At 37.7% G+C, this 72,089-nt stretch overlaps 3 protein-coding genes, 2 long non-coding RNA genes and 3 pseudogenes across 8 annotated transcripts; 1 reads left to right on the top strand and 7 right to left on the bottom strand.

The window, feature by feature from the left end:
* Positions 1 to 14,007: 14,007 nt before the first annotated feature.
* LOC149043590 (G protein-coupled receptor 83-like) lies at positions 14,008 to 16,968 on the bottom strand (annotated as a pseudogene).
* Positions 16,969 to 34,846: 17,878 nt separating this feature from the next.
* Positions 34,847 to 36,360, bottom strand: LOC113676354 (maternal protein exuperantia-like). The gene is made up of 2 exons (XM_089210365.1): positions 36,189 to 36,360; positions 34,847 to 35,797 (listed from the first exon to the last, which is right to left on the bottom strand). The coding sequence occupies exons 1-2, from the start codon at positions 36,358 to 36,360 to the stop codon at positions 35,001 to 35,003; spliced, it is 969 nt and encodes a 322-aa protein (XP_089066491.1). The 3' UTR covers positions 34,847 to 35,000.
* On the top strand, positions 35,542 to 38,186 carry LOC113676355 (uncharacterized). The gene is made up of 2 exons (XR_016187916.1): positions 35,542 to 35,682; positions 37,158 to 38,186. It is a non-coding gene; the product is annotated as an uncharacterized LOC113676355 (long non-coding RNA).
* Positions 36,373 to 37,700, bottom strand: LOC113666917 (uncharacterized). Its single transcript, XM_089210366.1, has 3 exons — positions 37,140 to 37,700; positions 36,709 to 36,891; positions 36,373 to 36,511 (listed from the first exon to the last, which is right to left on the bottom strand). The coding sequence occupies exons 1-3, from the start codon at positions 37,698 to 37,700 to the stop codon at positions 36,386 to 36,388; spliced, it is 870 nt and encodes a 289-aa protein (XP_089066492.1). The 3' UTR covers positions 36,373 to 36,385.
* LOC149043589 (uncharacterized) lies at positions 37,927 to 38,726 on the bottom strand (annotated as a pseudogene). The gene is made up of 3 exons (XR_016187915.1): positions 38,462 to 38,726; positions 38,226 to 38,289; positions 37,927 to 38,048 (listed from the first exon to the last, which is right to left on the bottom strand). The product of XR_016187915.1 is annotated as an uncharacterized LOC149043589 (transcript).
* Positions 38,727 to 40,526: 1,800 nt separating this feature from the next.
* LOC149043588 (uncharacterized) lies at positions 40,527 to 42,401 on the bottom strand. Of its 2 annotated transcripts, XR_016187914.1 has the most exons (3): positions 42,360 to 42,401; positions 41,654 to 41,765; positions 40,527 to 41,272 (listed from the first exon to the last, which is right to left on the bottom strand). It is a non-coding gene; the product is annotated as an uncharacterized LOC149043588 (long non-coding RNA). The 2 variants fall into 2 exon arrangements; XR_016187913.1 differs by lacking the exon at positions 42,360 to 42,401 and having other exon boundaries at positions 41,654 to 41,908.
* Positions 42,402 to 47,244: 4,843 nt separating this feature from the next.
* LOC149043587 (G protein-coupled receptor 83-like) lies at positions 47,245 to 48,264 on the bottom strand. Its single transcript, XM_089210364.1, has one exon. The coding sequence runs from the start codon at positions 48,250 to 48,252 to the stop codon at positions 47,245 to 47,247; it is 1,008 nt and encodes a 335-aa protein (XP_089066490.1). The 5' UTR covers positions 48,253 to 48,264.
* A 12,600-nt stretch (positions 48,265 to 60,864) lies between these two features.
* Positions 60,865 to 63,519, bottom strand: LOC149043586 (G protein-coupled receptor 54-like; annotated as a pseudogene). Its single transcript, XR_016187912.1, has one exon. The product of XR_016187912.1 is annotated as a G protein-coupled receptor 54-like (transcript).
* Positions 63,520 to 72,089: the final 8,570 nt, after the last annotated feature.

Below are 72,089 nucleotides of genomic sequence, written 5' to 3'. Positions count from 1 at the left end.
CTCATTCGTATATAACATTTACAGTCCTGGATCTTAAATCCCCAATTTCTTGCCAAATAAACCCCAAATGCAGAGAGCCATTTTTCGAAAATTTCGTTATTTTCACTGACCCGAAGACGTATTTCAAATTTTCAATCTAAGATAGTTCCAAGTTCCATTAAGGAAGACATCCCAATTTAGATTCAAACGTGATTCTGGAGACTACACCTGATTCAGGGTAATAATTAAGTGGAAGCAGAACATGACAAGTGTCGATCACGGTAAAGAATAATAAAAGTCTCTTCCTCATAAAAAATTAAAGTAAAACATTCCCCGAAAATTTACATTTTAGATGGATACCGCTTTCCTGGTGTAAACGAGAAATTAGAAAACCCAAACTAAATAAATATTTGTGAAGTCGAACGCCAAAACAAATATTGACAATGATTGTTGAACATTGGATAATATCTTCTGCATACAGTCTGGATGAACGTGTCTGACATATGGAAACCTCTGCTGCCCTAAATGGAGACCATGACAGTTCTAGTTGATGAAGACCAAATTGTTATTTTTAGGTAATGGTGCAGTACATTATGGCGTATCAAATCTAGGTCAAAAAATAACAGTAAACTAGAAGAACGCGGGTCTTCTGACGTTACGTTATTATCTCAAGTGCAGCCATAACTCGATATACGCACAGCTAAAAGCAGGAGCAAATTCTTTTATAACAAACAGAGCGACAACAAGGATCTGCGCGAAGAAGCCTTTTTGCAATTGTGATTGTTTTCTTTTTAGTAAATTGCCAATTGACAACCTTATTCTTTAGGTTGAACAAATTTAAAAACAACAATGACCAATTGGTGACTTCTTTTGTACCCAGTGAATGTCTTTCGGCCAAAATTTGCTGCAGCTCGTCTTCCGACAAATTTGCGAAACATGCAACTTGCGAGTTTTTTTCGGCTTTACTTTTGTTGCTTGTTGGATAAGGACCTAAACGATCGATGCCGATAAAAAAATTGGGCAGTTCTTCGCTGGTTTCTTCCATATTTCAAAGAGAAGGAAAATTGCACTGCAGCTTAACAGGATGGAAACTCTGAAGCCAGGTATAAAAATGCTCACGTCATCTTATTTACACACGAGCGTACGTAAATAAAGATTTTGTTCATAGCAGGTCAATAGGACTTACATAGGGCAAGCACGCGCGCTATGTTATAATAAAGAACTGGTCCATGCTTAGCGTGCGTAAATCGAGGTATGGATGTACGTGGGAAGTTTGGAGAGCACGAGATACCTCTTACTTACCGAGTTCGAGGGCCGCACTGCATGTAACAGAACGAGTTTTTTTCGCTCGGATTCATGGCCCAAGCACAAAGTGCGCAGGAGCCATAAATTGAGCAGAAAAAAACAGGTTAGTACTTAAAGTTAGTACTTGTGTTATAAAGCAACAAAATTTTCTAAGGTATCTGCATCTTGCATTGAAAGGAGGCGTGAGATGGTTAATGACTCTGCCACGTATTCCACCAATTTTTGGCGGCCTTGGAAATAAATTTACCAAATGGTTCTTTCCTAAAGAACTTCTCATGTACTAAAAATCATCTGGTTTTTGCTGGTGTTTACTGCAACGAAAAACGGTTTATTTCGAGAACAGTGACAACACTCTAACTCAGTTTGTGCGGTTTATGTTACTGATAAGCCACCAAAATGTATGCAAAACACGTGTATTTCACGCCACTCAACCAAACTTTACTAAAGGGAGAAATTGATTCATCGAGACGTGCCGTATCTATATAGGATAAATATAACTACGTAAATTATGTATTGCAGATGATCCGGCATCAGTGCGATATGACCCACTTTTCGCTTTAAACCTTCATCATGAAGGATCATGCAGCGGGATGCTGAATTGAATGACCTAATAATTGTGTTATTTACTTTATCATTAGGGTACAATATAGACAATATATTCCCCTTTGAATAGGCCATTTTACAGTTGTGTACTTAGTTACCAAGCCTTTGATTTGAAGTGAGGCTGAAGGTGACCTTGGAAACACTCCACCATCGTTTTATTAGTATGTGCACGCTTTTTTTTAAAGCTGAATCTCTATCACAGTAACTTTGCGTTTCCTGTTATACCAAAAATCAAATCAAAAACACAAAGTCAAAAGAACAGAATAGGTAACAAAGGCTAGAAAATCAACTGAAACAAATTTTTGTTTGGGATTCCTCGGTACTTCAGTGTGTCCCTTAGCCCTTTCTCATTCAAGATCTCATTAGTAATTTCTCTTTACCGTTTGCGATACAACCTTTATGATGTTAGCTCTGAGAATTTGGCATTGGATCAACTAATAATCCACTAGTGTCTCATCACTTGCCTGTTTGATATTGTATTGATTTGGTCAGGAGAAATTCGGTCTTGGTCACTCATGGGAGTTAAAGAGTTAAGTAAGAAAAATATTAGAACCATGCATTATTGCATGCAGGGATTTTCTACACATTTCTCGCGATGAATAATAAAATGTAGTATCGTAAACAATGTAAAAATATGTTTACGTCTCTCCTTTTTGCTTCAAAACTTTCCTCATTTTTATTTCGACTTTGGCAACAGTCTCGTAGTTTGGTGTCTGAGTAACTTCGTTAGCTGTCCGTTGTATAACGTTCTATAAGGTTCAATGACAGGGATAACTAGCTTCTGAGGAGACTCACACTAACAGGAGACACCAAGACTCTTAGTTCTCTTCTTCTTTATTACATTTTCTATTTCTAACCAAACTGTCTCTTTCTCTTTTATTCACTGTAGTGCACGCTCTAAAGTACCTTATTAGTGAACATGTGGGTAATGCGCTGACTGTCTTAGCAGAGTTTAACCCCTTGTTCAAAATTCTGACCCGGTCAAATGTATTTTTTATAGAAGTTCACTAATCACATCCAAACATGACCACCGATGAACGTCTTTGTTCGAGAAATGGGTCTCAAAAATAGAGTCAGCACAAACTATTATTAATGTTAAAATTAGAAAAAGACCTTGCGGGCTTCTGAACTTGATAAGACTCGTACAACGACTATACAATAATCAGCTAAAACTTTTACGAGTGGCATTTAGGAAACTAAAAATAAAGTACTCAACACGACCAGTTTAGAGACAAAATTTCAAGTAATTGCACGACCAGAGGAGAAAGACAAAAATGGAACCTATCGTAAGGGGGTAGGAGTGGCACAATCTTTGAATGCTAACCTTAAAAAACCTTGCATCGTAAGAACACTTCACAACACTCTCTTTTTCCGTAGAGGCCTTTTCAAAGGGAGGTCGCATCCAAAATCTCCCTGTATTTACTTATTACTATTCAACAATTTAGTCTACAAGAGCGGCTTTCAGAACATAGCGATCGGGAACTACGAAGGCAATGACGTTCTGTGTATCGCAAAGAAATTAACTAAACCGGTACCTTTGGCTAGAGTGTTTGAGGCTTTCAAATGCACAACTAAATGAGAAATAAAACCTACATTTAGCCATTCAAGATTACACTTAATTAGACCTTAAAGCCTTGATGACTACTTCAGCAAGAAACAATAACAAGGTGATACTAGAAAAACCAAATGTGCCTTTGTTCCAGAGGTACATCAACCAGGGTTTGCGGACACATTTACAGGTTATATTGTTGCTGCCATCCTCGGAAAATTAATATTGCCAATCACCCTTTCCTGCTGTAACAATAAACTGCCCGGCTGGAGGTTAAAAATGAAAGCGGCATTTTCAAAATCAGCTCCATCCTCAAATGCGAGAGGTATGCAATTGACGGCCTCTTCTAGGAATTTGATACTTGTTTCGTCGTGTTCACTGAGACGTTCCTTGTTTTGTTTTTTTTTCCACCTCTTCTCCAAGAGCAATCGCGGTTATTTTCTTCACGGGAATTCCTATTTTTTCTGGATAATCCTAAAATGATATAGATGTTATCGATATTGGGAGAAAAATTAGGATAACTGAAGAAAAAAGACAGTCACCAAGTCAACCCACAAGTATCGCCAAAATCGCTGACTCGAACTCAAGCCACAACTACATATGAGGAGACGAGTTCTCCCACTCCACCTACTAAGGGTCACAGAGTCTCCCCCATCTCTTCGAAAGTTTCTGATGAATATTCAAGCAAATACTGATTTCCGATCTTATCAGTATGCTGCACTGCCTTGTAACGCAGCTCCGTAGTTTTAGGCACCATGAGAAGGTCTGATGTTCAAATTCTTAACGAGGCCTCAAATTATTTTTTCAGGTTCTCAGCTGCTTGCTCGTTTTAAAATAAAGTGCATATTTCTTATAGTGCTCTGTCGAGGGATTGCCGAGTTCCCCTTGAAAATCTCATTTTTTCTTATTGTCCCCATTTTCTGCCTATGACAATTGAAACCTAAAAAACAAAATTAACGCCCCATTACACAGAGCTCTCACTTGGATTTCAGCTGAAACTATCATCGTGTGCTACAGAATTAAAGAAAACTGTGAGGAACGATTGGCTAGTATCAATAAGAAAATTATAAATAAACAAACAAAATTAGTAGATAGCGGACACGTGAATTGCGCTTTTCGCGCGCGCTAATTAGCTGGTTCGCTTATTACCTAGATCGCCTGTAATGACGGTGAAATACCTCGTTTGACAACGACAACAACAACAAAATTTGCTGGATAGTTCTGAAAATTGAACTCTATTTCTCTATACTCTTCTGAAATGTCTAAGGCCCTGAATATTAGGTTCATTTTCTCTTTTCCTTTTCAGTTATTTTTTTGTTTGTTTGTTTGTTTGTTTTTTTGTGTTCAAGATTGTATTATTTCAGAACAAATTCAGAGAAAAAAGAAAGAACAAATATTACAACCTTGAGGGAGATTGGGTGGCCAAGTGGTTGGCACGCTCCATTCTAAACGGAATGAGACGATTCTTGGTCCATAAGCATTTCTTTTGCTTTAATTGTGTATGTCATAACCGAAGGCTTTTACAAATCTCCTTTCAAAACAGGTAATTTTAACCTGAAATAGTTAAAATTAAATTATTATCGCGAAAACGGTATGCATATACACGGAACGGTTCTTGTCGAAATTTAGTTGCAATTGTCAATTTCTCGTGAAATTACTCGGATTACTACAATAGCTTTTATGAAACCGTATATAGGTGTTTGTATTATATTATATAATTAGAAATACGCAAATCCGTTTTAAGCGACTTTTAATCTTACAGATACCAAATTAGTAATAAAAGTTTCATGTTATGAGACACGTTATATTCTTGATTCTTTCTGGATTGCTTCATCTTCAGGTGGTAAGACGGCATCTGATGTTTTGATGGTGAGACTTGAAGGCAACCGGCTGCTTTTTCTACTGACGATCCTTGTAAATGCCGTATTTATCTTGGTACTCAGAAAAATGTACAGCCATGGGTTAACGGCACTGTTAGCGTGTCCAAACCAAAAACTTACAAAGCTGACAATCGGCTGTATATCTAGGTAAGCCTAAGATGCGTGAATGACGTAGATGATGTGGATCACTTGTGGTGGAAGCCAACAAAGGGCAAAGGCACAGGTAACAATAATGAGCATCCGAACCACTCTTCTTTCAGAGCTTTCTAGTTGCGCTCGATCTCCTCTCAAAGTATTCACTCCAGGTGTAACATGGAACCATAAATTCCATGCCGTGATAGTATACAGGAAAGAAATAACGACCAAGGGGATGAGATAGTTGACGACGAAAAGGAAGAGGTATATTCCTCGAAGAGCCCTATCTGGATCACCCAAGATGTAAACAGATAGCATGCAAGAATTATTGTACTCCTCCACGGTTTGAATAACAAGGAAAACGGACATGGAGACCAGTGACCCGATCCAAATAAATGGAACGGTTAGTTTAGGCTTTCGAAACCAAAGATGGCAGCGGAGGGGATGAACGATGGCATAGTACCTGTCGATCGCCATGAACGTCAAACAGAGGATGGATGCTGTTAAAGTGATATAGGCAATGTATACAACACCTTTGCACATGACTTTTCCAATTACTCCCGGGATCATCCAAACACCGTCTGTATATATAAAGGAAATCGACCAGGGCATCACTACCAAGGTTACAAGCAAATCAGCGACGGCCATGTTGACGAACATAAAGCTTGTCAGTGATCTGACTTCAGGCTTCTTCCACACGATGTAGATGAGGAAACTATTCCCTGCAAACGCTACGAGCATCGTGATGGCGTAGAGGACTGTCCTAACAATCCACTCGGTATCTGGTTTCATCTTAAGTTTCTGTTTTTTCAGTTGCTAAAGTTGAATAAGATAAAACTGTTATTACTGAATAAACAATCAGTGAATGGAACACCCATGAACACCCTAAAATCTTATTCGATACCAACCTGGGGTGTGGTGAGAGGAATCGATTGTGAATTCAAAGGAAAAAAAAAATTTTTTTTAAATTTCTTTTTTATTTTAAACTAAGTTCACTTTGGTTGAGTCGATGATATTTCAGGGCGTCACTGAAGCTGTGAACAGGAACGGAAATACTGTAAACAGGAAAAGGAATGCAGCAGGGCATTTTGATTTTCTCCTTAAATAACCCTGGTGAAAAAATGTTAGTATTGAAGTGATGGTTAAGCATTTCTGCATAGAAGTATTAAGTATTCCCATCCTTAAAATCTAAAATGCCTCATATTAATTTCCAAAGCACATAAACACGGGCTTACGTCGTCCGCCTTAAAGAGCAAAAAAAAAACCACTTAGAGCTCAGTCAAGATGTCAAACTTATGAACACCATTTATCCCATTTTGTGTTAGATCTCCTCGTTGATTTGAATTCATAAACTTGAGTATAAAAAAAAACTAACAAACAAGAAGGAAACTCTCTTTACGTGCCGAAATTCAAGATTTACTCCAAAAAAGAGATTTTGTACTTTCTCGCGAGTCTTAAGGTAGGTGCTCCATATTTTAAAACTCATTTTAGTGAGTAATTAGCCACGTGGTCTCACGAACAGCGTGACGAACAAAAGACAAAGTTGCGCTAGATAGAATGAACAATTTTAATGTAGGAAAATGTATGAAAGTGAAGGAAGTCTGGGGAAATTGCGAAATTATGTTCTACGTATGATTTTAGTAGGTGCCATAGAAAAGGTAACTACAGAAAAAAACTTTGCGGCCCGACCATTACGAGAACTTTATAACTACGTGAACTTACCTAGGCATGCTTTGTGGTACAGACAACTTTTATTTTATTTTCATAACTTTCTCCTTTAAATTAGAACTGGTATTAATTAGAACTATTAAATAGAGTTATCAATGTATTTTTAACCGGGTACCTATATAACCTTTTTGCTTGTCATCAGTGGTATAAAATAAGGTGTATTTTCCACCAGAACTTTTATTTATGCCTCATTGCACGGAATGAACACTATACTTAGAATGTTTGCTCTAAGTAATTTTTTCTGTTCCCAAGAATGTATGCAAAGTGATAGAGATTTGATTCATTCCGCTGACACGTTCTTTTAAGTTATGACGCGTGCAGGTTTTTTCTATCAAAAGTCGCACGTGCAACACACCGGAATTGAAAATTCGTCGTAAAATCGCACGAAGCTTAGAATGAGTGTAGGCAACTTTGACTTCTGGCGAGATTAATTGGATGGTTCAAAGGACCCCCTAAGAATTTTTCAGGACTATAACTGAGATTTGTTAATAACTATGATAATCGTCATCATTAGCGGACGGTGCTTTTTGCCCATTGTTGTCATCATTATCGTTATCACGCCGGAAGAAGTATAAAGCCGGCATGTCGCCATACCTAGCTACACAGAAAATTGTTGACTCTTTTGCTCCCCTTGGATCCTGGAAACTGTTACTATTAAGACGATCAACAAGAAAGCCTTTATAATTATTGAAACTTTTGATTAACAGAATGTAAGAAAAAAATCGGTGGGGAGAGTTTTTCACGTATCTTATAATCTTAACGATAGTTTTAAATAAAACAAATAACAATTAATTCAATTTACCTTAGTTGTCTCGTGTTTAAAAGTGGCGTTTCTGGGGACCGTAGATTCTTCTCTGATTCTTCTTGTCTCAGCCAAGACTCACTATCATCAACTTTTTTCTTGTGCTTCTTACGGCATGGGACAGAGAGCTGAGGTAAGCGATTGCAAATTTCTCAGTTAAAGTAAAGCCCAGTAGCATCCATCAGGAATTAAAAACCGACATGCACTGTTTACTTTTATTATTCTTAATCAAATAAGGGGTGTTTTAGTCTGCAAATTTAATCATATTGGTTATGAGAATCATACAAACTGTGGCGATGCCTATAGCAAATCCATATTTTTTATTTATCCTCCTGAGCGAGGTGAAATGCACCAATCCTTGCCAAGATTAGCTCATTTTCACCTAAAAACCTCTTTAGACAGGTGGTAGCTTATCAAATGATGTTTTACTTCGTCATTGCATTCAGACAGTCGTACCAAACCACTTAAGCCACACGATGAACCAAAGTTTTTCCATCTTTGCTATTCAAAAAGCAGTCCTGAGACATAATGAACGTCTCGCTATCGAACGACTTCTTCCTGTACTTGTAATTGTTTCCAACGCGATACAAGTTCGGGAGATCTAAAGGAACTCACTATAACTTTGTACATTCGATACGATTTCAATTTCCGCTTCAAAAGAGAAGCCTACTGTAATTCGTGAGTGGTCAGTGGTTACGCTCGTGAGGTAAAGAAGGGGTTTGTGACTTTCTCGCTCAATTGAAAGACTCGCGACGCTCTTATGAAATGGTTGAACGGAATACAGACTTCGAGCGGTCTCTTATTTTTCTTAAAGATAGTGAGGTCACGCGTATCCTGTGAGCATGGTGAAGCCGCGAGACGCGAGACTCGTATCTCGCGTCTTCGCCGCTCCACGCTCTCAGAGTTGGGCACAGACAAGACACGTTATTTCCGGTGCGATAAAAGAGGTTCAATGGTTATTTTGATTATCTAAACACATTTATTTAGGTGGTAAAGATTTGTTTTTAAATCTATGAACTGATGCTAATCCTATTTGGAACGAAATGTATTTGAAATAAAAAAGAATACTAAGTAAAACAAAAGTTGTCTGCAACACGAAGCATGCCTTCGCGTTAAGACTGAGAATCCTAATGTTTATCATGATACTTTAATGCATATGTTCGAATGTTCCCGAAAATCTTCTGATAATCTGCCCGCACCCACCCCTCACCCCGCCCCTCGCCACTGAACCGTACTGTTTTCACTCAGCAGCTGGTCAGCGGTCACGTGGCTGAGCAAACCAGAAATGAAAAAGACGCATGTACAGGTACGGTTGAACCGTGCGACGAAAAGCGTCAAGCGACGATGCCCACGTAGATGATAATAAATCTGACCTAGACACCTCTTCGCGATCTGTGTACTTGTTAGGTTGGAGATTCGAGCAGAATACCCCTATCATTGTATAGTTAGTTCATTGGCTAGCGGAAGTTGTTGCAGAGGGGCTGCTCTGAGTCGCGGATTGTGGTCTTACTGTGCTATAGGAAACGAAACTGGAGGAGCTTCTAGTCATGGTAGAGACACAAGAAATAGGTTTTAGCAGCATAAAATTGTGGCTGTGCAGTGTTGAAATGACACAGGTTTATCAACACAGGTAACAAAACGACTCTCACGGAAACAAACAAAACCGTGCAAACCATGCACAGGGCTGCGATCTCTAGCCGTTTGGTCGTTAGCCGAGACGACAGACATTTTGCTTTAAGAGACTTAAAAAATAACAGATGGTGACTTACCCGCAGACTCTCTTGACAATAGACAACCAGCAACAGTCCACCGTCGATCGTAGCAAAGATCATTCGTAATTTAGTCCCGACTTATAACTCATCCGGGATAGCATTTTGATTTTATGATTAATTAAATCTCAGACTCTTCACGGGCATGTGTTATTTATATGTGATGGATCTGATAGGAAACAAGACAATGCGTGTGTTTTTTATATGTGATGGATCGGTGGGAAACAAGACAACGCGTGAGAAGACATTTTAAGCTCAGGTGAAATTGACAACTGTACAAAGTCCGCCTCTTTGCGCTAGCGAGATGACAATAATTGGTAAAAGAGACGGGTCCTAGTGAATTGAACTCCAGACAATCACGTCCACTCTGGCTCAATTTGTTATTACACTCGACAATAAATTTCGTTTGTAAGCAAAATTTTAATTTTTTTGACAACAGCAAGTTAGCTGAGTGAAGTCTTCCTTCTGTCAGTTGACAAAACGAACTGGTTTGACTGGTGTACTCGTTGGTTTGAGAAGTAGAACGTTTAGTTCGATGACGAACATACTGGTTCAAAGCTGTCACTCTACACTATCATCAAACCAAATCATTTACCATTTATTTATTGTACACAGCACAGGGCCAATCTTGATGGAAAATTTGCACTCCACTCTCTCCCTGCGGACACCTCACCATTGTCATTTTATGTGCAGTCTAAGGTCTATATAGCAACTTATAGCAACGAATTTATGTCTGGAAATTGCAGGTACGGTTGAATCGTGCAAAGGAAAAGCGCTTGTATTATCTAGCGCCAATCAAAGTGCTTGTATTATCAAGCGACGATCAAAGTGCTTGTATTATCAAGCGACGATCAAAGTGCTTGTGTCAAACGACGATGATCAATTTTTAACTGCGCTACATGAGGAGGGTTAAAAGACCTTAAAAGAATTAAAAAACAAACATTGCATTTATGTCCATAAAGACGACTCTTCTGGTTTTTCAGAACAAAGGAAAAGCATAGAGACAGAATTTATTCAGAGATGTCATCCCACTTTTTTAATACTTTACATCTCCATGTTATTCACCTTTTTGTGTCATGCATCATTAATATATGCATTTGATTCAAATTCCCAATATTTAACGTTCATCTGTAGATTAAGAAATTTGAAATTTCCAAGAAGTCTCGCAAATGCTTGAATTTGTCAGAGGCCAAATCACTTCTCAACTGGCTCCGAACAAAAAACGAACACACAGCTAGTTGCCTATTGAAAAAATGACATTTTATGTTTTGGAGGTCATGGGGGCTTGGTGAGTAGAGATACTGTGATCACACACAGTGCACGTGTCTTACTTTCATGCTAAAAAAAATAAAAACAGATAAAAGATAATTTTATTATCACGACTTTCAGAAGCGTTAAGCCGATAATAATTAATAAAACCATCAAAATTGAAATTTGAAACTTTTTGCTAAAACATTTACCTCCTTTTCTTTAATAAATTCGAGCAGTTTCGTAAAGCCAGCGTGGCGATCTTTTCCTAGAGGGCATAGGTACAAAAGAAAACAAAAATACTAGGAAAACTTCTATGTCTGACTGCTTTTTCTGTTAAGTTATACACCTGATAAACACTCGCTATACTCCGCCATAGCTTTGTATAACAAGATAAATCACACTCATTTGGATTAGCTTTTACTAATGTTCAATTGGAGGACAGACTCCTCGTTGGCATCCCGATGATCAATATTTAAGCAAATAAATATTGCCGTGGGTCTCTCCAGTAGTAACTCACAGTGTCACACTAGGCTGTTTTTTGTGTGGCACGTTGTTGTTCTTACAACGTTTCTCTCATCCACGAAGATGTGGAATTGCTGTTGTTGGTACCGACCATCTACAAATTTATTTCCTCTCTTCCCAAGATATGCAAATTATAACGTCTGATAACATCTGCATCGGACGCATAGATCAGTCAAAAACGTTTCTGGTAAAAGATTGAAGCCATTTTTCACGAAGGCGGGACCAAGGAAGTAATCATCTTAAATCCCCAATTTTCTTGCCAAATAAATCCCAAATAGAAAGATTTCGTTATTTTCACTGACCCGATGATGTATTTCAAATTTTTAATCTAAGATGGCCTGCGATGGTTATTTTACAAGTTTCATCATAGATTCAAACGTGATTCTGGAGACTTCACCTGATTCAGGGTAGTATTTAAATGCAAGCAGAACATGACAAATGCTGATCACAAAATAGAATGATAAAAGTCTCTTTCTTATAAAAAATTAAGGTAAAACATTTCCCTAAAATTTCCATTTTAGATGGATAACGCTTTGTAAACAAGAAATGAGGAAACCTAAAATAAATGAATATTTTGTAAAGTCCAACGCCAAAACACATATTGAAAATGATTGTTGATCATTGGATTATATCTACCGCCTACAGTCTGAGTGAACGTGTCTGACATATGGAAACCTCTGCTGCCCTAAATGGAAACCACGACAGATAGTTGATGATGACCAAATTATTATTTTTAGGTGATGGTGCAGTACAATATGGCGCATCAAATCTAGATCTAAACATAACAGTAAACTAGAAGAACACCGCTCTTCTGACGTTACGTTATTATCTCAAGTGCATCCATAACTCGATATACGCACAGCTAAAAGCATAAGTATATTCTTTTATAGCAAACAGAGCGACAACAAGGATCTGCGCGAAGAAGCCTTTTATTGCGATAGAGTGCAATTGTGATTGTTTTGGTTTTAGTAAATTCCCAATTAACAACTGTGTACTTTATTCCACAGGTTGAACAAATTTAAAAACAACAATACAAGCGGAAATTTTACCTTTAAAGTTATTAATGACCAATTGGTGACTTTCTTTGTTCCCAGTGAATGTCTTTCCGTCAAAATTTGCTACAGCTGGTCTTCCGACGAATTTGCGAAACGTGCATGTTGCGAGTTTTTTTCGGCTTTGTTTTCGTTGCTTGTTGGATGAGGACCTAAAAGGTCAATGCCAATAGAAAAATTGGGCAGTTCTTCGCTGGTTTGTTCCATATTTCAAAGTAAAGGAAAACTGCACTGCAGCTTAGCAGGAGGGAAAATCTGAAGCCAAAAAAACGCTCACGTCATCTTATTTACGTACGGGCATGCGTAAATAAAAGATTTTGTTCATAGCAGCTCAATAGGACTTATATAGGGCAAGCACGCACGGTATGTTATAATAAAGCGTTTTTAAATGTGACTGATTTCTCGGGGTTTTCTCATTAAAGGTGAATACTGACGCAGTTGCTTCGCTTGTCTCTCGATCTGTGGACGTTTCGACAAATTTGTATGATAAAAGTCCTATCTCTCTCAGAATACTTAATTAGGGACAGAATTGACCTTAACGAAAAAATATCGATCATCGTCGTAAGCAGGATGTTTCAAATTGTCAGATTCATAAAAAATTGGTCCATACTTAGCGTGCGTAAATCGAGGTATGGATGTACGCGGAAAGTTTGGGAAACACGAGATACCTATTACTAACCGAGTTCGAGGGCCGCTCTGCATGTTACGGACCGAGTTTTTTTCGCTCGGATTTATGGCCCAAGCACAGAGCGCGCAGGGACCATAAATCGAGCAGAAAAACCAGGTTAGTACTTACAATTAGTACTTACAGTTAGTACTTATGTTATAAACCAACAAAATTTCTGAGGTATCTCCATCTTGCATGGAAAGGAGAAGTGAGATGGACGAAATCCGTACAGAGTGGTTAATGACTCTTCCACGTATTACCGAATTTTTGGCGGCCTTGGAATTAAATTTACCAAGTGACTCTTTCCTAAAAGACTTCTCGTGTACCAAACATCATCACCTGGTTTTTGCTGGTGTTTACTGTAACGAAAAACAGTTTATTTCGAGAACATTGACAATACTCTGACTCAGTTTGGGCGGTTTATGTTACTGATAAACCACCACAATGTATGCAAAAACGTGTATTTCACGCCACTCAATCAAACATTACTAAAAAGAGAAATTGATCCATCGAGACGTGCCGTGTCTGTATAACATAAATATAACTACGCAAATTATGTATCGGAGATGATCCGGCATTAGAGCGAAATGACCCACTTTTCGCTATAAAACTTTATCGTGAAGGATCATGCAGCGGGATTCTGAATTGAATGACCTTATAACTGTGTTATTTACTTTATCAATACGGTACTTTATTATGCATTTCCACAACGTTCACAGTCTTTCAGGATTTCTAGACAATCTATTTCCCTTAGAAAAGGCCATTTTACAGATGTGTACTTAGTTGGCAAGCCTTTGATTTGGAATGAGGCTTGTTAACCTTGTTAACACTTCACCATCGTTTGATTAATATGTGCACGCTTTTTTTTTTACAGCTGGATCTCTATCACAGTAACTTTGCGTTTCCTGTTATGCCAAAAATAAAATCAAAAACACAAAATCAAAACAACAGAATAGGTAACAAAGGCTAGGAAATCAACTGAAACAAATTTTTGTTGGGGATTCCTCGGTACTTCAGTGTTTCCCTCAAGTAAGAAAAATATTACAACCATGCATTATTGCATGCAGAGATATTCTATACATTTCTCGCGATGAATAATAAAATATAGTTTCGTAAAATATGTTAGCATCTCTCCTTTTTGCTTCAAAACTTTCTTCATTTTTATTTCGACTTTGGCAACAGTCTCGTAGATGGGTATTTGAGTAACTTCTTTAGTTGTCCATTGTATAACCTTCTGTAAAGATGCAATGACAAGGAAAACTAGCTTTTGAGAAACAAGCCTCAAAAATAGAGTCAGCACAAACTATTGTTAATGTTAAAATTAGAAAAAGATCTTACGGGCCTCTGAACTTCATAAGACTCGCACAACGGCTATACAATAATCAGATAAAACGTTTACAAGTGAAATTTAGAAAACTAAAAATAAAGTACTGAACACGACCAGTTTGGAGACAAAAATTCAAGTTCGAGTAATTGCACGACCAGAGGAGAAAGACAACAGTGAGACCTATCGTAAGGGGGTAAGACTGGCACAATCTTTGAATGCTAACCTTAAAAAACCATGAATCGTAAGAACACTTCACAACACTTTCTTTTTCCATAGAGGCCTTTTCAAAGAGAGGTCGCATCCAAAATCTCCCTGTATTTACTTATCACTACTCAACAATTTAGTCTACAGGAGCAGCTTTCAGAACATAGCAATCCGGCGACAACTAAGTAGGCAATGACGTTCTGTGTACGGCAAAGAAATTAACTAAACCGGTACCTTTGGCTAATGTGTTTGGGGCTCTAAAATGCACAACTAAATGAGAAATAAAAACTATATTTTTATCTCCAAAATTACACTTAAGTAGAGCTAAAAGCCTTGATGACTACTTCAGCAAGAAACAACAACAAGCTCATACTAGAAAAACCAAATATGCCTTTGTTCAAGAGGTACATCAGCGAAGGTTTGCGAACATATTTACTGGTTATATTGCTGCTGCCATCCTCGGAAAAATAATATTCCCATCACAAATCTCCCTCCAAAACAGCTAATTATAAACTCAAATAGTTTGTTAAATTATTATCGCGAAAACGTTGTGCAAATACACTTAATTAATGCTACCCGCAGCACTGAAGAAACATGTCAATGTTTCCTTTTTGACCAATACCCCCATGGGGGTTTCATGACCATTTCAATCAAATTGGAAAACAGACGTTGTAAACAATCATGTAGTGTTTAAAAATCCCAACCAGAAGGGGGAACACCAGTTGGCTGTGTACAGAGCGATTCAAAGAATCGACCCGAGGGAAAAACGAAACAAATCTAGCGAGTAATAAGGTAGAGGGCTTTCACCCGTGACCACTAGATCACTACTTCAGCACCCTCACCACACTGCCTCAAACATCGAAGAAGCAATGCCAGTATACTTCTTCCTATAGTTCACTCTGCAACGGATCCCCCCTTTTATTCTTACCAGCCGATAGAACGGTTATTGTCGAAATTAGCTGCAATTATCAATTTCTAATGAAATTACTCGGTTTACTACAGCAACTTTTATGAAACCGCATATAGGTGTTTGTATTATATTATATAATTAGTGATACGCAAATCCGTTTTAAGCGAGTTTCTATCTTACAGTTACCAAATTGGTAATTATATTCTTGATTCATTCTGGTTTCCAGGTGGTAAGACGACATCTGATGTTTTGATGGTGAGACTTGATGGCAACTGGCTGCTTTTTCTACTGACGATCCTAGTAAATGCCGTATTTATCTTGGTGCTCAGGAAAATGTACAGCCACGGGTTAACGGCACTGTTGGCGTGTCCAAACCAAAAACACACAAAGCTGACAATCGGCTATATATGTAGGTAAGCCCTAGATGCGTAAATGACTGTCATCACGTGGACCACTTGTGGTGGGAGCCAACAAAGGGCAAAAGCACAGGTAACAATAATGAGCATCCGAACCACTCTTCTCTTGGAGGTTTCGAGTTGCGCTCGATTTCCTCTCAAAGTATTCACTCCAGGTGCAACATGGAACCATAAGTTCCATGCAGTTATGGTATACAGGAAAGAAATAACGATCAAGGGGATGACATAGTTGACGACGAAAAGGAGGAGGTATATTCCTCGAAGAGTCCTCTCTGGATCACCCAAGATGTAAATAGATAGCATGCAATAGGAAGAATTATTGTAGTCCTCCACAGTTTGAATAACAAGGAAAACGGACATGGAGACCAGTGACGCGATCCAAATAAATGGAACGGTTAGTTTAGGCTTTCGAAACCAAAGATGGCGGCGGAGGGGATGAACGATGGCATAGTACCTGTCGATCGCCATGAAAGTCAGGCAGAGGATGGATGCTGTTAAAGTGACGTAGGCAGTGTATACAACACCTTTGCACATGACTTTTCCAAATACTCCCGGGATCATCCACAAACCGTCTGTATATATTGTGGAAATCGACCAGGGCATCACTACCAAGGTTACAAGTAAATCAGCGATAGCCATGTTGACAAACATAAAGCTTGTCAGTGATCTCACTTCGGGCTTCTTCCACACGATGTAGACGAGGAAACCATTCCCTGCAAACGCTACGAGCATCGTGATGGCGTAGAGGACTGTGATAACAATCCACTCGGTATCTGGTTTCATCTTTAGTTCCCTGTTTTTCTGTTGCTAAAGTTTAACAGGATAAGGCTGTTATTACTGAATTAAAAATCAGTAAAGGGAACACCCATGGCCCCCTAAAATTTTATTCAATACCAACCTGGGGTGTGGTGAGAGGAATCGACTGTCAACTCAAAGGAAGCAAAACATTTTAAAAGTAAAAATTTTTTTTAAAACTAAGTTCACTTTGGTTGAGTCGATGATACTTCAGGACGTCACTGAAGCTGTGAACAGGAACGGAAATACTAGAAACAGGAAAAGGAATGCAGCAGGACATTTTGATTTTCTCCATAAATAGCCCTAGTGAAAAAATCTTAGGGTGCGTTCCTTTGTGAGAATCCGGATCAGGATTTCTGATCTGCCGCGTTCCTTTTGAGCAAATCCATTTTTAGATCAGTGATCTATCAAATCCACTCTGGACAAGGATTCGTCGGTTCACTGATCTGCGCGATCTAAATACGGATCATTGGATCACTAATCCAACGCATTCCTTTGGGCGAAGGATCCGACATCAATCATTTTCAAACAAATAGGTACCTCATATATTGACCGGAAATATTATTAGCAATCGCTCCACAAATTCTGCGATAAACACGAACTAAAATCAATTTTGTAATGTTAAATCGATCGGCCATTGATCGCAGGCATTCAGGGTTCCCAAGTATCCATATCGTAATCAATATTTGCTTCTATTTTAATTCCATCGTTTGAGTTTACCATGAAAAAATGTGCTTCTAATAAATAGTGCGTGCTAAAAGCCCGTGCAGTAAGACGAGCCATTGAGAGAAGAGCTCAATAACCCACGTACATACACAAGTCTTAAAATAGCGTACTTTTTCGGAATTCTCTGAGAGCTCGTCTAAAACTCCGTTCGTTTCATGCGCCGTGATCTGCGTGATCTTAGTAATGAAGTCATGGTTAAGCATTTCTGCATAGATGTATTAAGTATTCTCATCCTTAAAATATATAAATACTGGTCTTCGTTGTTGGTTTGCCGTTATGACGAAAGCGTTTCTAATTTGTCATCTTCTTATTTGTCGCTTTCCTTCCCAAATCGTTGTGAGTTAAGAAGCGTTGAACGTCTCATGGCAGTTGAACGTACCTGCGATAGAATGCACTGAGGTCCGCTGTCAGCGAATAGACTTGTAGCCACTTAGTACTAAAGGAAGATTAAAAAAAAAGGGAAAAATAACATTTCAACCGCACTGATCCAAGCCTTTTTTCAGGTTGATCTGAAATAAGAAACACGGTAAACCTTTGGAGATCGATAAGGTTGCTTCTCCTGTCCAACGTTTTGAGAATTCAATAACACGAGACTGATGAACCCTGCTGAACTAAAGAGCTTATTCCTGATCTCTTCCTTTTTTTAACCATTTCAAAATGATTTGCTATGAATATTAATGCGGTTCTCGGTCGCATCACTTCTTGACAACTGGTCAGAAATATCAGACATAAATCATTGACTGTGGGAGTCCTCAAATTGTTCTCAAATCCAACATTCCTCATATCAATTGTCAAAGCACCTACAACGCGGGCTTAAGTCTTCCGCTTTGAAAGTCATGTCATTTACAGTTAGTTCCTATAAATAATCCCACTTTTTCTTTAGATCTCCTCGTTGATTTTAATTCATAAACTTGAGTATAAAAAAACAAACAAACAAAAAGGAAACCCTTTTTACGTGCGGAAATTCAAAATTAACTCAAAAGGGAGATTTTGTACTTTCTCGCGAGTCTTAAGGCAGGTGCTCCGTATTTTAAAACTCATTTTAGTGAATAATTAGCCAAGTGGTCTCACGAACAAGATGACGAACCAGAGAGAAAGTTGCCTTCGGTGGAATAAACAATTTTAATTTAGCAAAATGTAGGAAAGTGAAGGAAATCTGGGGATATTGCGAAATTATGTTCTATGTATGTCATTTTACTTCCTTGTGAATCTGTCAGTTTGTTCTTGATCATGAACAGCTGTGAATCAATCACAGACCTTCATTGGGCTCTCTTAGTTCGACAAAAAACAATGCACCGTGCAAATAACACGCAAACGCTGGTCAATTTTATTTTTACCTCATAGCCCTCCTATCGAAGTTAAATTGCATGCAAATGCATGCATTTCGTTCAGGCGCAAGACAGAAAACTTGGCGAGAACAAAAGCTAATTCAGTAAAAAATAAATTATGCATGAACACTCTTTCGTTCATATGCAAATTAACATAGGATCTTTAGCATATTGCGCCAGTTTGGCCCTTCGCCGCTAATACTCGTATGGTTGAGTAAGTGTTGGAATAAACTTGGAACATAAGCACCACCTCAGCTTAACCAAGGCGAATGTAGCATTTGTATCATTGAGGAATCATTGCGGTATAAGGAAGTAGACCTCATAACAAGAAAATCCGGCTGAGAAACGAAACCATATTTCAACTATCGTCAGAAGCTCATGGTATGAAAATCATCAAGAGACTTACCTACGGCATATAAGGCTGCTGCTTGGATCAAATTACATTAAACAAATGAGGCTTACATCACTTACCATCCACAACTGAATCACGTTCAGTGTATTTTTGCGTAGAGCCCTGTGGCTGCCTTGTTCGTTCAGTTTAAAATGCTAGCCAAAATGAGCACAGAGGGGAGAGGTTTGAGTTTTAAAAGTACTGTGTGATAGTCACTGGAGCTCGATAAATGAAATGACGCTTATCTCATGTGACATTATGGCTGAGCAAACCAGTTGAACCGTGCGATGAAAAGCGTCAAGCGACGATGCCCAAATGATAATAAAACTGACCTGGACACCCCTTCACGATCTGTGTACTTGTTAAGTTGGAGATTCGAGCAGGATACCCCTATTACTGTATAGTTAGTACATTGACAAGCTAGCGGAAGTTGTTGCAGAGGGGCTGCTCTGAGTCGCGGAATTTGTTCTTACTATGCTATGGGAAACGAAACAGGAGGAGCTTCTAGCCACGGTAGAGACACAAGAAATCGGTTTAAAATAGCATGAGATGTGGCCGTGCTGTGTTGAAATGACACAGATTTATGAACTCAGGTAACAAAACGATTCTCGCGAAAACAGTCAAACCTGCACAGGGCTGCGATCTCTAGCCGTTTGGTCGTTAGCTGAGACGAGAGACATTTTGCTTTAAGAGACTTAAAAACAAATTCGTTGAAAATAATAGATGGTGACTTACTCGCAGACTCTCTTGACATAGACAACCAACAACAGTCTACCGTTGATCGTAGTAAAGATCATTCGTAATTTAGTCCCGACTTATAACTCATCCGGGAGAGCATTTTGATTTTATGATTAACTAAATCTCAGACTCTTCACGGGCATGTGTAATTTATATGTGATAGATCAGATAGGAAACAGGACAACACGTGAGAAGACATTTGACAACTGTAAGCAGTCCGCCTCTCTGCGCTGGCGAGATGATAGTAATTAGTAAAAGAGACGGGTCCTAGTGAACTGAACTCAAGACTTTGCATTAGCTTTGACAAACACAAACAGTCACGTCCACTCTGACTCCATTTGTTATTACACTCGAATAATAAGGAGAAACAATAAAAAGAAAAGAGCATCAGTCAAGTGGAAAGGATATAGTGATGACTTCAACAGTTGGGCTCCATTTGATGATTTTCACTAACATAAAAATATTTACTGTGCATTTCTAAATATTTGACAACCACAGGACTATTATCACACACGTGGTTATCTAAACTATTCATGTTATTTAATAAATGGGTTCGGTCAAAGCTGCCAGATCTCACTGCATTTTTAATGGTATTAAGCAAATGCAATTGATATGCATACAGACAATTTTGGATTTTTAAATTTAGATTCTTATGATTCATCACCACTTATATCAATACAGCTGCTGTTCTAATTGCTACCAACGCAGTACCCCTGCAAATACCACAGACAATGAGTTAACCATTAACTTACAATTTCTATAGTGCTTAAAAGCTTTCTTTATGCTTAATATTTTCATTGGTTAGCATAATAATATGCTTTTAGTTCTCTGATCCCATCTAAAGATAAATCTTTTGAAATATAGTTCCAATTAAAAATGATTTTTATGTTCATTATCTATTACAAAATAATATTTTATTATGCCTTGCGGCATTTCCGTTTATGTCAATGGTGAAAGCATTATAAGATAATGCATTTCGTTTTAAAATTCATATTATGCCAATTACCCTCAAACAATTAAATCATCGTCTCGACATCGCAAATCAAAACTTATTCAAGACTCGATATTATATTGTTAACCATTCTTATCATGAAATTATCTTAAAAGAAGAAAACTTTTATGGAGACTTACCAAACTGCAACTTGAAAGAGTGGGATGATACCCTTGAAAAAGTCGAAGGAGCGGTACGTTGTTACCGAAAAGCAATCAAGTATGAAAATACTTCACGGAAAGCCATAGAAGCAATACAAGCGCATTAGATGAAGGAAAAGAAAAGATTCAAATTGTGAAATTTTCGTACTGACTTTGGTAATGACCATACGCATAACTGCTGATGCGGTCTGACTTTATATATCTTTTATCGTCGAAGCAGGACAATAACACTTTGTTTAGTTCATAACTAGCGAGTTGATGGTGGTCGCTTCGAATACTTTTCATCTTACTATGTATTTGTAAGCTTTTAAACAATGTGTCTTTGTAATCTTGATGTTTAATATTTTGTTGGATAATATTCTTTTTCACGCCTTTGGCGGTTTTACTATTGCATCCATCATTCCTGATGTATGAATACATTTTGCTTTTTAAGCCAATAAATTCAGTTATGACTTTACCACCTGCTTCGTATTTGAATTTACCGTAACGTTCTTATTAGCTTTTTTATAAAATTGACTTTCAGATGAATAACTGCTGCTATCAAATAGATGTTTGTCTTGATAAAAATCAGCGTATACATCTTCAGTCTGTATTTCATAAGTCAGTGAATCGGTGTCAGTAAAAAGCAGTTTAGCTTTGTTATTGTATTTCTTTTTGATATAATTATAATGAAAATCATACATAAGTGTCTTAGAAAGATCAAGAATACACATACCAACATATGATGGTCTATTTAATTTAATTGTTGTTGTTTTTACATTTACACCAACCAAGTCTTCATTAAATATCTTGCTACCCATATAAGTCGGTTTTGATGCTATTTTCACCAACTTTTCTGAGTCAGTATCCAGCTTTACATTAAAACGTTTTCTGATGTTTTCCATTGTCTTTCCAAATACACTATCATTCATCAGTTTAAAAAAATCTTTTTTAAAACTGTTTTTAGCATCAGTTCTCTTTTGGGTATTAAGATCAATATACGATTTTAACCATGGAGACAGATTAAATTCTAAAGCTCGAGGAATTTTTTTCATCTTTAAGCCTAATGATGTATACAACTGAAGTTTCCTGTTATGCAGCACGTAATTCTGTTTGTCGCTTAATGTTGGAATAAGCTTTTTGACCTACCCAATGTTTAATTTGAACTTTTCTTTCTGATCAAGACAATAGGGTGACAGCATGTCACTTTTAATCTTTATTTTTTTCTGCTGCACAAGAATAACCATTGTGTAAATGGTGCAACTATTTTGGATATTCAAGTTCAACCTCAAGGATTAATCCTCTTTCACTATTTTGGTCTAATAGCTCCCGTGATTCCCCATCAGTCCACTTAAAACCACCTGTTGGAAGCGGTTGACACATTACAATATTAGCATCTAAATACATCAAATATTTTGACGCTTCATTTGGATTATAATTTTGCATATATTTATTGTTTGCTTGACCGTGACAGTGAGCAATAAATGAGATGCCTCCACGCATCCCTTTTTCAATAAAATGGAACATATCAACATCATACATAAGTTCTAGTTCGATTTCTGTCATTTTAAACATCTCGTCTCAAGATAATCCTGGTGATGTAAAGTAGTTACATGGATCTTATTTGTAATATTGCAGACATGTCTTTCTGAAGTTTTCAAATACGTCAGCTAAAAGAAGCACGTCTGACTTAAATAAAGGTCATGATATTGACCCATATTTTTAATAAAAAAAGTTGTCCAAACATTTTGAGCATGTCTATATTGCTCATCAGTTATATTTTCATTGTATAATTTTAAATAAAAATCTTTTTGTTTGGCAACCGAGTTTCGATGAACTTATCGAAATTATCCATGTAATCGTATGGATATACACCTTTATGCTTCATAAGATCTAATTTTAAGTCTTGAACTCTTGTGAAGTATATTCAAATTCATGAGAAGGTAGGTTTTTAACCAGGTTATAAGGACTCTGACTCATCTTCTGCCTTAAACAATCTCACGATTCGAGACACTTTCGACGCGCTGATGAGGCAACATTGACAGGATAGTTATAATTATCACACACATACGATCTTAAATAAATAGGTGAAAATTACCAATATCGAATGTGTGTTACACTCATAATGTTTTCACAAACCTGTATTTAATTTCGCTTTCACTTTTTAAATGTTTCTTATTTCAAGGGGGGGGGGGGGGGGGGCCACCCAGTGAAGCCACGATGCTTGAAGATTCAAGCATGGTGATCGCTGCGTAAAATTCAAGCAGAACACCTTGATGACATCGTTCTTTCAAATTTTTACATTTCTAATTTCGAATTACGTCTATCCAAATTGTTTTGTCATTTTTAATATTTTTTTCCTATTTTGTTGTGATTGAGTGGTAGCATACCGTACCCTTATTTTTATACAAATTACTGAAAATATGTTCACTTTTTCTATGCCACTACTATTGCGAGCAGAATGCCTACGCCATCACTATGGATATATTTAAAGACTAATCAGTTTTTTAAAATGACTGGAAAATGTTCAATTTATTATCATTTTTTTATCCTTATGTATTGTGTGGTAACACGGTCTCCGCTAAGACTTTTTAGTGATCAGAATTTTGGAAAATATGTTTACATGGTTAATTTATTGTTACAGCGCATTACAGTGGGTGTCTTACGTAGCTTTTCCGATCTGTCTTTTCGAATCCAACTGACGAGACTCCCATATCTTGTCTCCTCATTCATATATAATATTTACAGTCCTGGATCTTAAATCCCCAATTCCTTGCCAAATGCAGAAAGGCATTTTTCGAAAATTTCGTTATTTTCACTGACCCGAAGACGTATTTCAAATTTTTAATCTAAGATAGCCTTCGATGGTTATTTTACAAATTCCATTAAGGAAGACATTCCCAGTTAAGATTCAAACGTGATTCTGGAGACTACACCTGACTCAGGGTAGTATTTAAGTGCAAGCAGAACATGACAAGTGCTGATCACAAAATAGAATAGTAAAAGTCTCTTCCTTATAGAAAATTAAAGTAAAACACTTCCTTAAAATTTCGATTTTAGATGGATAACGCTTTCCTGGTGTAAACAAGAAATGAGGAAACCCAAACAAAATCAATATAATATAAGTCGAACAACAAAACACATATTGACAATGATTGTTGGTCATTGGATTATAACTTCCGTCTGAGTGAATGTGTCCGACGTATGGAAACCTCTGTTGCCCTAAATGGAGACCATGACAGTTTTAGTTGATGATGACCAAATTGTTATGTTTAGGTAATGGTGCAGTACATTATGGCGCACCAAATCTAGATCGGAACATAACAGTAAACTAGAAGAACACCGCTCTTCTGACGTTACGTTATTATCTCAAGTGCATCCATAACTCGATATAAGCACAACTAAAAGCATGAGCAAATTCTTTTATAGCAAACAGGGCGACAACAAGGATCTGCGCGAAGAAGCCTTTTATTGTGATAGAGTGCAATTATGATTGTTTTGGTTTTGGTAAATTCCCAATATTTCATATTCCCCAAGTTGAACAAATTTAAAAACAACAATAAAAGCGGAAATTTTACCTTCAAAGTTATTAATGACCAATCAGTTACTTTTTTGTTCCAGTGAATGTCTTTCGACCAAAATCTGCTGCAGCTGGTCTTCCGACAAATTTGAGAAACGTGCAACTTGCGAGTTTTTCTCGGCTTTATTTTTCTTGCTTGTTGGGTAAGGACCTAAAAGGTCAGTGCCGATAGAAAAATTGGGCAGTTCTTCGCTGGTTTCTTCCATATTTCAAAGAGAAGGAAAACTGCACTGCAGCTTAACAGGACAGAAACTCTGAAGCCAGGTAAAAAAAAATGCTCACGTCAATTTATTTACGCACGGGCGTGATTTTGTTCATGCAGCTCAACAGGACTTATATAGGGCAAGCACGCGCGCTATGTTATAATAGAAGAATTGGTCCATGCTCAGCGTGTGTAAATCGAGGTATGGATGTACGCGAGAAGTTTGGAGATGACGAGATACCTCTAACTAAGCAGCAAAGCAAAATCTTCATTCGACAGTAACTTATTTTGAGACGTAGACACGGATATCCAGAAGTTTTCGTTGTATATCCTTTTGTTTGTCGCTTATCTAGAAGAAACTTACGGCTCTGAAGGTCTGTTAGGCAGATTGCTATAAATTACACCTTTGTACTCTTTGAAGTAATTCATAAGTGTGCGGTTGACGTTGGATGAAGTGGGTGAAAGATAACAGGTGTAACCGTTTGTAAAAAAAGATATCTCAGGGTGTATTTTAAAGTCAAACAAACCTTGTGATCAAGCAATCTTGTCGTGCCGGAAGTTAACTAAATAAACAAGGGGATTTGCATTCCTCGAAATTGTTTCAGAAGAACCGATACATTTCAGAGAGCTAAAGTTCTGCATGGACTCAAGGGAACCAATTTCTGACTAACTACGTTCATTGATATACTCTGGAAATCACTAAAATGGCCCACCGTAATACGGAGATCTCCAATTTGTATCCTTCGTATACAAGCCATCTCCCATCATTTTGGCTTTTCACTATAGAAATGCTTTGTGGCCTTTTTATTAAAAGATTCTTTCTTTACTCGAGTGGATGGCACTGTTCAAATACAAGACAATTTGTACTCTCTTGTGGAATATAACTGCACCTTGTCAACTTGGCTCTGCTGTCTGATTTTGACATTGATGAAATGTTGACAAAAATATGTCTATTCCCAAGCTGGGCTTTGTCCTGATAAAATGGGTTCCAGGTGCTAAGAATCAAAATAATAGACTTATGGTACTCTCAAATTATACTCGAACAAAGGCAAAGAGTGTTTTTAATTAAAATTACTAAATTGCCTGCACACCTACTGAGAGCAATTGAAGAGGACCTATTTGTAGAAGGTAAACATGATTGTGACGAACTGATTTCGTGAAAGGGGTTTCCCCTCCATTACTACTGAAAGCAACTGTAACATTCGCATGCTAGTCAAATAACACAAATTCCACAGACGATTTCCAACTAAAGACAACTGGCCCTCGATTGTCTTTGACAATTGGCGCTTAATACGGTGCCGATTAATACATGTTTATAGACAGGCTTAATTTGTTGCCTCAATACCCCGCTAGCTCTCTCACTTTGTAAGCATCCTGTTCTTGATTTTCTTGATCATCTGTGAAATACAAATTCAACTAATTTACATTGATTCCTGATGAACTGATTTCGTGAAAGGGGTTTCCCCTCATTACCATTACAAGAAAATATAACCATCGCTTGCTAATCAAATCACACACATTCCACGGACGATTCCCACCCAAAGACAATTGGCCCTCTATCAGTTTCTATAAGCCAGCCATTTTTTCTCGCCTGGGGGGGAAGGAGGAAATGTTAGAGACATGCCTCATCGCATACAAGGATTTTCTATACATTTCTAGAAATGAATAATAAAATAAAGTAGCGTCAACAATGTAAAGATATATTTACATTTCTTCTTTTTGTTTCAAAACTTTCTTCATTTTCACTTCGACTTGGCAACAGTCTCGTAGTTCGGTGTCTGAGTAACTTCGTTAGTTGTCCATTTTATAATCTTCTGTAAAGATGCAATGACAGGGAAAACTAGCTTTTGAGAAGACCCACACAATCATAAGACACCAAGACTCCTAGTTCTCTTCTTCTTTATTATATTTTCTATAGCTAACCAAATTATCTCTCTCTTTTGCTCACTGTAGTGCACGCTCTAAAGTACCTTATTAGTGAACATGTGGGTAATGCGCTAACTATCTTTGCAGAGTTTAACCCAAAAAAGTTCAAAATTTTGACCCGGTCAAGTGCATTTTTTATACAATTCCACTAAGCACATCCAAACACGACCACCGACGAAAGTCGTTGTTCGAGAAACAAGTCTCAAAAATAGAGTCAGCAAAAACTATTGTTAACATTAAAATTACAAGTTCGACCTTGCGGGCTTCTGAACTTGATAAGACTCGCACAACGACTATAAAATAATCAGCTAAAACTTTTACGAGTGAAATTTAGAAAACTCAAAATAAAGTACTCAACATGACCAGTTTAGAGACAAAATTTCAAGTTCGAGTAATTGCACAACCAGAGGAGAAAGACATCAATGGAACCTATCGTAAGGGGGTAGGACTGGCACAATCTTTGAAAGCTAACCTTAAAAAACCTTGCATCGTAATAGCACTTCACAACACTCTCTTTTTCCATAGAGGCCTTTTCAAAGGGAGGTCGCATCCAAAATCTCCTTGCAATTACTTATCAGTACTCAACAATTTAATCTCTAAGAGCGGCTTTCAGAACATAGCAATCCGGCGGGAACTAAGAATGCAATGACGTTCTGTGTATCGCAAAGAAATTAACTAAACCAGTACCTTTGGCTAGAGTGTTTGGGGCTCTAGAATGCACAACTAAATGAGACATAAAACCTATATTTAGCTCTCCAAGATTACACTTAATTAGCCTAAAAGCCTTGATGACTACTTCAGCAAGGAACAATAACAAGGTGATACTAGAAAAACCAAATGTGCCTTTGTTCCAGAGATATATCAACCAGGGTTTGCAGACACACTTACAGGTTATATTGTTGCTATCACCCTCGGAAAAGTAATATTCCCAATCACCCTTTCCTGCTATAACAATAAACTGTCCGGCTTACCTTTTACCTCTTCTCCAAGAGCAATTGCGGTTATTTTCTTCACGGGAATTCTTATTTTTTTTCTGCATAATCCGAAAACGATATAGATGTTATCAATATTGGGAGAAAAATTAGGATGGCGAAAAAAAAAACAGTGCATATTTTCTTATGGTATTCTGTCAAGGGATTGCTGAGCTTCCCTTGAAAATCTCAGACAAAAAGAAAGAACAAATATTGCAACCTTGAGGGAGATCAGATGGCCAAGTGGTTAGCGCGCTCCATTCTAAACGGAATGAGATGATTCTACGTCCATAAGCATTTCTTTTGCTTTAATTGTTAATTGTTAAACGCGCTATACAATAAGTATAGGAAATGCTTTTGTGAAACATTATCTTCAAAACCAGCTTCTGCGAGGTAATTTGACGCTGAACAGCCAGGACCACCCAATTATTTATCTTCAGCTTTTTGGAAGACAAAAAACGTACGGAAAGTTTTTTTGCTTTTTGTTCAGGCACAAAAGAGAAAACCCGGCGAGAACGAAAGCTAATTCAGTAAAAAAAAAATTCTGCAGGAACATTCTCTCGTTCAGATGCAAATTGACATAGGATCTTTAGCATAATAATCTATCTTACAAGAAACATTAAATTTAAACAAGATATTGCGCCAGTTTGGCCCTTCGCCGCTAATACTCGTATGGTTCAGTAAGCGTTGGAATAAACTTGGAACATAAGCACTAGCTCAGCTTAACCAAGGCGAAATATTTCAAATCTCCATAGTTAGAGCGGCGAATGAATCGTTTTCTTGAACGTAGCTTTTGTATGATTGAGGAATGATTGCGGTATCAGGAAGTAGACCACATAACAAGAAAATCCGGCCGAGAAACTAAACCATATTTCAAATATCGTCAGCGACATTTTCATTTCCACAAAAAAGATAAGCTCATGGTATGAAAATCACAAGGAGACTTACCTACGGCATATGAGACTCCTGCTTGGATCAAATTACATTAAACGAATGAGGCTTACATCACTTACTATCCACAACTGAATCAGGTTCAGTGTGTTTTGGCATAGAGCCCTGTGGCTGCCTTGTTCGTTCAGTTTAAAATGCTAGCAAAAATGAGCACAGAGCGGAGAGGTTTAATTTTTAAAAAAAACTGTGTGATAGTCACTGGAGCTCGATAAATGAAATGACGCTTATCTCATGTGACATGATTGCTGAGAAAACTAGAAATGAAAAAGACGCATGTACAGGCACGGTTGCACCGTGCGACGAAAAGCGTCAAGCAACGGTGCCCACGTGGATCATAATAAAACTGACCTAGACACCTCTTCACGATCTGCAGTGCACTTGTTAAGTAGGAGATTCGAGCAGAATACCCCTATTACTATATAATTAGTTCATTGGCAAGTTAGCGGAAGTTGTTGCAGAGGGGCTGCTCTGAGTCGCGGATTTTGTTCTTACTGTGCTATGGGAAACGAAACTGGAGGAGCTTCTAGTCATGGTAGAGACATACGAAATAGATTTTAAATAGCCTAAAATTGTGGCCGGGCAGTGTTGAAATAATACAGGTTTATTAACACAGGTAACAAAACGACTCTCACGAAAACAGACAAAACCGCGCAAACCATGCACAGGGCTGCGATCTCTAGCCGTTTGGTCGTTAGCTGAGACGACAGATATTTTGCTTTAAGAGACTTAAAAAGAAATTCATCAAAAATAATAGATGGTGACTTACCCGCACACTCTTAACAGTAGACAACCGTCGATCGTAACAAAGATCATTCGTAATTTAGTTCCGACTTATGACTCATCTGCGATAGCATTTTGATTTTATGATTAATTAAATCTCAGACTCTTCACTGGCATGTGTAATTTTTATGTGATGGATCTGATAGGAAACAAGACAACGAGTGAGAAGACATTTTAAGCTCAAGTGAAATTGACAACTGTACAAAGTCCGCCTTTCTGCGCTAGCGAGATGACAGTAATTGGTAAAAAGTCCAGACTTTGTACTAGCTTTGACCAAACACAGACAATCACGTCCACTCTGACTCGATTTGTTATTACACTCGATAATAAATTTCGTTTGTAAGCAAAGTTTGATTTTTTGACAATAGCAAGTTAGCTGAGTGAAGTCTTCCTTCGATCAGTTGACAAAACGAACTGGTTTGACTGGTGTACCTATAGCTTATTTTCTCTAGTACCTCGCTATTACGGACCGGACTCTCGCTATTACGGACACAAAATCTCCCCCAGGTTGTCCGCAATAACGAGTGTATCTATAGGCTCGTGTGGCTCGGTAGTGGATGAAAGAACGAGGAATAATGAACATACGCGTCAAGTCTTTGGTGGTTTTACTAGTGGCTCGTTTGACTCGGCAGAGGATGATAGAACAAGGAATAATGGATGTGCATGTTAAATCTTAGGTCTAAATATGTGGTGGCTCGGTTGGCTTAGGGGTGGATGAAAGAACGAGGAATAGTCATTTAATGTGCGGTCTTAGGGCTATATAGCAACTTATAGCAACGAATTTATGTCTGGAAATTGCAGGTACGGTTGAACCGTGTGAAGGAAAAGCGCTAGTATTATCTAGCGACGATCAAAGTGCTTGTATTATCAAGTGACGATCAAAGTGCTTGTATTATCAAGCTACGATCAAAGTTCTTGTATTATCAAGCGACGACGAAAGTACTTGTATCAAACGACGATGCCTACATTAGGAGGGTTAAAAGACCTTAAAAGGATTACAACTCTGATGTACATCGGTTTGGAAAAACAAACATTGCATTTATGTCCGTAACGACGACCCTTCTGGTTTTTCAGAACAAAGGAAAAGCATAGAGTCGGACTTTATTCAGAGATGTCATCCCACTTTTTTCACACTTTACATCTCCATGTTATTCACCTTTTTGGGTCATGCATCATTAATAGATGCATTTGATCCAAAATTCCCAATATTTAATGTTAATCTGGAGATTAAGAAATTTGAAGTCTCGCTTTCAAGTGCTTGAATTTTTCAGAGGCCAAATCACTTCTCAACTGGCTCCGAACAAAAAACGGACCCACAGCTAGTTGCCCATTTACAAAATGCAATTTTAAGTTTTTAAGGTCATGGAGGCTTGGTGAGTAGAGAAACTGTGATCAGACACAATGCACGTGTCTTACTTTTCATGCTAAAAAAGAAATAAAAACAGATGAAAGATAATTTCATTATCACGACTTTCAGAAGCGTTAAGCCGATAATAATTAATAAAACCATCAAAATTAACAGCTTTCAAATGGTAATTTTTATATGGAAAAAGTTGTACGTGATGTAGCCAACTCTAGAGATTCTGCAAGCCAACCTCTTAAAGTGTGACCGAACACCCGACCGATTTCGGATACTTACGAAATTATTCGCTGCTTGATTGGTAATACCTATGAACTTCAGATAGAGAAATGACGAAACAAGTCAGAAAAGTCGGGGTATTTTCTTTCATTACCATCAATTGACTTGGAATTTTTATCGAAATATTTCAATTCCATTCATTTATCATACTCTTTGATTTAAAGAAACTTCACCTAATTTCTCCATCATATAGCATTTCCGTAATAATTACGAGAAACAACTGAAATTTGAAACTTTTTGCTAGAACATTTACCTCCTTTTCTTTAATAAATTCGAGCAGTTTCGTTAAGCCAGCATGGCGATCTTTTCCCAGAGGGCATAGGTACAAAAGAAAACAAAAATACGAGAAAAACTTCTATGTCTGACTGCTGTTAAGTTATACACCTGATAAAACACTCGCTATACTCCGCCATAGCTTTGTATAACAAGATGAATCACACTCATTTTGATTAGTTTTTACTAATGTTCAATTGGAGGACAGACTCCTCGTTGGCATCCCGATAATCAATATTTAAGTAGATAAACATTGCCGTGGGTCTCTTCAGTAGTAACTCACAGTGTCACATTAGGCTGTGCTTCGTGTGGCACGTTTTTGTTCTTACAACTTTCGTCTCATCCACAAAGATGTGGAAAACTTGAAATTACAAATTGCTGTTGTTGGCACCGACCATCTACAAATTTATTTCCTCTCTTCCCAAGATATGCAAATTATAACGTCTGCTTACTTCTGTATCGGACGCATAAATCAGTCAAAAACTTTTCTAGAAAAAGATGTAAGCCATTTTTCACGAAGGCCAAGGAAATATTATATTATAACCGGGTGAGGAATCGAACCTTAGTTCTTTTTTTTTTTTTTTTTTTTTTTTTTTCAGTGTAATCAAAAGAGTGACAGGATAGTTATAATGATCACACACATACGATCCTAAATAAATAAGTGAAAATTACCAATATCAAATGTGTCCTCCATTCATAATGTTTTTACAAACCTTTATTTAATTTCGCTTGCACTTTTAAATGTTTCTTACTTCATGGAGAGAGGCCGTCCAGTGAATCCACGATGCGTGAAGATTCAAGCATGGTGATCGCTGCATAAAATTCAACCAAAACACCTTGATGACATCTTTCTTTCAAATTTTTATAGTTTCAATTTCGAATTACGTCAGTTCAAATTGTTTCATTTTTAACCTTTTTTCCTATTTTGTTTTGATTGTGTGGTAACATACCATACTCTTTTTTTTATATATAAAAATTACTGAAAATATGTTTACTTTTTTATATGCTACTATTTTTGCGTGCAGAATGCCTACGCTATCTCTGTGGATATTTTTTGAAGACTTCTCAGTTGTCAAGATAACTGAGAAATGTTCAATTTGTTATGAATTTTTATTTCGTATGTTTTGCTTAGAAACACGGTTCTCGTCAAGACTTTCTTGTGATCAGAATTTTGGAAAATATGTTTACATGGTTAATTTATTGTTACACTGGATTACAGTGGGTGTCTTATGTAGCTTTTCCAATGTGTCTTTTCGAATCCAACTGACGAAACTCCCATATCTTGTCTCCTCATTCATTTATAATATTTACAGCCCTGGATCTTAAATCCCCAATTTCCTTGCCAAATAAATCCCAAATGTAAAAATCTCGTTATTTTCACTGACCCGAAAACGTATTTCAAATTTTAAATCTAAGATGGCCTTCGATGGTTATTTTACAAGTTCCATCATAGTTTAGATTCAAACGTGATTGTGGACACCTGATTCAGGGTAGTATTTAAACGCAAGCAGAACATGACAAATGCTGATCACCAAATAGAATAATAAAAGTCTCTTCCATATAAAAAAATTAAGGTAAAACATTTCCTCAAAATTTCCATTTTAGATGGATAACGCTTTGCTGGTGTAAACAAGAAATGAGGAAACCCAAATTAAATGAATATTTTGTGAAGTCGAACGCCAAAACACATATTGACAATGATTGTTGATCATAGGATTATATCTTCCGCTAATAATACCGCTCTTCTGACGTTACGTTATTGTCTCAAGTGCATCCATGTCTCGAGATACGCACAAGTAAAAGCACGAGCAAATTCTTTCATAAAAACCAGAGCGACAACAAGGATCTGCGCGAAGAAGCCTTTTATTGTGATAGAGTGCAATTGTGATTGTTTTGGTTTTGGTCAATTCCCAATTAACAACTGTGTACTTTATTCCCCAGGTTGAGTAAATTTAAAAACAACAATAAAAGCGGAAATTTTACCTTTAAATTTTGTTAATGACCAATCGGTCACCTTTATTGTTCCCAGTGAATGTCTTTGGGCCAAAATTTGCTGCAGCTCGTCTTCCGACAAATTTGCGAAACGTGCAACTTGCGAGTTTTTTTTTGGCTTCATTTTTGTTGCTTGTTGGAAAAGGACCTAAAAGGCTAGTGCCGATAGAAAAATTGGGCAGTTCTTCGCTGGTTTCTTCCATATTTCAAAGAGAAGGAAAACTGCACTGCAGCTTAAGGTAATTCGCTTGAAATTGTTCTACTATCAAACCTTTTTTTGAAACTTGGTATAATTAACATTCATGATATAAACAATAAAAATATCCAATAAAAAATGGGGTCACCGTGCTTGTTTACGCGTCAGCGGGCTCTTAAAATGGGTATTTTTACTGGTTGTGGGTTAAAAATTCGAATCACCTTCATACAGAATTTAGCCTTGGTAACTTGAAAGACACAAAATTTTATTTTGAAATTAAAGCTTCTTTTATTAAAATAAACAGTATTGCTTCATTTTACCTGTTTCTGATTGCCTGGTTGTGGGGATTTTGCACTTTTACGGACAGTTCCGTGGTTAGCTTGAAGTCCTCGCCTTAGTCAAAATACACCAAGTGTGGAACTATTTTCCAAAAAAATTCATGTTCTGTAATCAAAATGTTTTTCTTTTTCAAATATGTTCTTTATTAGACTGTTCTTAGCAAATGCCCGAAAAAAAAATCGGGTGTCACCGTGCTTGTTTCCTCACAAACTGCCGTGAAAGGTGGACATAGTTTTCAGATCACAGTCAAGATATAGAATTTGCGCGGTGGAGACTGGGACAAAACACAAAATGGCGCCCATCGTGTTCGAAGTCTGCTCTCGATATTAAGCTTGTTTTCGGTTGTTTTTATGTGTTTGATATTGCCAACACTGAAATTCATACTTGGGAAGATGCAAAAATAACAAAGAATGAGTTAAGTCAAGATTTGATGAGATTTTATAGTTATGAACCTTTAGTTGAAACAATTTTGTAGCGCTGGCGTTTTGTTAATATTCCAGTGAGCTAAGGTTCGATTTTGTTTGCTTTGGGGCAATAAAGGCTTGACAAAGAAACTTGAAGAAAAAGACTGTTGATCCTTATTCTTTGTATGTTTTCTTGTTTGGTTTCTATATACAGAAAAATGTGAATTCTTCACCCATCACTCTAACAAGAGTGATATATACAGTACAATGTAGTATACTCTGAAAAATACAAATTGTACTTAAAATTTGTAAATCTTCCGTGCAAAAATGATTTTCAAACTTATTACATTTTGTACACCTTTCATGCTTCAACATGTCACTAAATTAAGTTGATCCTCTTGGTCGTTGGTTCCACAGAATCGAATTGAATATAATATTAATATAGACCCTTTCAGAATTACTGTTTGCATTCTTGTTTGCAACTAAACCAAAAGAGTAAATATTAGTTTTACAAAACATTAATTGCAAAAATTGCAATCTTAATTTGCATTATCTATAAAGTACTGACATATTTGTGCCAGCACTCGCTTGTTTGAGGAGACTCTGGGTTTGTTGTCAAACCTCTCCATCAGAACTTGCTTCACCCCTTCTTCCTTGCCTCTTTGGTACACCACTTGTAAGTGATGGAGACCCAAATCCGAGCTTGCACACTTAATGGCCATTGAGGCAGAAATGTACTTCTCTCTAACTAATGGCTGTAGGGTATTAACCAGAAGATTCTTTTCTTTTAGGAGCTTCTGATAGGATGCCACCCATGAAACTTTGAAGCTGTGCTTTTGTAGCAGTTTGACATTTAGAAACTTGTTCACCAGCTGGTAGAGTGTTTGCACATCTGCAAGAGCATTGTGAGCTTCATAGGATTTACACAGAAGATCTTGTACAAGGTTTTCCTGGCTATGGGATTTTCTTTCAGGAAGCAATTCCCTGAATGCTGGAAGAGAGTCTGTAAAGCCAGAAACAGTTTTAGCTAAGTCATCCATGACTCCATTTTTCTCTGCTGCTTGCACCAAGAACCTGGCATCAAAAGATTTGCAATTGTGTGCAACTAAAATGCAAGGCATTCTTGATTTGAGCCAGTCAATGAATTTCTTCAGGGCCACATTAATTGCAAGGACATCAGTGATTGGCTTCCCATCATAAAACAGCATTCCTCTTTGGAAGGTGAGTTTGTTCACAGCAGATGCTTCTGCTGATATTACATGACAAGGCTTGACATAAATAGAGAAATCATCTTTACCATCTGTTGCTGCAATTTGTAGGATTTCAGCATCATTACCTGATGTCAACAAAGATAAACAAATTTTAAGATATTGTAATCCAATTATTACTTTACAAAGATATTGCAAGGAAAAATGTAATAAAAAAGCTTATTGCATCTATGCAGGTGATATTGGAAATAAAAATAGAACTAGCAATTACTGAATACCTGTCCTGCTAATTTGCATCTCACCTATTTTCTTTAAGAACAAGGCATGATAAAACAGAGGAATCTATGTGATGCAAATTAGCAGGATTAGTCTTCAGCAATCTAACAAAATAGGAAAAAAATTCCATGATTAAATATAATTATTCTCTAATGTGCAATTCAGAAATACCCTGCTAAGACAAACATGGCTATATTCACTTTGTTACTTTTTTGCTGAACTCCACCCTGCAAAGCTAATTACCCCTTCCAGATGTTTCCAAATCAAATATGATTGAATGATGGTCTTTGCTTAATAATACTTTCTCCATCTTTGAGGCTGGAGGTGGTGCTGGAATTTCCTGAGTGGCATTGTGTCCATCGAAGCCCATTCCAGAACTATATTGTTGTCCTTCTCTGTTCTCAAGCTGTTTCATCTTTTTCAATCACTTCTCTTTCTTCTCAATTACTTTTCTTCTTGTACTCTCTTGTTTTCTGTTTCTCTTTCAAATTCAGGATTCTCTTGTCCATTTTCCTTGCAAATTTTAAAGAATTCGAACCTGGCGACAGTTGTGTCTTCATAAAAGCCTAAAAGAAATTCACCTGTCTTAGCAAAAACAATAGTCTAAGCTATAGTAGAGTGTTTTTTTAATTTTTTTTGGTGACTAATGTTATGCAATAGGTACTGTTGGTATAACACTGAACACATTGGATAATGTTTCATGTTCAATGGATCTCAAAAATTGGGAAGTGTACAAAATGCTCATGATATTATATCTGCTCACCTGGGAAACATAAGAATGGCCTAAGTTCTTTTGGCCAACAGCACATGCAACCCGGAAGTTGTTGCTTTCGTTAGATCTGTAGTGCCTGATCTTTGGAGCTTTGCTTCCTATAGTGTTGTTGAGTGCTTCATTGGCCTGGCTCGACCCAAGGGGAGCTAGCTTCTTGGCATTTGAAGCATAAACCTAAATTGAAGAAGCAAATGGTTTTTATTTACTAAAATTTGGTATCTTATAAAGCTTGTGAAACTAAGAAAGAGGTTTATAGTCCCCAAACACTTATAGATTTATCCCTCGAAGTTATTATTTAGAATACAATCATAAGTACTAACATTATTTTCTTAGAGTTGTGTTTCTCTACTACATGTAAAATGGCGGGAATTGGGAATTTGTGAGGAGCAAGCTGTACCACCATACATGTACACTATACCTACTTCTATGATCTTTTCCAGGGACTGCCTCAAGTTTTTGTCTGTCAGATCCTTGCCATGGGGAAGGCCTCTGTGTTTGTAGGATGCAGGATTCTTCAAGTAGCCACACCAGTTGCCATAGGAAGAATGGTCACCATAAGCATGGGGCACGATAGACTTGAGACCATTTCGCACACCTTCTTCATCACCCTTATTCTGCTTTAGTGCATAACCAAAGCATCGCTGGAAATACCGTGTCACCATATCTGTCAGGCTTTTGTTTTGGGTCTTGATACGGTATAGTGAGCTACCAAAGGATCTTTTAGTATGGACTACATCTGACCATTTTTCAACCTCGTGCTCAACATTTTTCCTCACTTTGCTTATGGTGGATGAATCATCATCCCCAACAAGAACAGATACAACTGCATTTTTTTCTCCACAACTGTTAAGCAGAGTAAAACCACAAAAATAACATTTTTTGACATAAAAAGCAAGGGCATTCAAACTACATCTAGGCATTATCTTAAAGTACTTTCTTTTCTGAATTTTTAACATACCCGTAATAAAAAAATATAGGTGCATTTTTATGTTTGCTTTCTTGTCAAATTTTCAGCCATTATTACCAAAAGTGTGAGGTACTGTAAGACTCTCCACTGTTCATGGTTCAAGTATCATTACTGTAACACTGATATCATAAGAACAGATTCCACAAGTCTCTCTTTGGAGCAATAACACTGTGAATTCAACATATTAACAACTATTATTATAACTATTATTTTATTTTTATCATTACATACCTGGTTAGTAATTACCTTTTGACTAGATCGACACAAACATCAGCTTCCATAGCTTTTGATGAGCCTTCCCAGTTGAGCCTACAGTATGCGAGGCTTTTTTGATTGTCTGCTGGCAGTTTCACATGTTGCACACCTTTACAAAAGACATTATGGGTAAAGGTCCTGGGTAACACTTTCAAGAGGAGGCAAATATGGCTGCTGTAATATGTTGAATGATTCTGTACTTTTTGTGGTCAAATTGAAATAAAAAACATTGCTCTTGTTGTTTAAAGCAAGGTACTAGTAGTCAAAATATATGTATATACATTACCTTTTTGACCTTGAACCATAGCAAATCACCTTGCCAGTTTTTAGGCCAACCATGGAGCCAACACCTAATGGTGAAAATACGGATATATTTTATTTAATTAACTTTGACCATTGGCTGACACCAAAACTTTCAATTAGCTAAAGAACAATCCACGGAAAAAAATAACAGCTTTCTATGAAAATGCATACCCAAATGCACCCTTTTCAATTCTTTCAGATGTAGAATTTGCAGAGTACCTGTCAGGCTGTTGTGGGCTTTTCCCCTTTTTTGCCATCCCATGTCAAATGACGCTCCTATCGCCACATTTTCCTTTTCATTATCCTCTTTCCACAGGTTTGTTTCGCTTTCTAAACTTTCCAGACATGATTCCTTTGCCAACTTTTCAATTTGAGGCCCTAGTTCCCTCTCGCGAGCCTTCAGCGTGGACTCTCCATGTGATGTTACGTTGATAGATGACAACAACTCGTTTACGTGGGTAGGACCTATGCCTGCGTGTAGCATCCCTTTAAATATATCGATTCAACTGATTAAAAAATTGGCTAGATGTTAAACGGATGCTTTAATTGTGGAAAACAATATTTTTAGCAACATTTTTAGCTTCGTGTTTACATCAAAGATTGGTCTCCCTCGCGTTGCTCCGGTGCTACGGTGGGTCTTGTTTGTTCGACAGATATTTGTCTCTCCACACTCGGAATTTGAACAGCATACGTATAGTAGTGATCCTAGCCCAGACACTGTTTCTTTTATGCAGTTGGAGAGCCGTAGAGCTGCCCCACAGGCTTCACAGCCCCATTCCAAAGCCTCAGGGAGGACATTTAATTCTACAACTCGACGGCCGCGAAGTGGAAATCCACTGCAGACTTCCAGATCACGCACACTTTCTTCATTTTCTTGTTTTTTTAGAGCAGACCAGGAAGCTGTCAGCCGATTTGCGGCATTATTATTAATAAAAGCTTTCACTCTGCAAAAGCGGCTCTTATCTGTTCTTTTCACGCAAGCGGGAAGAACAGCTTCCATCTTGGATGTCGCAATTAATGTTATGCGCAGAAAAAGGTTGCGCAGTGCAAAACAAGGGAATCACCTTAAAAGGACGGAAACTCTGAAGCCAGGTAAAAAAAAATGCTCACGTCATCTTATTAACGCACGGGCGTGCGTAAACAAAGATTTTGTTCATAGCAGCTCAATGGAACTTATATAGGGCAAGCACGCGCTATGTTGTAATAGAGAATTGGTCCATGCTTAGCGTGCAAAAATCGAGGTATGGATGTACGTGGGAAGTTTGGAGAGCACGAGATACCTCTTTCTAACCGAGTTCGAGGGCCGCTCTGCACGCTACGGACCGAGTTTTTTTTGCTCCGATTTATGGCCCAAATCGAGCAGAAAAAACCAGGGTAGTACTTACAGCTAATAGTTATGTTATAAACCAACAAAATTTTCTGAGGTATCTGCATCTTGCATTGAAAGGAGACGTGAGATGGACCAAGTCCTTATAGAGTGGTTAATGACTCTACTGCTTATTCCAGAATTTTTGACGGCTTTGGAAATAAATTTGCCAAATGGTTCTTTCCTAAAGGACTTCTCATGTACCAAACTTCATCACCTGGTTTTGGTGGTGTTTACTGCAACGAAAAACGGTTTATTTCGAGAACAGTGACAATACTCTAACTCAGTTTGGGCGGGTCATGTTACTGATAAACCACCAAAATGTATGCTAAGACGTGTGTTTCACGCCACTCAACTCATTACCAAAGGGAGAAATGGAATCATTGAGGCTTGCCGTATCTGTATAGCATAAATATAACTACGCAAATTATGTATTGGAGATGATTCGGCATCAGAGCGAAGGGCCCCACTTTTCGCTATAAAACTTTATCGTGAAGGATCATGCAGCGGGATGCTGAATGAAATGACCTAATAATTGTGTTATTTACTTTATCAATAGGGTACTTTATGGTGCATTTCCACAACATTCGCAGTACTCATGATTTCTAGACAATCTATTTCCCTTTGAAAAGGCAATTTAACAGTTTTGTACTTGGTTACCAAGCCTTTAATTTGGAGTGAGGCTGAAGGTGACCTTGTTAACGTTGTGATAGAGATCAGCAGTTCGGACCATAACCATTTCTGGATATCGGTTTCGAGCTTTGTGATTGGGTGAGATCAAAACCAAAACAAAGCAAATTTGGCCGAGAGGTGCTGGAAACAAGAAGAAGCAGATTTTTTTTTTTTTTTTTTGTGGCGGCCATGTTGTAATGCGGTTGTAAGCTGAAAAAAATTCGCCAATAAGGACTGGACGTAAGATACCATTAAAAATATTCGTTTATTTCAAACATTCAACATGCATGTCCTCGACATTCTCGCATTCTGGAAGAGTAAAGCGGATTCTTTCTAGCACAAATTCTTTGTAACGCTGTGGTCCTTCCACCAAGAGCGTCACAGGAATAAAAGCTCCTCCGCCAGCCTGTTTGTATCTGGAGAACTTCTGGGTAGAGCTTGGCCTCGATGTTACTGTCCGTTCAACGTTGATTTCCCTATTTTGGGTTACAAGAAAACCAATTAAATAAGGTTCAACCAAATAACGCGCACTGATAACAATTGGGACGAGTGAGGTGTGAGATCGCGGAATCGGGACAATTTCATTTCTCTCCAGTATAGGTCGAGGAAAGACAATATCTTGCTTCTCTCCGATTTTAAATAGACATTATCAATTTCAGTCCATCAAGCCTTTACGAAAAAGTAACAGTAAAGCAAGAAAACAGTAACTTACCCTTCAATTCCTTGTTATTTTGCCACATCGAAGCAAAGCATGCAGCTGTATGTTTAGAAAGTGCTGAACCGTGCCGATCTGTTGCCCTTTGACATCTCCTAAAGTGTATGTCTTTCTCTGCGATCTACTGAAAATCTGGACTTCTCGTAGAGCCTCTGGAATGCGTTCCATTTCTCGTGGAAGAAGACAAGCCAGTGCATGCGAGTCATACGTGTTGTCGTCTTCACTTTGAATAACAAGCGGTGTTCCACGTGGAGCTTTGATCTTGAAATTATGATACCTGGAAAATAAACGCCAATAAATACATGAGTGGGATAAAATAAAATCAAGTAGTCACAATCTATATTAAGACGAATACACATGATCGAATTCAATGCAAGAGAATCATACAAGGTATTTTGCGCGCTATTGATCGATTCGCGGGAGAATCTAGGTCTCAGAACACTACAAATTCGGTCCTACAGCTTTTAGTCAGCAATAATATGTCCTTTACAATTACCCTTTGATTTGAACACCCTGTATAGAAAGTTTGTTAAGGTAATCACTGCAAAATGTGAAAGCACGAGCGGTGTTTCTAAACGAGTTTCACAATTACAGACAAGTCCCTTGTGGTTTTAGACGAAAATTTCACTCTCATCAGTTCGTTTAGTTAAACTCCAACCTTTGTTTCCGGAATGCTGTAATAGAGACACTTCGGCAAGGCTTTCCACCAATGTGATTTCTTTATTTTCATCTTCATGCCGTTCTTATCGCACATTTCCCGGATACGATACCTGAAGATGTGAGAGCTCAGTGAACGAATACCTCTTTGTTTTATGTTTGCCCGAAGGAGAACTTACTCGCTGGATAATCACATTTACGTGTTAAATCCGTGGTTTCCTGAAATTATTTTTTAGTGTGCATTCGCCTTGGCTGAATGAATCTCTCTGATGTCAAGATCGACATTGACTCGAAATTTCATCCAGAGCTCCGATTGAAAAGATTCTTTGTTTGTAGCACTGACCCAGGTCTTTGGCAGATTTGTGCCACAAAGACGACAAAGTGTCTCGAGATACTGAATGTGTTCATCCATGCTGTTGGCTTGATCTGAAATTCACAATGTAGGCTTATAAAGGTCCGATAAATAATTGTCCTTTTACTTTAAATTGGCCGGCCACAACGTATGGTTAAAATTTATGGTTTACACGATACTCCGATGGATCTGAACAAAGGAATCCGTCTGGTAGTTTGCACACTAACAGACTTTCAACATTTGTGCACTCGAGCAAAAACCTCGTGCACTCCATTGGAATTTTGACAAATTGGAAGAAAATTTATTCTAGTTTTTTAAAAGATTTTTTTTAGGAATCAAAAAAAATGTTGCATACCTGAAAACCTCAACTAAATAGAGGTTATTCCTCGATCGACCCTTCGCAACATGGACCTCCACCCGACTTTTCATCTGAATTTTTCCTTCACGTCATCGCGATCACCATCAGTTCTTTCCTTGTTGTGTGTAATTGCTTGTCTTCTGTAATTTTGCAAGGTTTCATGGGATATGGGTAGGGAACTAAGTCGCTAGGGCTCGAATAAAGTAATGAGTGAGTTTCCTCGATGTCCCACTACGACATCCATGTTGGTGACGTCATCAAGTATCCAGAAATGGTTATGGTCTGGACTGATCAGTATCTAGTTAGCATGATAACAAAGTAATTTGCATTAGAAAAGCAGCAGGGTTTGTATCATAACAAGGTCAACCTTAGCCTCACTCCTGTTCAAAATGGACAATTGAACCCGTATTCTTGCTCCAGCACGCAGATATCCTGCATTAAGAAGGAACTGGGAACTTTTTTAACTCGTTTGATAAGATATATCACAAACCTCAACCGACAGTAACTTATTTTGAGACGTAAACATGGATGTCCAGAAGTTTTCGTTGTACATCCTATTGTTTGTCGCTTATCTAGAAGAAACTTACCGTTCTGAAGGTCACTAAGGCAGATTGCAAGAAGTTACACCTTTGTACTCTTTTAAATAATTCATAAGTGTGCGGTTGACGTCGGATTAACAGGGTGAAACTTAATAGGTGTAGCCGTTTTTAAAAAAATATGTGGCTTGTGATAAAACAATCATGTCGTGCCAGAAGTTAACTAAATAAACAACAGGATTTGCACTTCTCGAAATTTTTTCAAAAGAACCAATACATTTCAGAGAGCTACAGTTCTGCATTGACTCAAGAGAACCAATTTCTGAATAACTACGTTCATCAATATACTTTAAAAATCATTAAAATGGCCCTCAGTAATACTAAGATCTCCATTTTGTATCCTTCGTATTTACGCTAACCAGCGCTTTCCATCTCCCATTATTTTGGCATTGCACCCTAGAAATGCTTTGAACCCTTTTATTTCGAAATCAACAGATTTCATCTGGCAGAAAGGGTATTAAAAGATTCTTTCTTTATTCGAGTGGATGGCATTGTTCAAATACAAGATAATTTGTACTCTCTTGTGAAATATAATTGCACCTTGTCAACTTGGCTCTGCTATCTGATTTTGGCATTGATGAAATGTTGACAAAAATATATCTATTCCCAAGCTGGGCTGCTACCTGATAAATTGGATTGCAGAGGCTAAGAATCAAAATAATAGATTTATGGTACTCTCAAATTATACTCGAACAAAGGCAAAGAGCGTTTAATTATTAAATTGTCTGCATACCTACTGAGAGAAATTCAAGAGGAGCTATTTGTAGAAGGTAAACATGATTGTCTCGAACTGATTTCGTGAAATGCTTTTCTCCTTCATTACCACTGAAAGCAACTGTAACATTCGCTTGCTAATCAAATAACACAAATTCCACAGACGATTCCCAACCAAAGACAACTGGCCCTCAATTGTCTTGGACAATTGGCACTTAATACGGTGCCGATTAATACAGGTTCATAGACAGGCTTAATTTGTTCCCTAAATACCCCACTAGCTCTAGATCTCTCACTTTGTAAGCATCCTGTTCTTGATTTTCTTGATCATCAGTGAAACACAAATTCAACTAATTTACATTGATTTCTGATGAACTGATTTCGTGAAAGGGGTTTCCCTTCATTACCATTACAAGAAAATATAACACTCTCTTGCTAATCAACTCACACAAATTCCACAGACGATTCCCAGCCAAAGACAATTGGGTCTCTATCAGTTTCTATAAACCAGTTTCTCGCCTGAGGGGGGGGATATTAGAACTATGCATCATTGCATGCAGGGATTTTCTATACATATCTTGTTATGAATAATCAAATAAAATAGCGTTAGCAACGTAAAAATATGTTTACATCTCTTCTTTTTACTTCAAAACTTTCTTCATTTTTCCTTCGACTTTGGCAATGGTCTCGTAGTGTCTGAGTAACTTCGTTAGTTGTCCATTGTATAACCTTCTGTAAAGATGCAATGACGGGGAAAACCAGCTTTTGAGAAAACCCACACAATCAGGAGACGACAAGACTCTTAGTTCTCTTCTTCTTTATCACATTTTCTATAACTGAACAAATTGTCTCTCTCTCTACAGCACCTTATTAGTGAGCATGTGGGTAATATGCTGAATGTCTTTGCAAAGTTTAACCCCTTGTTCAAAATTCTGACCGTGTCAAATGTATTTTTTATACAAGTTCACTAAACACATCCAAACATGACCACTGACGAATGTCAGAAACAAGCCTCAAAAATAGAGTCAGCACAAACTATATTGTTAATGTTAAAATTACGAGTTCGACCTTGCGGGCTTCTGAACTTGATAAGACTCGCACAACGACTATACAATAATTAGCTAAAAATTTTAAGATTGAAATTTAAAAAACTCAAAATAATGTACTCACACGACCAGACCAGTTCAGAAACAAAAATCCATGTTCGAGTAATCGAACAATTAGAAGATAAAGACAACAGTCAAACCTATCGTAAGGGGGTAAGACTGGCACAATCTTTGCATGCTTACCTTAAAAAAACCTTTAATCGTAATAGCACCTCACAACACTCTCTCTTTCTATGGAGGCCTTTTCAAAGGGAGGTCGCATCCAAAATATCCCTGTATTTACTTATTACTATTCAACAATTTAATCTACAAGAGCGGCTTTCAGAACATAGCAATCGGGAACTAAGAAGGCAGTGGCGTTCTGTGCATCGCAAATAAATTAACTGAACCGGTACCTTTGGCTAATGTGTTTTGGGCTCTAAAATGCGCAACTATAAATGAGACATAAAACCTTTATTTAAATCTCCAAGATTACACTCAAGTAGACCCAAAAGCCCTGATGACTACTTCAGCAAGAAACAATGACAAGGTGATACTAGAAAAACCAAATGTGCCTTTGTTCCAGAGGTACATCAGCGAGGGTTTGCGGACACATATACAGGTTATATTGTAGCTTCCATCCTCCCAATCACCCTTTCCTGCAATAAAAATAAAGTGCCTGCTTGGAGGGTTAAAAATGAAAGCGATAATTATTTTTAAAATCAGCTCCATCTTCATTTGCCAGAGGTATGCAATCGATGGCCTCTTTTAGGAATTTGATATTTGTTTCGTCGTGTTCACTGAGACGTTCCTTGTTTTGTATTTTTTTTTCGACCTCTTCTCTAACAACAATCGCGGTTATTTTCTTCACGGGAATTCTTATTTTTCTGGATAATCCAAAAATTGTATAGATGTTATCAATATTGGGAGAAAAATTAGGATGGCGAAAGAAAAAAAAAACAGCAACCAAGTCAACCCACAAGTATCGCCGGAATCGCTGGGGAGTCGAACTCAGGCCGGAACTACATGTGAGGAGGCGAGTGCTCTCACTCCACCTACTAAGGGTCTCCTCCCCTCCCCCCTCGAAAGTTTCTGATGAAAAATTCCGGCAAGTATATATTGCCGATCTTATCACTATGCTAAACTGGCTTGTAACGCAGCTCCGTATTTTAAGGCACCATGGGAAGGTCTGATGTTCAAATTCTTAACGAAGTCTCAGATTATTTTTTTCATGTTCCCAGCTGCTTGCTAGTTTTTAAATAAAGTGCATATTTTCTTATGAACTCTGTCGAGGGATTGCTGAGCTCCCCTTAAAAAACCCCTTTTTTTATGTTCTCATTTTGTCCCTATGACACTTGAAACTTAAAAAACAAAATCAACGCCCCATTACACAGAGCTCTCGCTTGGATTCCAGCTGAAACTACCATTGTGTGCTACAGAAATAAAGAAAATTTTGAGGGAACGATTGGTTAATATTGATGAGAAAATTATGAATAAACAAACCAAATTAGTATATAGCAGACAGGTGAATTGCAATTTTCGCGCGCGCTAATCAGCTACTTCGCTAATTAGAAGGTAATTTAGTGTTAACAACTGGGTTGAAAACGTAAATTAGCCACCGTAAAGAGTAAAAAAGCTGACGTTTCGAGCGTTAGCCCTTCGTCAGAGCGATTGACGAAGGGCTAACGCTCGAAACGTCAGCTTTTTTACTCTTTACGGTGGCTAATTTACGTTTTCAACCCAGTTGTTAACACTAAATTACCTTCTATACTCTCCCACCGACGCAGCACCACAGTTTCTTTAGAAACTTACCCCTTCTTACTTCGCTAATTAGCCAGATCGCTTATTAGCTAGATCGCCGGTAATGACTCTGAAATACCTCGTTTGACAACGACAACAACAAAAAATTTGCTGGATAGTTCTGAAAATTGAAATCTTTCTCTATACTCTTCTGAGATGTCCAAGCCCCTGAATATTAGCTTCATTTTCTCTTTTCCTTTTCAGTTGTTTTTCTTTTTTTTTGTTTTTTGTTCAAGATTGTATTATTTCAGAAAAAATCCAGACGAAAAGAAAGAACAAATATTACAACCTTGAGAGAGATCGTGTGGCCAAGTGGTTAGCGCGCTCCACTCTAAACGGAATGAGACGATTCTTGGTCCATAAGCATTTCTTTTGATTTAATTGTGTATGTCATAACCGAAGGCTCTTCAAGTCACCTTTCAAAACAGCTAATTATAATCTGAAATAGTTAAAATTAAATTATTATCGCGAAAACGGTATGCATATACACGGAACGGTTCTTGTCGAAATTTAGTTGCAATTATCAATTTCTCATGAAATTACTCGGATTACTACAATAGCTTTTATGAAACCGTATATAGGTGTTTGTATTATATTATACAATTAGAAATACGCAAATCCGTTTTAAGCGAGTTTTTAACTTACAGTTACCAAATAAGTAATAAAAGTTTCATGTCATGAGAGAGATTATATTCTTGTTTCTTTCTGGATTGCTTCATCTTCAGGTGGCAAGACGGCATCTGATGTTTTGATGATGAGACTTGAAGGCAACCGGCTGCTTTTTCTACTGACGATCCTGGTAAATGCCATATTTATCTTGGTGCTCAGAAAAATGTACAGCCATGGGTTAACGGCGCTATTAGCGTGTCCAAACCAAAAACACACAAAGCTGACAATCAGCTGTATATGTAGGTAAGCCTTAGATGCGTGAATCACTGTCATCACGTGGACCACTTGTGGTGGGAGCCAACAAAGGGCAAAGGCACAGGTAACAATAATGAGCATCCGAACCACTCTTCTCTTGGAGGTTTCCAGTTGCGCTCGATTTCCTCTAAAAGTATTCACTCCAGGTGCAACATGGAACCATAAATTCCATGCAGTTATGGTATACAGGAAAGAAATAACCGCCAAGGGGATGAGATAGTTGACGACGAAAAGGAGGAGGTATATTCCTCGAAGAGCCCTATCTGGATCACCCAAGATGTAAACAGATAGCATGCAATAGGAAGAATTATTGTAGTCCTCCACAGTTTGAATAACAAGGAAAATGGACATGGAGACCAGTGACGCGATCCAAATAAATGGAACGGTTAGTTTAGGCTTTCGAAACCAAAGATGGCGGCGGAGGGGATGAACGATGGCATAGTACCTGTCGATCGCCATGAACGTCAAACAGAGGATGGATGCTGTTAAAGTGACATAGCCAATGTATACAACGCCTTTGCACATGACTTTTCCAAATACTCCCGGGATCATCCAGACACCGTCTGTATATATTACGGAAATCGACCAGGGCATCACTACCAAGGTTACAAGCAAATCAGCGACGGCCATGTTGACGAACATAAAGCTTGTCAGTGATCTGACTTCAGGCTTCTTCCACACGATGTAGATGAGGAAACTATTCCCTGCAAACGCTACGAGCATCGTGATGGCGTAGAGGACTGTGATGATCCATTCGGTTTCTGGTTTCATCTTTAGTTGTTGTTTTTCTGTTGCTAAAGTTGAATAAGATAAAACTGTTATTACTGAATAAATAATCAGTGAATGGAACAACCATGGCCTCCTAAAATCTTACTCGATACCAACCTGGGGTGTGGTGAGAGGAATCGATTGTGAATTCAAAGGAAACAAATTTTTTTTTTAATTTCTTTTTTATTTTAAACTAAGTTCACTTTGGTTGAGTCGATGATATTTCGGGACGTCACTGAAGCTGTGAACAGGAACGGAAATACTGGAAACAGGAAAAGGAATGCAGCAGGGCATTTTAATTTTCTCCGTAAATAACCCTTGTGAAAAAATCTTAGTATTGAAGTGATGGTTAAGCATTTCTGCATAGAAGTATTAAATATTCCCATTCTTAAAATATATAAATACTGGTCTTTGTTGTTGGTTTGCTTTTATGTCGAAAGCGTTTCTTATTTGTCATCTTCTCATTTGTTTTCCGTCCCGGTGGATACAGATAACTTTCAGAAATAGTTTTTCTTATTAGTATTTTCAAATTTTCCTGACGGTTCCTACATTTGTTCGTATAATACCAATAACGAAAATTATCAGAAACAAACGATAATAATAACATAATATTCGTTATAATAAAAAATAACACCAAAGATAATGTATGACATCTTATTGAAGACACTGTTGGCGCATGTATATAACTATTTTTGATGGACTGTAAGGTTATTAGTATTAGTTTGCAAACAGGAAATCAATCTGCCTATATATTCGCCTTACAAAGTCAACTTGTTTCCCTCCAAGTTATTATGAGTTAAGAAGCGTTGAACGTCTCATGGCAATTCAACGTACCTGCGATAGAATGCACTGAAGTCCGCTGTCAGCAAATAGACTTGTAGCCTCTTAGTACTAAAGGAAGATTGAAAAAAAGGAAAAATTTACATTTCAACCGCACTGATCCAAGCGTTTTTTTCAGGTTGATCTAAAATAAGAAACACGGTATACCTTTGGAGATCGATAAGGTTGCTTCCCCTGTCCAACGGTTTGAGAATTCAGTGGCTCGAGACTGAGGAACCTTGGTGAACTAAAGAGGTTATTCCTGATCACTTCTGTTTTTAACCATTTCAAAATTATTTTTTATGAATATTAATGCGGGTCTCGATGGCATCTCTTCTTGACAGCCGGACAGGAATATCAGACATAAATGTTTGTATGTGGGACTTCTCAAATGGATCTCAAATCCAACATGCCTCATATTAATTTCCAAAGCACATAAACACGGGCTTACGTCTTCCGCTTTAAAGAGCAAAAAAAAACTACTTAGAGCTCAGTCAAGATGTCAAACTTATGAACACCATTTATAAGTTATTTTTTCTTCAAAGCGAGCATTATATGATAAATGTGTGTCGGGTTACATAGAAGCATAGTATTTTTTTAAACCCATCATATGTTGAATAAGGATAATTATTCATTTACCATCGAATTAGGACATGTCACATGTCATTTACAGTCCGTTTCTATAAGTAATCCCATTTTGCTTCAGATCTCCTCGTTGATTTTAATTCATAAACTTGAGTATAAAAAAAAAAACTAACAAACAAGAAGGAAACTCTCTTTACGTTCCAAAATTCAATATTTACTCCAAAAAAGAGATTTTGTACTTTCTCGCGAGTCTTAAGGCAGGTGCTCCATATTTTAAAACTCATTTTAGTGAGTAATTAGCCACGTGGTCTCACGAACAGCGTGACGAACAAAAGAGAAAGTTGCCTTCGATAGAATGAACAATTTTAATGTAGGAAAATGTATGAAAGTGAAGGAAGTCTGGGGAAATTGCGAAATTATGTTCTACGTATGTCATTGTACTTCTTTGTGAATTTGTCGGTTTGTTCTTGATCATGAGCAGCTGTGAATCAATGGCAGACCTACCGTGGGCTCTATTAGTTCGACAAAAAATAATGCACTGTGCAAATAAAACGCAGTTAAGTGCAATAAAAAAATGATAATTTAACTTTAAGTCAACGGCGTCTTGCAACGTAAGGCTTGTTATTTAGAATTCTATGATGGTTGACCGTAGCAATGCGCAGAAAATGGAGACAAATTCCTCATAACTTTGTTTCCCAACAGTGTGTTTTCATAGCCTGCATAATCATGGGAAAGCACACGCCACATTTCGGATCACTTTAATGTCAAAATTCCGTTATGGAACCGTCGCCTTCAGGTCAATTTTATTTTTACTTCATAGCCCTCTTATCGAAGTTTAATTGCATGCAAATGATCCCACGTATTTTTGACAGATTCATAAAAATGAAATAATGAGACGGCTTTGCAATGCGCGCTGTCATGCTGAAAGGGCGGACGATGAATTAAGTTTATTTGCAGAAGAATATATGCTTGAAGCGAAGCAACCACTGGAGTAAAGTCCACGCCAGAACCAAAACTATAAATTAATTTGTATAAATTTTCTTTGCGCCATATTGATTTTTATTAATGGAAATCCGGCATCGATTTGCTGATTTAGTCTTCGATAAAACGCGGTAGTTTAACGCCCCTAAAGACAGTGCCCGAGTAAATACTTGTTTAATAGAGCACAAACGAAAAGCTCTCTTCCATGAATTAATTGATATAGTTTCCTATCGTTGTTTCTTTAATTTGACTTCAACAATCTGTAGTCAACTTTGGCCTTTATGTTTAAAGGTGCAGTATATTTCCTCAAGAGTCTCTATCAGCCTAACTGTTGATTAAATAGTTGAATTTATGTTTGATGGATGGTGCATTGACAGGGAATAAGAATAGTGCTTTGATGCGGCGCTTTGCAGCTTTACATTTCCTAAACATTCAAGTTTAGGAATACAGCCTTTTTTTCAGTTTTCGTTAAGATCATGTCGCATTGATATCAAAAGAAGCAGCCAGAATAAAAGTTTTTTGTGTGGCGCTATACAATAAGGATAGAAAATGCTTTTTTGAAAAATTATCTTCAAAACCAGCATCTGCGAAATAATTTGACACTGAACAGCTGGAACCACCCAATTATTTATCTTCAGCTTTTTTGACGACAAAAACGTACGCAAAGTTTCTTTGCTTTCTATTTAGGCACAAAAGAGAAAACTTGGCGAGAACTAAAGCTAATTCACTAAAAAAAAATTCTGCATCCACACTCTTTGTTCAGATGCAAATTGACATAGGATCTATAGCATAATAATCTATCTTACAAGAGCCATTAAGAGAGTGTCTCTGTAAGAGCGATCCGGTCGATTTTGGTTGAGACAAGGATTTCGCTCGTTTCTTGTGTGTTGTAAGACATTCATGTACCTATACTAAAACCACAATCAGTTTGATCGGATCTCTTTATTTTTCAGAGTTTTACGGAAATTAAATTCCAATCGAGCGAAGGCTTGTCGTAACACTTTTCAAGACTTTAATTTCATACAACTTTGGAGGACAATTTACAAAAAAATACGGAACTCAGCAAAAAACAAATACCCCAGCCATGTATATTAACTCTATCTTATCTATCGAGGCGACTTTCGTAAACATCACGTGTCAATCAAGGAAACAGGAAGACTTGAATGACACCTTATCGGTTCGGCTAAATCACACACGCCAAAACCGATCAAATTCAAGGTAAATTTTTGAAAAAGTGAGGCGTTCTTAACTGATCCAACTAACATAACTAGGAAGTAGGTGCCATAGAAAAGGTAACTACAGAAAAAAACTTTGCGGCCCGACCATTACGAGAACTTTATAACTCCGTGAACTTACGTAATTTTCGGCAATCTTTAAGTTTGGCCGCCATTTTGAGGGACTTGTCAACATGAAGCGTAACCGATATAAATCAAGCAGGTAAATCTAAAACCCTCAGAAATACATACCAAAGCAATTCCAATGAACTTTACTTTCAATTCAAGCGGCAAAATTTGAAATTGTTCGTTAAACTTACCATCCCCATGCGACCATTTCTTTCAACAATTCAAACACTACAACTAGTGTTCGAATTCCCCTCGTCGATTCCACCGCAAGAAATAACCCGTGCCACCCAAGCTTGGACTCGAATGTGAAGTACGAATCAAATAACATAACTGCTTCATCTTGGCGGCAATATCACGCTGATATTTTGATTTTCCGATCGACAAGAACGGTGATCAGGAATCGATCGGTTTGTTTACCTCATAAACGTGACCGCTGACCAGCCGCTGAGTGAAAACAGCAAAGCGCGGGGTGGCGTGGGTGGCTGGCTTATCGTCATAAGATATTCGAATACATGCTCAAAAAGCTCTAGGACTATCAGTCTAAACAGTGAAGGCATGCTTTGTGGTACAGACAACTTTTATTTTATTTTCATAACTTTCTCCTTTAAATTAGAACTGGTATTAATTAGAATTATTAAATAGAGTTATCAATGTATTTTTAACCGGGTACCTATATAACCTTTTTGCTTGTCATCAGTGGTATAAAATAAGAACTTTTATTTATGCCTCATTGCACGGAATGAACACTATACTTAGAATGTTTGCTCTAAGTAATTTTTTCTGTTCCCAAGAATGTATGCAAAGTGATAGAGATTGATTCCGCTGACACGTTCTTTTAAGTTATGACGCGTGCAGATTTTTTATATCAAAAGTCGCACGTGCAACACACCGGAATTGAAAATTCGCCGTAAAATCGCACGAACCTTAAAATGAGTGTAGGCGACTTTGACTTCTGGCGAGATTGATTGGATGGTTCAAAGGACCCCCTGAGATTTTTTTCAGGACTATAACTGAGATTTGTTAATAACTATGATAATCGTCATCATTAGCGGACGGTGCTTTTTGCCCATTGTTGTCATCATTATCGTTATCACGCCGGAAGAAGTATAAAGCCGGCATGTCGCCATACCTAGCTACACAGAAAATTGTTGACTCTTTTGCTCCCCTTGGATCCTGGAAACTGTTACTATTAAGACGATCAACAAGAAAGCCTTTATAATTATTGAAACTTTTGATTAACAGAATGTAAGAAAAAATCGGTGGGGAGAGTTTTTCGCGTATCTTATAATCTTAACGATAGTTTTAAATAACAAGTAACAATTAATTCAATTTACCTTAGTTGTCTCGTGTTTAAAAGTGGCGTTTTTGGGGACCGTAGATTCTGATTCTTCTTGTCTCAGCCAAGACTCACCATCATCAACTTTTTTCTTGTGCTTCTTACGGCATGGGACATAGAGAGCTGAGGTAAGCGAATGCAAATTTCTTAGTTAAAGTAAAGCCCAGTAGCATCCATCAGGAATTAAAAACCGACATGCACTGTTTACTTTTATTATTCGTAATCAAATAAGGGGTGTTTTAGTCTGCATATTTAATCATATTGGTTAATGAGAATCATACAAACTGAGGAAAACTGACCACAAATAATTGTGAACCGTACGTATGAGTAAGTATATTGCGTTTTCAGGTGATTTGATCTTCTACAAAAACATTATTGATTATCAACCGAGCAACGTTGTACATATTTCCATCTGTAATAAAAAGCACTTACACATAGATCTATTTTTTCAACGTGATGTGTATTTAAGTACCCTTCATCTGATAAAGAATTTCTTCTCTTTTCGAGCAGATATGTCACGTGACAAAAATAGATAACAGAAAATGTTACTGAAGACCATCTGATTCAACTGGAATAATAATTCCAAATAGCTTTTTAATGTCCTGAGACATATGCAAGGGAATTACATCTCTGCCTTGGATACACTTCCTGACACCATCATGATCAGGATACTGACATGTCACCTTTTCACTTCTCCAAAACTTCCCCAAAGTGTGGCGATGCCTATAGCAAATCCACATTTTTTTATTTATCCTCCCGAGCGGGGTGAAATACGCCAATCCTTGCCAATATTAGCTCATTTTCACTTAAAAACCTCTTTAGACAAGTGGCAGCTTATCAAATGATGTTTTACTTCGTCATCGCATTCAGACAGTCGTACCAAACCACTTAAGCCACACGATGAACCAAAGTTTTTCCATCTTTGCTATTCAAAAAGCAGTCCTGAGACATAACGAACGTCTCGCTAATGAACGACTTCTTCCTGTACTCGTAATTGTTTCCAAAGCGATACAAGTGCGGGAGATCTAAAGGAACTCACTATAACTTTGTATATTCGATACGATTTCAATTTCCGCTTCAAAAGAGAAGCCTACTGTGATTCGTGAGTGGTCAGTGGTTACGCTCGTGAGGTAAAGAAGGGGTTTGTGACTTTCTCACTCAATTGAAAGACTCGCGTCACTCTTATGAAATGGTTGAACGGAATACAGACTTCGAGCGGTCTCTTATTTTTCTTAAAGATAGTAAGGTCATGCGTATCCTGTGAGCATGATGAAGCCGCGAGACGCGAGACTCGTATCTCGCGTCTTCACCGCTCCACGCTCTCAGAGTTGGGCAAAGACAAGACACGTTATTTCCGGTGCGATACAAGACGTTCAATGGTTATCTCGATTATCTAAACACATTTATTTAGGTGGTAAAGATTTGTTTTTAAATCTATGAACTGATGCTAGTCCTATTTGGAACGAAATGTAATTGAAATAAAAAAGAATTCTTAGTGAAACAAAAGTTGTCTGCAACACGAAGCATGCCTTCGCATTAAGACTGAGAATCCTAATGTTTATCATGATACTTTAATGCATATGTTTGAATGTTCCCGAAAATCTTCTGATAATCTGCCCACACCCACCCCTCACCCCGCCCCTCGCCAATGAACCGTACTGTTTTCACTCAGCAGCTGGTCAGCGGTCACGTTTATGAGGTAAACAAACCGATCGATTCTTGATCACCGTTCTTGTCGATCGGAAAATCAAAATACCAGCGTGATATTGCTGCGAAGATGAAGCAGTTATGTTATTTGATTCGTACTTCACATTCGAGTTCAAGCTTGGGTGGCACAGGTTATTTCTTGCAGTGGAATCGACGAGGGGAATTCAGAAAGTTGTAGGGGTTGAATTGTTGGAACAAATGGTCGCATGGGGATGGTAAGTTTAACGAACAATTTCAAAATTTGCCGCTTAAATTGAAAGTAGAGTTCATTTGAATTGCTTTCGTATATATTTCTGACGGTTTTAGATTTACCTGCTTGATTTATATCGGTTACGGTTCATGTTTAGAAGTCCCTCAAAATGGCGGCCAAACTTGGAGATTGCCGAAAATTAGGTAAGTTCACGGAGTTATAAAGTTCTCGTAAAGGTCGGGCCACAAAGTTTTTTCTGTGGCTATCTTTTCTATGGCACCTACTTGCTAGCTATGTTAGTTGGATCAGTTAAGAACGCCTCACTTTTTCAAAACTTCACCAACTTGAACGGTTTTGGCGTGTTTGATTTAGGCGAACCGATAAGGTGTCATTCAAGTCTCCCTGTTTCTCTGATTGACACGTGATGTTTAAAAACGTCGCCTCGATAGATAAGATAGAGTACAGGTACGGTTGAACCGTGCGACGAAAAGTGTGAAGCGACGATGCCAACGTAGATGATAATAAATCTGACCTAGACACCTCTTCGCGATCTGTGTACTTGTTAGGTTAGATATTCAAGCAGAATACCCCTATTATTGTATAGTTAGTTCATTGGCTAGCGGAAGTTGTTGCAGAGGGGCTGCTCTGAGTCGCGGATTGTGGTCTTACTGTGCTATAGGAAACGAAACTGGAGGAGCTTCTAGTCATGGTAGAGAAACAAGAAATAGGTTTTAAGTAGCATAAAATTGTGGCTGTGCAGTGTTGAAATGACACAGGTTTATCAACACAGGTAACAAAACGACTCTCACGGAAACAAACAAAACCGTGCAAACCATGCACAGGGCTGCGATCTCTAGCCGTTTGGTCGTTAGCCGAGACGACAGACATTTTGCTTTAAGAGACTTAAAAAATAACAGATGGTGACTTACCCGCAGACTCTCTTGACAATAGACAACCAGCAACAGTCCACCGTCGATCGTAGCAAAGATCATTCTTAATTTAGTCCCGACTTATAACTCATCCGGGATAGCATTTTCATTTTATGATTAATTGAATCTCAGACTCTTCACGGGCATGTGTTATTTATATGTGATGGATCTGATAGGAAACAAGACAACGCGTGAGAAGACATTTTAAGCTCAAGTGAAATTGACAACTGTACAAAGTCCGCCTCTTTGCGCTAGCGAGATGACAATAATTGGTAAAAGAGACGGGTCCTAGTGAATTGAACTCCAGACAATCACGTCCACTCTGACTCGATTTGTTATTACACTCGATAATAAATTTCGTTTGTAAGCAAAGTTTGATTTTTTTGACAATAGCAAGTTAGTGAAGAGTGAAGTCTTTCTCCGGTCAGTTGACAAAACGAACTGGTTTGACTGGTGTACTCGTTGGTTTGAGAAGTAGAACGTTTAGTTCGATGACGAACATACTGGTTCAAAGCTGTCACTCTACACTATCATCAAACCAAATCATTTAACATTTATTTATTGTACACAGTACAGGGCCAGTCTTGATGGAAAATTTGCAGTCCACTCTCGCCCTGCAGACGCCTCACCATTATCATTTTATGTGCAGTCTTAGGTCTATATAGCAACTTATAGCGACGAATTTATGTCTGGAAATTGCAGGTACGGTTGAACCGTGCGAAGGAAAAGCGCTTGTATTATCTAGCGACGATCAAAGTGCTTGTATTATCAAGCGACGATCAAAGTGCTTGTATCAAACGACGATAATCAATTTTTAACTGAGCTACATTAGGAGGGTTAAAAGACCTTAAAAGAATTACAACTCTAATGTACATCGGTTTGAAAAAACAAACATTGCATTTATGTCTATAACGACGACTCTTCTGGTTTTTCAGAACAAAGGAAAACGTAGAGACTTTATTCAGAGATGTCATCCCACTTTTTTCACACTTTACATCTCCATGTTATTCACCTTTTTGTGTCATGCATCATCAATAGATGCATTTGATCCAAACTCCCAATATTTAATGTTCATCTTTAGATTACGAAATTTGAGGTTTCCAAGAAGTCTCGCAAGTGCTTGAATTTTTCAGAGACCAAATCACTTCTCAACTGGCTCCGAACAAAAAACCAACACACAGCTAGTTGCCCATTGACAAAATGACATTTTAAGTTTTGGAGGTCATGGAGGCTTGGTGAGTAGAGAAACTGTGATCAGACACAATGCACGTGTCTTACTTTTCATGCTAAAAAAGAAATAAAAACAGATGAAAGATAATTTTATTATCACGACTTTCAGAAGCGTTAAGCCGATAATAATTAATAAAACCATCAGAATTGAAATTTGAAACTTTTTGCTAAAACATTTACCTCCTTTTCTTTAATAAATTCGAGCAGTTTCGTAAAGCCAGCGTGGCGATCTTTTCCTAGAGGGCATAGGAACAAAAGAAAACAAAAATACTAGGAAAACTTCTATGTCTGACTGCTTTTTCTTTTAAGTTATACACCTGATAAACATTCGCTATACTCCGCCATAGCTTTGTATAACAAGATAAATCACACTCATTTGGATTAGTTTTTACTAATGTTAAATTGGAGGACAGACTCCTCGTTGGCATCCCGATAATCATATTTAAGCAAATAAATATTGCCGTGGGTCTCTCAAGTAGTAACTCACAGTGTCACACTAGGCTGTGCTTTGTGTGGCACGTTGTTGTTCTTACAACTTTTCTCTCATCCACGAAGATGTGGAATTGCTGTTGTTGGCACTGACCATCTACAAATTTATTTCCTCTCTTCCGAAGATATGCAAATCATAACGTCTGATAACATCCGCATCGGAGGCATAGATCAGTCAAAAACGTTTCTGGAAAAAGATTGGAGCCATTTTTCACGAAGGCGGGACCAAGGAAGTAATCATCTTAAATCCCCAATTTTCTTGCCAAATAAATCCCAAATTATAAATATTTCGTTATTTTCACTAACCTGATGATGTATTTCAAATTTTTAATCTGAAATGGCCTGCGATGGTTATTTTACAAGTTTCATCATAGTTTAGATTCAAACGTGATTCTGGAGACTTCACCTGATTTAGGGTAGTATTTAAATGCAAGCAGAACATGACAAATGCTGATCACAAAATAGAATGATAAAAGTCTCTTCCTTATAAAAAATTAAGGTAAAACATTTCCCTGAAATTTCCATATTAGATGGATAACGCTTTGTAAATAAGAAATGAGGAAACCTAAAGTAAATGAATATTTTGTAAAGTCCAAGGCCAAAACACATATTGACAATGATTGTTGATCATTGGATTATATCTACCGCCTACAGTCTGGGTGAACGTGTCTGACATATGGAAACCTCTGCTGCCCTAAATGGAAACCACGACAGATAGTTGATGATGACCAAATTGTTATTTTTAAGTGATGGTGCAGTACACTATGGCGCATCAAATCTAGATCTAAACATAACAGTAAACTAGAAGAACACCGCTCTTCTGACGTTACGTTATTATCTCAAGTGCATCCATAACTCGATATACGCACAGCTAAAAGCATGAGTATATTCAAACAGAGCGACAACAAGGATCTGCGCGAAGAAGCCTTTTATTGTGATAAAGTGCAATTGTGATTGTTTTGGTTTTAGTAAATTCCCAATTAACAACTGTGTACTTTATTCCCCAGGTTGAACAAATTTAAAAACAACAATAAAAGCGGAAATTTTACCTTTAAAGTTTTTAATGACCAATTGGTGACTTTCTTTGTTCCCAGTGAATGTCTTTAGGTCAAAATTTGCTGCTGCTGGTCTTCCGATAAATTTGCGAAAAATGCATCTTGCGAGTTTTTTTCGGCTTTATTTTTGTTGCTTGTTGGATGAGGACCTAAAAGGTCAATGCCAATAGAAAAATTGGGCAGTTCTTCGCTGGTTTCTTCCATATTTCAAAGTGAAGGAAAACTGCACTGCAGCTTAGCAGGAGGGAAACTCTAAAGCCAAAAAAACGCTCACGTCATCTTATTTACGTACGGGCATGCGTAAATAAAGATTTTGTTCATAGCAGCTCAATAGGACTTATATAGGGCAAGCACGCACACTATGTTATAATAAAGCGTTTTCAAATGTGACTGATTCCTCGGGGTTTCCTCATTAAAGGTGAATACTGACGCAGTTGCTTCGCTTGTCTCTCGATCTGTGGACGTTTCGACAAATTTGTATGATAAACGTCCTAACTATCTTTCTCAGAATACTTACTTAGGGACAGAATTGACCTTAACGAAAAAATATCGATCACCGTCGTAAGCAGGATGTTTCAAATTGTCAGAATCATAAAAAATTGGTCCATAATTAGCGCGCGTAAATCGAGGTATGGATGTACGCGGGAGGTTTGGGAAACACGAGATACCTCTTACTAACCGAGTTCGAGGGCCGCTCTGCATGTTACGGACCGAGCTTTTTTCGCTCGGATTTATGGCCCAAGCACAAAGCGCGCAGGGACCATAAATCGAGCAGAAAAACCAGGTTAGTACTTACAGTTAGTACTTATGTTATAAACCAACAAATTTCTGAGGTATCTTCATCTTCCATGGAAAGGAGACGTGAGATGGACGAAATCCGTACAGAGTGGTTAATGACTCTTCCACGTATTACCGAGTTTTTGGCGGCCTTGGAATTAAATTTACCATGTGACTCTTTCCTAAAAGACTTCTCGTGTACCAAACATCATCACCTGGTTTTTGCTGGTGTTTACTGCAACGAAAAACAGTTTATTTCGAGAACATTGACAATACTCTGACTCAGTTTGGGCGGTTTATGTTACTGATAAACCACCACAATGTATGCAAAAACGTGTATTTCACGCCACTCAATCAAACATTACTAAAAAGAAAATTGATCCATCGAGACGTGCCGTATCTGTATAACATAAATATAACTACGCAAATTATGTATCGGAGATGATCCGGCATTAGAGCGAAATGACCCACTTTTCGCTATAAAACTTTATCGTGAAGGATCATGCAGCGGGATTCTGAATTGAATGATCTTATAATGGTGTTATTTACTTTATCAATACGGTACTTTATCATGCATTTCCACAACGTTCGCAGTGTTTCAGGATTTCTAGACAATCTATTTCCCTTTGAATAGGCCATTTTACAGTTGTGTACTTAGTTGCCAAGCCTTTGATTTGGAGTGAGGCTTGTTAACCTTGTTAACACTCCACTATCGTTTGATTAATATGTGAACGCTTTTTTTACAGTTAAATCTCTATCACAGTAACTTTGCGTTTCCTGTTATGCCAAAAATAAAATCAAAAACACGAAGTCAAAACAACAGAATAGGTAACAAAGGCTAGGAAATCAACTGAAACAAATTTTTGTTTGGGATTCCTCGGTACTTCAGTGTTTCCCTTAAGTAAGAAATATATTACAACCATGCATTATTGCATGCAGAGATTTTCTATACATTTCTCGCGATGAATAATAAAATATAGTATCGTAAAATATGTAAGCATCTCTCCTTTTTGCTTCAAAACTTTCTTCATTTTTATTTCGACTTTCGCAACAGTCTCGTAGATGGGTATTTGAGTAACTTCTTTAGTTGTCCATTATATAACCTTCTGTAAAGATGCAATGACAAGGAAAACTAGCTTTTGAGAAAACCCACACAATCAGGAGACACCAAGACTCTTAGTTCTCTTCGTCTTTATTACATTTTCTATAGCTAATCAAATCGTATCTCTCTTTTACTCACTGTAGTGCACGCTCTAATGTACCTTATTAGTGAACATGTGGATAATGCGCTGACTGTCTTTGCAGAGTTTAACCCCTTGTTCAAAATTCTGACTCGTTCAAGTGTATTTTTTATACAAGTTCACTAAAAACATCCAAACATGACCACCGACGAACGTCTTTGTTCAAGAAACAAGCCTCAAAAATAGAGTCAGCACATACTATTGTTAATATTAAAATTAGAAAAAGATCCTACAGGCCTCTGAACTTGATAAGACTCGCACAACGACTATACAATAATCAGCTAAAACGTTTACAAGTGAAATTTAGAAAACTAAAAATAAAGTACTCAACACGACCAGTTTAGAGACAAAAGTTCGAGTAATTGCACAACCAGAGGAGAAAGACAACAGTGAAACCTATCGTAAGGGGGTAAGACTGGCACAATCTTTGAATGCTAACTTTAAAAAACCTTGAATCGTAAGAACACTTCACAACACTCTCTTTTTCCATAGAGGCCTTTTCAAAGGGAGGTCGCATCCAAAATCTCCCTGTATTTACTTATCACTACTCAACAATGTAGTCTAGAAGAGCAGCTTTCAGAACATAGCAATCCGGCGACAACTAAGAAGGCAATGACGTTCTGTGTACCGCAAAGAAATTAACTAAACCGGTACCTTTGGCAAGTGTGTTTGAGGCTCTAAAATGCACTACTAAATGAGAAAAAAAATTTTTTTTTTATCTCCAAAATCACACTTAAGTAGAGCTAAAAGCCTTGATGACTACTTCAGCAAGAAACAACAACAACCTCATACTAGAAAAACCAAATATACCTTTGTTCCAGAGGTACATCAGCGAAGGTCTGCGGACACATTTACAGGTTATATTGTTGCTGCCATCCTCGGAAAAGTAATATTCCCATCACAAATCTCCTTCCAAAACAGCTAATTATAAACTGAAATAGTTTGTTAAATTATTATCGCGAAAACGTTATGCAAATACACTTAATTAATGCTACCCGCAGCACTAAAGAAACATGTCATTGTTTCCTTTTTGACCAATACCCCCATGGGGGTTTCATGACCATTTCAATCAAATTGGAAAACAGACGTTGTAAACAATCATATAGTGTTTAAAAATCCCAACCAATAGGGGGCACACCAGTTGGCTGTATACAAAGCGAGTCAAAGAATCGACCCGAGGGAAAAACGAAACAAATCTAGCGAGTAATAAGGTAGAGGGCTTTCACCCGTGACCACTAGATCACTAGTTCAGCACCCTCACCACACTGCCTCAAACATCGAAGAAGCAATGCTAGTATACTTCTTCCTATAGTTCACTCTGCAACGGATCCCCCCTTTTATTCTTACCAGCCGATAGAACGGTTATTGTCGAAATTAGTTGCAATTATCAATTTCTAATGAAATTACTCGGTTTACTACAGTAACTTTTATGAAACCGCATATGGGTGTTTGTATAATATTATATAGTTAGTGATACGCAAATCCGTTTTAAGCGAGTTTCTATCTTACAGTTACCAAATCGGTAATTATATTCTTGATTCATTCTGGTTTCCTTCATCTTCAGGTGGTAAGACGGCATCTGATGTTTTGATGGCGAGACTTGAAGGCAACCGGCTGCTTTTTCTACTGACGATCCTGGTAAATGCCGTCTTTATCTTGGTGCTCAGAAAAATGTACAGCCATGGGTTAACGGCACTGTTGGCGTGTCCAAACCAAAAACACACAAAGCTGACAATCAGCTGTATATTTAGGTGGGCCTTAGATGTGTGAATGATTTGCATCATGTGAACCACTTGTGGTGGGAGCCAACAAAGGGCAAAGGCACAGGTAACAATAATGAGCATCCGAACCACTCTTTTCTTGGAGGTTTCTAGTTGCGCTTGATTTACTCTCAAAGTATTCACTCCAGGTGTAACATGGAACCATAAATTCCATGTAGTGATGGTATACAGGAAAGAAATAACGATCAAGGGGATTACATAGCTGACGACGAAAAGGAGGAGGTATATTCCTCGAAGAGCCCTATCTGGATCACCCAAGAAGTAAACAGATAGCATGCAATAGGAAGAATTATTCACGTCCTCCACGGTTTGAATAACAAGGAAAATGGACATGGAGACCAGTGAGCCGATCCAAATAAATGGAACGGTTAGTTTAGGCTTTCGAAACCAAAGATGGCGGCGGAGGGGATGAACGATGGCATACTACCTGTCGATCGCCATGAAAGTCAGGCAGAGGATGGATGCTGTTAAAGTGACGTAGGCAATGTATACAACACCTTTGCACATGACCTTTCCAAATACTCCCGGGATCATCCACAAACCACCTGTATATATTATGGAAATCGACCAGGGCATCACTACCAAGGTTACAAGCAAATCAGCGGTGGCCATGTTGACGAACATAAAGCTTGTCAGTGATCTGACTTCAGGTTTCTTCCACACGATGTAGATGAGGAAACTATTCCCTGCAAACGCTACGAGCATCGTGATGGCGTAGAGGACTGTCATAACAATCCACTCGGTATCTGGTTTCATCTTAAGTTCCTGTTTTTTCAGTTGCTAAAGTTGAATAAGATAAAACTGTTGTTAATGAATAAACAATCAGTGAATGGAACACCCATGGCCCCCTAAAATCTTATTCGATACCAACCTGGGGTATGGTGAGAGGAATCGACTGTGAACTCAAAGGAAACAAAATTTTTTTCTAATTTCTTTTTTTATTTTAAACTAAGTTCACTTTGGTTGAGTCGATGATATTTCAGTACGTCACTGAAGCTGTGAACAGGAAAGGAAATACTGGAAACAGGAAAAGGAATGCAGCAGGGCATTTTAATTTTCTCCTTAATTAACCCTAGTGAAAAAATCTTAGTATTGAAGTGATGGTTAAGCATTTCTGCATAGAAGTATTAAGTATTCCCATTCTTAAAATATATAAATACTGGTCTTTGTTGTTGGTTTGCTTTTATGTCGAAAACGTTTCTTATTTGTCATCTTCTCATTTGTTTTCCGTCCCGATGGATAAAAATAACTTTAAGAAATAGTTTTTCTTATTAGTATTTTCAAATTTTCTGGACGGTTCCTACATTTGTTCGTATTATACCAATAACGAAAATTATCAGAAACAAACGATAAAAATAACATAATATTCGTTATAACTAACCTTTTATTCTCAGTTCAATATCCGGTAGAATAAAAAATAACACCAAAGATAATGTATGATATCTTATTGAAGACACTGTTGGCGCATGTATATAACTATTTTTGATGGACTGTAACGTTATTAGTATTAGTTTGCAAACAGGAAATCAATCTGCCTATATATTCGCCTTACAAAGTCAACTTGTTTCCCTCTAAGTTATTATGAGTTAAGAAACGCTGAACGTCACATGGCAATTCAACGCACCTGCGATAGAATGCAGTGAAATCCGCTGTCAGCAAATAGACTTGTAGCCTCTTAATACTAAAGGAAGATTGAAAAAAAGGAAAAATTTACATTTCAACCGCACTGATCCAAGCGTTTTTTCAGGTTGATCTAAAATAAGAAACACGGTATACCTTTGGAGATCGATAAGGTTGCTTCCCCTGTCCAACGGTTTGGGAATTCAGTGGCCCGAGACTGAGGAGCCCTGATGAACTAAAGAGGTTATTCCTGATCACTTCTGTTTTTAACCATTTCAAAAATATTTCCTATGAATATTAATGCGGGTCTCGGTTGCATCTCTTCTTGACAGCCGGACAGGAATATCAGACATAAATGTTTGCATGTGGGAGTTCTCAAATGGATCTCAAATCCAACATGCCTCATATTAATTTCCAAGGCACATAAACACGGGCTTACGTCTTCCGCTTTAAAGAGCAAAAAAAAAACCACTTAGAGCTCAGTCAAGATGTCAAACTTATGAACACCATTTATAAGTTATTTTTTCTTCAAAGCGAGCCTTATATGATAAATGTGTGTTGGGTTACATAGAAGCATAGTATTTTTTTAAACCATATGTTGAATAAGGATAATCATTCATTTACCATCGAATTAGGACATGTCACATGTCATTTACAATCCGTTTCTATAAATAATCCCATTTTGCTTTAGATCTCCTCGTTGATTTTAAACTTGAGTGTAAAAAAAAAACTAACAAACAAGAAGGAAACTCTCTTTACGTGCCGAAATTCAAGATTTACCCCAAAAAAGAGATTTTGTACTTTCTCGCGAGTCTGAAGGGAGGTGCTCCATATTTTAAAACTCATTTAGTGAGCAATTAGCCACGTGGTCTCACGAACAGCGTGACGAACAAAAGAGAAAGTTGCCTTCGATAGAATGAACAATTTTAATGTAGGAAAATGTATGAAAGTGAAGGAAGTCTGTGGAAATTGCGAAATTATGTTCTACGTATGTCATTGTACTTCTCTGTGAATTTGTCGGTTTGTTCTTGATCATGAGCAGCTGTCAATCAATGACAGACCTTCCGTGCAATAATGCATTGTGCAAATAAAACGCAATTAAGTTTAATAAAAAAATGATAATTTAACTTTAAGTCAACGGCGTCTTGCAATGTAAGGCTTGTTATTTAGAATTCTATGATGGTTGACCGTAACAATGCGCAGAAAATGGAGACAAATTCCTCATAACTTTCTTTCCCAACAGTGTGTTTTCATAGCCTGCATAATCATGGGAAAGCACACGCCACATTTCGGATCACTTTAATGTCAAAATTCCGTTATGGAACCGTCCCCGTCAGGTCAATTTTATTTTTACCTCATAGTCCTCTTATCGAAGTTTAATTGCATGCAAATGATGCCACGTATTTTTGACAGATTCATAAAAATGAAATAATGAGACGGCTCTGCAATGCGCGCTGTCAAGCTGAAATAGCGGACGATGAATTAACTTTATTTTCAGAAGAATATATGCTTGAAGCGAAGCAACCACTGGAGTAAAATCCACGCCAGAACCAAAACTATAAATTTGTATAAATTTTCTTTGCGCCATATTGATTTTTATTAATGGAAATCCGACATCGATTTGCTGATTCAGTCTTAAAACGCGGTAGTTTAACGCCCCTAAAGACAGCGCTCGAGTAAATACTTGTTTAATAGAGCACAAACGAAAAGCTCTCTTCCATGAATTAATTGATATAGTTTCCTATCGTTGTTTCTTTAATTTGACTTCAATAATCTGTACTCAACTTTGGCCTTAATGTTTAAAGGTGCAGTATATTTCCTCAAGAGTCTCTATCAGCCTAACTGTTGATAAAATAGTTCAATTTATGTTTGATGGATGGTGGATTGACAGTGAATAGGAATAGCGCTTTGACGCGGCGCTTTGCAGCTTTACATTTCCTAAACATTCAAGTTTAGGAATACAGCCTTTTTTTTCAGTTTTCGTTAAGATCATGTCGCACTGATATCAAAAGAAGCAGCCAGAATAAAAGTTTTTTGCGTGGCGCTATACAATAAGAATAGGAAATGCTTTTCTGAAAAATTATCCTCCAAACCAGCATCTGCGAAATAATTTGACGCTGAACAGCTAGGACCACCCAATTTTTTATCTTCAGCTTTTTTGACGACAAAAACGTAAGGAAAGTTTCTTTGCTTTCTATTCAGGCGCAAAAGAGAAAACGTGGCGAGAACGAAAGCTAATTCACTAAAAAAAAATTCTGCATGAACACTCTTTCGTTCAGATGCAAATTGACATAGGATCTTTAGCATAATAATCTATCTTACAAGAGACATTAAATTTAAATAAGATATTGTGCCAGTTTAGCCCTTCGCCGCTAATACTCGTATGGTTGAGTAAGTGTTGGAATAAACTTGAAACATAAGCACCAGCACAGCTTAACCAAAGCGAAATATTTCAAATCACCGTAGTTAGAGCGGCACGTGAATCGTTTTCTTGAATGTAGCATTTTTATGATTGAGGAATCATTGCGGTATCCGGAAGTAGACCTCATGACAAGAAAATCCGGCCGAGAAACTGAATCATATTTCAACTATCGTCAGCGACATTTTCATTTCCACAAAAAAGATAAGCTCATGGTATGATCAAATTACATCAAACGAATAAAGCTTGCATCACTTACCATCCACAACTGAATCAGTTTCAGTGCATTTTGGCATAGAGCCCTGTGGCTGCCTTGTTTAATCAGTTTAAAATGCTAGCAAAAATGAGCACAGAGGGTAGAGGTTTAAGTTGTAAAAATACTGTGTGATAGTCACTGGAGCTCGATGTATGAAATGACGCTTATCTCATATTATAGGATGGCTGAGCAAACCAGAAATGAAAAAGACGCATGAACTGGTACGGTTGAACAGTGCGACGAAAAGTGTCAAGCGACGATGCCCACGTAGATAATAAAACTGACCTAGAAGCACCCTCGCGATCTGTGTACTTGTTAAGTTGGAGATTCGAGCAGGATACTCCTATTGCTGTATAGTTAGTTTATTAGAAAGCAAGCGGAAGTTGTTGCAGAGGGGCTGCTCTGAGTCTTGTATTTATTTGTGCCATAGGAAACGAAGCTGGAGGAGCTTCTAGCCATGGTAAAGACACAAGAAATAGCATAAAATGTGGCTATGCAGTGTTGAAATGACACAGGTTTATCAACACAGGTAACTAAATGACTCCTACGAAAACAGACAAAACCGCGCAGATTATGCACAGGGCTGCGATCTCTAGCCGTTTGGTCGCTAGCTGAGACGACAGACATTTTGCTTTAAGATACTAAAAAAGAAATTCATTGAAAATAACAGATAGTGACCTACCCAGACCCTCTTGACAATAGACAACCAACAACAGAGAGATCAGCAAAGATCATTCGTAATTCAGTCGCGATCGACTTATGACTCATCCCAGAAAGAATTTTGATTTTATGATTAGATATCAGACTCTCCACGGGCATCTGTAATTTACATGTGATAGATCTGATAGGACACAAGACAACGCGCGAGAAGACATTTTAAGTTCAAGTGAAATTGACAACTGCAAAAAGTCCGCCTCTCTGCGCTAGCGAGATGACAGTAATTGGTAAAAGAGAAAAGTGAATTGAACTCCAGACTCTGTCCTAGCTTTGACCAAACACAAACAATCACGTCCACTCTGACTCGATTTGTTACTTCACTCGATAATAAATTTCGTTCGTAAGCAAAGCCTGATTTTTTGCCAATACCAAGTTAGCTGCGTGGGGTATTCCTTCGATCAGTTGACAAAACCAACTGGTTTGACTAGTGTACTCGTTGATTTGAGAAGTAGAAAGTTTAGTTCGATGACGAGCAAACTGGTTCAAAGCTGTCACTCTACGCTATCATCAAACCGAATCATCTACCAGCGCCTCTTAAGTAAAATAATGGGAGCATCTTCGCAATACAGGGCCAATCTTGAGGGAAAATTTACAGTCGACTCTCGCCCTATGGAGACCTCACCATTGCGACGAGAGCTCCAGTGAAACGCATCAAGAAATGACTGAATCAGACTTCCGTTTTTACCACGGACTCAGGCTATTACTGAGGTGCGGACAATTTCATGCCACCCAACGAAACATTTCACTCGTCTTTTCTCCCGCTACAGGGGACACCTAAATACTTCGTCCAAAATCCTGACTCACATAATGCAAAGCGATACTACGATAAAAGAAAATACAGAAACCATTCTACAATTGGCTGCGAACATGAAAATTTCCTGCTTGCGGCCGAATCTGTATCCGGTTCGTAATGCCACGCTAGAAACTTTATGCCTGCGTAGTGACATATTATTTCATATGTTTCGAGACCAAATAACTTATTTTCTCTGCTATTACCCCGCTATTACTGACTCTCGCAATTACGAACACAAAATCTCCCCCCGAGGTTTCTGCAATGACGGGAGTTGAGTGTAACTAGAGGCTCGTTTGGCTCGGCAGTGGATGAAAGAACGAGGAATAATGAACATACGCGTCAAGCCTTTGGTGATTTTACCAGTGGCTCGTTTGACCCGCAGAGGATGAAAGAACGAAGAATAACGAACATACGCGTCTAGTCTTTGGTGGTTTTACTGGTGACTCGTTTGACTCGGCAAAGGATGAAAGAACGAGGAATAATGGATGTGCGTGTTTACTCTTAGGTCTATATATATGGTGGCTCGGTTGGCTTAGCAGTGGATGAAAGAACGAGGAATAGTCCATTAATGTGCTATATAGCAACTTATAACAACGAATTTGTGCCTGGGAATTGTAAGTACGGTTGAACAAAGTGCTTGTATCAAACGACGATGCCTACGTGATCAATTTTTAACCTAGCTACATTAGAAGGGACCTTAAAAGGATTACAACTCTGATGTACATCGGTTTGGAAAGACAAACATCACATTTATGTCCGTAATGACGATTCTTCTGGTTTTTCAGAACAAAGGAAAAGCATAGAGTCGGAATTTATTCAGAGATGTCATCCCACTTTTTTCACACTTTACATCTCCATGTTATTCACCTTTTTGTGTCATGCATCATTAATAGATGCATTTGATGCAAATTCCCAATATTTAATGTTCATCTGTAGATTAAGAAATTTGAAGTTTCCAAGAAGTCTCGCAAGTGCTTGAATTTTTCAGAGGCCAAATCACTTCTCAACTGGCTCCGAACAAAAAACCAACACACAGCTAGTTGCCCATTGACAAAATGACATTTTATGTTTTGGAGGTCATGGAGGCTTGGTGAAAAGAGAAACTATGATCAGACACAATGCACGTGTCTTATTTTTCATGCTTAAAAAAAAAAATAAAAACAGATAAAAGATAATTTTATTATCACGACTTTCAGACGCGTCAAGCCGATAATAATTAATAAAACCATCAAAATTAAAAGGTTTCAAATTTAAATTTTTATATGGAAAGGTTTTACGTGACGTAAACAACTCTAGAGATTCCGCAAGCCAACCTCTTAAAGTGTGACCGAACACCCGACCGATTTCGGATATTTACAAAATTATTCCCTGCTCTGAAATCTTGATTGGTAATACCTATGAACTTCCTCACGCTGCTCAACTTCAGATAGAGAAATGACGAAACAAGTAAAAAAAATCGGGGTATTTTCTTTCATTATCATAAATTGACTCGGAATTGTTATCGAAATTTTTCAATGGCATACTCTTTTTGATTTTAAGAAACTTTACCTAACTTCTCCATCAACCAGCACTTCCGTAATGATTATTAGAAACAACTGAAATTTGAAATTTTTTGCCAAAACATTTACCTCCTTTCCTTTAATAAATTCGAGCAGTTTCGTAAAGCCAGCGTGGCGATCTTTTCCTAGAGGGCATAGGTACAAAAGAAAACAAAAATACGAGAAAGACTTCTATGTCTGACAGCTTTTTCTGTAAAGTTATACACCTGATAAACACTCGTTATACTGACTCCGCCATAGCTTTGTATAACAAGATAAATCACACTCATCACTACTGTTGAATTGGAGGACAGACTCCTCTTTGGCGTCCCGATAATCAATATTTAAGCACAAATATTGCCGTGGGTCTCTTCAGTAGTAACTCACATCAGTGTCACACTGGGCTGTGCTTCGTATGGCACGTGTTTGTTATTACAACTTTCGTCTCATCCACGAAGATGTGGAAAACTTGAAATTACAAATTGCTGTTGTTAGTACTGACCATCTACAAATTTATTTCCTCTCTTCCAAAGATATGCAAATTATAACGTCTGAGAACATCTGCATCGGACGCATAAATCAGTCAAAAACGTTTCTGCAAAAAGAGTTAAGCCATTTTTCACGAAGTCGGGGCCAAGGAAATATTAGTATATTATAACCAGGTGAGAACTCGAACCTAAGTTCTTTAGGTTTTTCCGTTTTTTTTTGTTTTGTTTTGTTTTGTTTTTTTCAGCGTGATCAAGAGTGAAAAGTCGACTGTATGCAGTACGGAACCAATCCTATTGTCTTCTCTTCTTAAAACCTGGTTTGTCATCAAGTGAAAAAAAAAATTTCGAAAATGACGAAAAGTAATATCTTGAGAAAGAAAAGTAAATATTTCTAAATTAAAACATCTTCTGCCTTAAACAATATCCCGATTCGAGACACTATCGACGCGCTGATGAGGCAACATTGACAGGATTGTTATAATTATCACACACATACGATCCTAAATAAATAGGTGAAAATTACCAATATCAAATGTGTCTTCCACTCATAATGTTTTCACAAACCTGTTTTTAATTTCACTTACACTTTTTTAAATGTTTCCTACTTCAAAAAGAGAGGCCGTCCAGTGAATCCACGATGAGTGAAGATTCAAGCATGGAGATAGCTGCGTAAAATTCAACCAATCACAATTGGTTCATATGTCAGCGTGCGTTCATCGAGATATTAAGCACGCGGGAAGTTTGGAGAGCACGAAAGATGCATAAGAGTTGCTCGAGGCGTAGCCGAGAACCAATTGTTTTATAACATTTTCAAACGGAAGACAAATTTTTTTCACGGGGGATGTGTTTCCTGACGTCATGAGCGTGCATAATAGGGATATGAAGCACGATCGCACAATTAAATTTAATTAGACAATTTTACTAGCTATGTTATAAAACACCTTGATGACATCTTTATTTCAAATTTTTACAGTTTCAATTTCGAATAACGTCAATTCAAATTGTTTCATTTCTAATCTTTTTTCCTATTATGTTTGCGTGGTACAATACCGTACCCATTTTTTATACAAATTACTGAAAATATGTTTCCTTTTTTATATGCTATTTTTGCGTGCAGAATGCCTACGCCATCACTATGGATATTTTTTGAAGACTTATCAGTTTTCAAGATAACTGAGAATGTTCAATTTGTTATAATTTTTTATTTCGTATGTATTGCTTGGTAACACGGTTTTCGTTAAGACTTTCTTGTTATCAGAATTTTGGAAAATATGTTTACATGGTTAATTTATTGTTACAGCGGATTACAGTGGGTGTCTTTTCTAGCTTTTCCGATCTGTCTTTTCGAATCCAACTGACGAAACTCCCATATCTTGTTTTCTCCTTCATTTATAATATTTACAGTCCTGGATCTTAGATATCCAATTTCCTCGCCAAATAAATCCCAAATGTAAAAATTTCGTTATTTTCACTGACCCGAAGACGTATTTCAAATTTTAAGTTTAAGATGGCCTTCGATGGTTATTTTACAAGTTCCATCATAGTT

This window comes from Pocillopora damicornis, chromosome 6 (assembly GCF_964200805.1).
Source record: "Pocillopora damicornis chromosome 6, jaPocDami1.2, whole genome shotgun sequence".
NCBI classification, from domain to species: domain Eukaryota; kingdom Metazoa; phylum Cnidaria; class Anthozoa; order Scleractinia; family Pocilloporidae; genus Pocillopora; species Pocillopora damicornis.
Note: the sequence above shows the minus strand (reverse complement) of the source record. Positions and strands in the feature narration are given on the sequence as shown.

What these genes read in the sequence shown, in the direction of transcription:
- LOC113676354 (XM_089210365.1), bottom strand. Translation starts at nt 36,360, where the DNA reads ATGAAACAGCTTGAGAACAGAGAAGGACAACAATATAGTTCTGGAATG. An exon ending in TTTGGAAACATCTGGAAGGG is followed by an intron (nt 35,798 to 36,188) that starts GTAATTAGCTTT and finishes TGTTGACATCAG; the next exon opens with GTAATGATGCTGAAATCCTA.
- LOC113666917 (XM_089210366.1), bottom strand. Translation starts at nt 37,700, where the DNA reads ATGCACCTATATTTTTTTATTACGGGTATGTTAAAAATTCAGAAAAGA. An exon ending in CCCTGGAAAAGATCATAGAA is followed by an intron (nt 36,892 to 37,139) that starts GTAGGTATAGTG and finishes TCTTCAATTTAG; the next exon opens with GTTTATGCTTCAAATGCCAA. An exon ending in GCCATTCTTATGTTTCCCAG is followed by an intron (nt 36,512 to 36,708) that starts GTGAGCAGATAT and finishes AATTTCTTTTAG; the next exon opens with GCTTTTATGAAGACACAACT.
- LOC149043587 (XM_089210364.1), bottom strand. Translation starts at nt 48,252, where the DNA reads ATGAAACCAGAAACCGAATGGATCATCACAGTCCTCTACGCCATCACG.